Raw genomic sequence first — 72,089 nt, forward strand, 5'->3', positions numbered from 1 at the left:
TTTCCCTTTCTTGTCCTTACCCTTGAGACCTCTTTTATCTTTCTGTTTAGCTTGCCTCATTTTTCTGCAGAAAGAAGTGAGGACTTATTTCACTTGTGACTTTTATAAAGGCTTGTGAATGCTATTACTTGCCTCTGTAATTAAAGTTTGATTATCGTTTCAGTTGTGCCCTTGTTAACAGTTATGTAAACACAGATGGATGTGAAGACAAGCAGACACAATGCTCCCATTGTTGTAGATAAATATGAATTACAGGAATCCAGAGAAGTTTTGCTCTCTGGATCAGGGGCCATGTAGGTTAGGCTCCTTAGAAGTTGGAGTTACACAAACAGACACAAAGGAAGCACTGAGGCCAACGAAACACCAGTTTCTTCATATTTGGGCTAGTTAAACCTGTCCCTCAGCACACCATCCATCCCCATGGTGTTTTTCCATCTTTCCAGGCTTTAGGTATTACAAATGTGAGCTGCAGATGGGTAACAAGGTAACTGTGCTCTTCATGAGATGGAAGCAGAGCCTTTCAATGGCAGAGAAATTTAGTGGTGTGTTCATCACTCAAAAGTTGAACTATTTTTTACTGATATTGCCTCTCCTGCTGCATGCCATCAACAATAGTGTCCCTCCTCTGAGCTAGGTCACAGTGTAGCATGGCTGAGAATTCAAATGGTGACAGGGGCAATGGCTTTAAACTAAAAGAGGGCAGATTTAGATTAGATGTAAGGAAGGCATTCTTCCCTGTGAGGGTGGTGAGGCCCTGGCACAGGCTGCCCAGAGAAGCTGTGGCTGCGCCCTCCCTGGCAGTGGCCAAGACCAGGTTGGGGCTTTGGGCAACCTGGCCTAGTGGAGGGTGTCCCTGCCCATGGTAGGGCTAGATGGTTTTTGAGGTCCCTTCCAACCCAAAGCATTCTATGGCTCTATATTTCTATGAATCTATGATTCTCCGATATTGTGTTTCATATTTGCTAAAGCTAAGAGTATGCCTGCCCTTCAGCCAAGGGTGTGTTTGTAGCTGGTGAACATTCCCTAGTGAACTTTCAGCTAGCTAGATTAGGTATGGATAGCAGGTCAGCCACCACAGCCTGGAGCACAGTAGAGGCACAGCACCCAGTTGAGTTGGCCTGCTTCTTGGGCAGGTTTTTCAGCCTGTGCTGAGCTCCAGGTTTGCTGCAGCGAGTAGACAATTAGGCTATCTAATTCAAGGGTAACATGTGTAACCTTATGAGAAGTGGCAGTGGTTTGCTGGCATGAGGGCTGCCCCTGGAGGTGGATGGTTAAGTTGGTATTGTCCCCATGGCTCTGCTATCATAGCTTTGGCAGAGCCTTGTTGCTCTCTGAATCGGAGAGTCTGCAGATTGCATTTTGCATATTCTGTATCAAGCCAGCTGAGCAGTTAATGGGGTGTTTCAAACGTTCCGCTATTTGACAGAACTCTCTGATGCCAGTAGCCATTATAATAAATATTGCTTTATTTAAAAAAAAAAGTTTTAATGTAATAATTGACAATGAATGTAATAATGTTACTTATAATTGCTGCACCATGATTGTCTTATTAAAACTAAGATTCTTGTTTGCAATATTTGAGACAATTGACCCAATTCTCCTTTTTCTATGTAATTTTCAAGAAAACAAAAGTTCCTCTGTATGAGGATTACTTAGAGGGAATGTACAGGTCTGCTCATAGAATCATTCTACAAATAATTAATGACCTCCATTGCAAATTGCTGTTTCCCTGAACATTGTGCCATGCTCAAACTTGGCAAGAAGTTCTGGTACATAAGCTGCAATTGGTCTGCACACTGTAACACAAAAGTTAGTGGAAAGTACCAAGACAGTATGATGAATCTGTTCTTAGGAATATCTACCAAGTTCTGGGTCTTTTTTATGTTCTTTTACATCACAAAAGCAGAGTGTGGGAATCAGTGAATCAGGGTTTCTGTGCGCTGGCTGCGAGACTGTTACTTTAGGCTACGGACTCGTTCTGAAAGTATTGTTTGAGAAATTATACATAATGTTTGGAGATGAATGTATTTAAACTTCTTTCCATCCATATTCACCCACTGCAGACGTGTTTAGCAATATTTGAAACAGGCTTAACACAGCAAAAAATTTTAAGCTCTTCTTGCAAAGGGCTGACTCACTGCCACAGTATCAATCTATCAGCTGCTCACCCAAAGGTGACAGGAATGTTTCTATTCTCAGTTCATTACACAGTATTTAGCCTTGTTGATGTCAGTGAAGCTTCTTATTCAGCTACAAAAGCCGAGTCATGTAAACAGTCACGTAGATTTTAAGTACTTTTTTTAAACAGTGCTAGATTTTAAAGGAAATACAAATCTGAGCCATGCACAGAACTGAGTGGGTGGTTCTACAATAGCAAATTGAGATAAAACATGAAACTGTAATGTGAGTATTGTTAACTTGTGCTCATATGTTCAATGAAAACATAAGGCATAGTCCTAGGAGGTGTCTGATCAGACAGCAAGTCCGCTCATCGCTTTTGGCAGGCAGCCTGCAAGATAATCTCAACATACTTCCGAGTTTTGGGTTCCAATGCAAAAGTATTTAAATTGTTCTCAGTGCGGCACTAGGCAGGAAAAATCCTAAAAAACCTGTGAGGAATAGGGCTGAGATGGTGCTGGAGGGAGCACTGATTTGTATCCTGAATTGGAGGAGAAAGACAAGAGCAATACAGAAAAGGTAGATGGGGAAAACACTTTTCCAGAAATCCCTCATGAGAATTGCTCTGCTGTCCTACCAACTGACTTCTCTTGCTTTGCCTTTGCTTACAACTTAGAGCTAGACTTAAAGTGCTCTGCAGTTCACAAAAGGGTTTTTGCCTTCCTTGCTAGTCTTTGTGCCTGAGTCCTGAGGGAGAGACAAGGTATTTTTTGCCTCCTGCCTGCCGCATCTGTCACTCCTGTAAACAAGTTTGATTTAGTGTCTGAGGGTTAGTTGGGACTTCCTGTCAAAAAGCCCACTGAAGCCAGAGGTAGGTGAACTTTTCTCATGAATGGTTTGCTTTGAGAAAGATGCAAGCTTGGTCTTTCCAAATGTATTTGTAATTCAGAGTTAGGTAACAGTGATGAACTGAAACACACACAAATTATTACTGAGGTGTTTCCCATCGACATTTCCAAAACAAACTGTCTTGATGTTCTGGTGCTACAGTGCCAAGAGCCCTGTAAGTATGGCCTGTTGGTCTCAAGAGAGCAGAAAGGCAGCCTGCCACCCTCACCATAAGGCTGAGGGTGTGAGACCCCTTGGGTCTGAATTGCTTTCCTTCCTGATTTCGAGCAGAGACCTGAGCTCTGCTTCTCAGAAACGTGCCTTCCTTGCTGATTTGCAGAACATACCACCACAAGTGCTTCTCTCACTCTCCTGTTTTGCTGTTTTGCTTCGTGTAAGTAGTTAAACACTTGCTGGGCTGATGGGAGAAATTCCACAGCTGGTATTTAGAAACCTCAGCGCTGCTCCCGGGCTTTCCCTTGCTCCTGCCAACTTATGAAGCGGAGTGGTGATGCCTGTGAGAAGGACTGAAGCAGTCTGGCTGAAGGCAGGAGGAAAGGCTTGCTCCCGGTGCCTGGAATGGCTGGTGAAATTTGGCACCAGCCCTGCCAGGGGAACAGGGTAGCTCATCCCTGAACTGTGCTGGAGACAGGCTGTGCAAGTACCCCACTCACCAGGCTGGAGGGCATTTGCTGCCTCTCGCCTGCTTTTTGAATCTGCGTTTGTCTTTCAAATAATGATCCCATAAATAAGAGATCCTGATGGATGGATCCATCTCTCCAATTAGCTCCAGGAAATCAAAAGATGTTGCTGCACAGTCCTGAGTCTCCAGTGGTTATTTTGTGCTTGTCCCTGCTGCTGAAGCAGTGGTCCCAAGGCTAAGGCATATGCATTTTCTTCAGCAGGCTTTTCGGTTCCTGCAAGGAAATGGATATTAGTATCAGGAAGGAAACAGAGACATTAAACGAGGTCAAGGTGACTGCACATAAGCATTAGGTAATATGTTAATTAAAAATGATGAATGAAATAATTGAAGGGTTTTATGGTAAACTGTGGTACAAGCACAGAATGTCCCCTTGGAGAGTGGTGGGGCCTGTGAAACTGTGTGACTATCGATGGCAGCCTGGGTGTGGGAAGGTGTTGGGGCAGAAGCAGGTATGGGGAGAGAGGGGCTTCTTTACACCCTATTCAGAGGTGAAATCCCTGCTGTCCGTGTACGAACCAGGATAGGCTGGGTGGGAGAGGAAGCCAAACAATGAGAAATAGATTGCCTTCACAAAGCCAGTGGCTAAGGAGAAAGCTAAAAAATAATGCGATTACACATATGGTTTTAAAGCCAGCTGACTCGGTTATCTGACAACAGCTGGAAAGGCTGGATTCTAATAAATAATCTTCTCTCCATTTGCGTCAAATACTTAAGAAGAAATTAAGCAAGCTAATGATAGCTGCAGAAGCACAACTTGTACTTAAGAGAGCTACTGCTTGGACAGCAGAGGTAGGAAGTCAGTGCTCTGAAATATTATATACATGGCCGTTTTATGTTAACAAGTGTAGAGTCTGATTCTGCAAACCCTGAGCCACGTGAGAGTGGAAATATTCTCCTGAACACACTCTTACATTCTGTGAGCACAGCAAAATGGATTTAACATGCATAATTATCAGAGCCTTTGCCTGTGATATAGTTTTAAATGTTAGATCTCCTTTTCAGTTTTAAACAGTGGAAATAAACACTGAAAATGCATGCATTTCTTGGGGCAGAAATTATTGTGTTTTGCTGTAAAAAATAGATTATTTTTTCTTTTATGTCTGTAGCTTCATGAACTTTCATTAAAAAAATAAAAATCCAGCTTGTCATTCAAGACAGTTTTTAACTTTCCTTTTTAAAATCTATTCAGAAATCCCTATGCCACATAAGATAGAGCACATTAAAGAAAGTCAGTCTTCCTCTTTTTCTCTCCCTCCCCTTCTCTCTCTCTCTCTCTCTGTTTTGTTTTTTTTTTTTTTTTCAAAGAAGTAACTTAAAATATGTGTGCTGTGTAGGAACGTGTGCTGAAGTTTCATGTTTCGGGTAATCTTCTTTAAAATAATGGGAGTCTAGATTGCATCAGTTAGTTTAAAAACTGCTATGCTATTGGTAGGGACAAAATGGGATTAGAGCCAAAATTTGACTGCGTTGCTGCCAAAGTCTGTATCAGATTTAAGACACATGCTTCTGCAAGCTTCCATGAAGGTTGTGAAAAAAGTTTTAATACAGAGTTGGATTACAGCTCTCGAGCTCAAAACATTGGCCATTACACTACCATCTCAACAGGCTGCTGTAACACGGAGCACAGAACAGAGCAGGTTTTTTACATTTTCTGGACCACAGATGGATTTTCAATGCCTCTTTTTGTCTTGATGGAAGATATAACTTCATTAACTGGAATCCACACCTGATCACTTGTGAGCGTGTATATACACAGATACATATCTATTTAAATCCTTATCATGATTGTCTTTCAAGTGTATCTAAAATCTGCTCTAAGAAATGACACTCTCTAGATGAACTTACAATTGTTTTGAGCAGCGAAGAGCCAGATATTTACTCTCATATGTTGGAACCCTTTGTGAGTTTATAAGAGAAAATCTGGAAGCTTTTCTTTTCTGTCTCGCTGATAGAGAAATGCATTTCGAAACAGACGCCTCTGGCTGTATGACAACGACTGCGTAGTAACCCCGTGGATTTTAAACATCAGAATGTACAAACCGTGGGCAACTGTGAATATTTTCATAGTCTCTTTTCTACATCTGCTGCAAGGATCCGACTATGAAAATGGATCTGTGAAGGTGGGTAATCTTTATTTACTGGTATTCTTAATAATTCAAATTGCCAGGATTATGCACATTTAATGTGCAAGGTGGTGGTCTTTTTGCTGTTTTAGTGTTTGGGTTTATTTTGTGATGGTTTAGTTTTAGCAGCCACAGAGGAAAGGAGAAGCTATAAAGAAGATAAATTCATATTTGCTGGTTAATATTTTACACCCCCTTACTACTTAAGTACTTCTTGTATACTTTGTTCCTAAGTTCTCTTAGTGTCAGCCATGCAAAATAAAAGCAAAATCTAAACAAAACTGCAAGCCAGAGGATTTAGAATACTTGTTGAATACACTTTTTAATTTCAGATAGTTAGAATCGGAGGAATTAGTATCATGGAATTGAAAATTTTCCTGTAAAAACACGTGTTCATCTGTTGTTCACTTGTTTGCCAGAAATGAGAGAAATGTTTTTCTTTTGTTTTATCAGCAGATGTTACCCAGGACTTTAAAATAAGCAGCAAGTAGTAATAATAGAGCACATTGCCTGGGAAATAACCTTTCCTCTGAATATAGTACATCCAACAAAATGTAAGCTGAAGCCTCACCTTGAGAGTAAGATTTTTCAGATCAATGTGAGAACATCCAGGACAATCATGTCGAAAAATCAGAACAAAAACTGGAACAAGTTCCCACATGTGCAGTGTGTCCAAAAATGATTAATTCGGTGTGTGGTCCAGAACAAATTATTTGTTTTTCACTAACAGAGCAAAACAAGCTAACACGTTTGTTTTCAGTTCGGAAAACCTCCCGCTTGCAAGAGATGACCACACACCAGCCTGCGAACCGCACTGCGTGCTGACCTGTGTTTTAGGGAAGAAATGCTAGGTTCAGTGCCTAATTGCGGGCTGCTGTTGCCAGCACAAGAAGTGAGCAGGAGTGAGTGATGTGTGCCTCGGCATGACTAACGACTCACCCCTCTGCCCGCTCACCATTCACAAGCTTTTAATTTACAACCTCAGCAATCAGTGCTGCGAAGGCATTCGGACCACTCTAATCACTCTTGTATACGTTACCTTTATGAACTGCACGGCAAATCACTGGTTTCTTACATACAGGAATCACACTTTATTTAAACCAGAAAGTGCTTTCTGACATAGGTTACTAAACCATTGTGTAATTGGCAGTGGTGATAATTCTGTCCTCGCACGGGACCCAAGTTTATTGAGCATGATAGTAAACCACTAGTTAGTCTTTTAATTAAATTTTGAAGCCATCTGCACTTTGCCTAGAATGAATGCAAGAGCTCTTCTTGCTAATTTAAACTGGTTTGCAGATCCCTTGCTGTGATAGCATTGTCCGTCCAACATGTGTGCATCTGTAATGGTTTCCATTGTAATTTAGCTAGCTCTTTCAAGAAGCCAGCCTAGCCACAGAATATTGTATGTAATAACAAATCACTGTTAGTTTCCAAGGGTATCCTGAAGGTATCATGCAGATCATACTACAAAGGGCTGTGTTTCACATGCGTTGGCCGCTGATTGCCGCAGGAAAAGACCGGTTTTACACTTTTTCTGGCTCTTTCTGTGTAGACAGATTTTTGGCTAAGATGTTAATTATTTCTCTTTTAATGTTTTACACAGCATGTAAGATTTCTGGTTGTTGTTTTTTTTTTTTTAGCATGCTGTGACCTGTGGGCTTTTGTGTATGTATGTTTGTGGATATACCCCACAAAAAGTCCTTCATGTTACAGTGTTTAATGGTACACAGGGTTTTGCCTGTGCTTACCTATTGTACCTCAAATTGAATTTGCAAAAGATGGAAATTCTGTATTGTGTTCACCTGCCATGCCTTATTTTCTTCAAGTTCATTAAGATCAATGTCAGTATTGCCTGGATAAAAACTACACAGTCAGGATGCAGGTAGTATGCAATTAATGTGACCCAAGAAGGGTTAACCACCAGCAGTCCGCTCTCCCACCGTTATATGAATTCAATTAGCTGAGCTTTGCCTGGGGCACCTGAAGTTTTAAACCTGACGATGTTTTGAACTATCAGGTGGTGTCAGTGTGGTATCACGCACGGTGGATTTTCAGGGGGCTAAGGATTTAAATACTCTCTTATTCCCCTTCCACAAATATCCTAATTAGTGGCGTGAAAGTTAGAAATCTTATGTACAGGCTGCAGTGGTTCAGCAAGTGTCTCCATTGTGCTTGGCTTTTCCCAACCCTTCAGAAACACCATCTTTTTCTGGGCACAGGTTTCCATTTTCCCGCCATGTGCATGCTGAGGCCAGTTGTCCTCTGCCTGTCAGTTCCAGCTCTCCTTCCTCTCTCCAAGCATTTGACCAGTGATTTCTAACCTCCAAGATTCAGGGTCTCAGCTTCCCTCCTGGGATCTGGTTCATGTCCTCTGTGTGCTGCCCTCCTTCCCACTTGCTTCCTCCTGGGTGGTGATGTCTTGCTTCTCTCTCAGACCCAGTTCCTCAGATACAGCCCTAGGGGGCCCTTTTCCTTTCCAGTCATGTCTGACCATGGGTCACCACTTTCCACCTGAATCCCTGGTTTCTCAATTTGTCTCTGTGGTCAGGTCTTCCTTTTCCTCACCCCAGTTGCTAGTTCTGGTCTCCCCAGATGCTCTCAGCCTCCTCAGTCACTTGCCCATAAGTGTTCATCTCCTTTCCCTTCTGCAGCCGAATCTGGCAGCTTCCTTTCCTTGGTTTCCTGACCTCTGAGGCTGAGGAAGGGCAAGCCCACAGCTCTCAGACCCATGGGATGGACCTGTGGTGGCCTGCACCCATGTCCTGCTTCACTCACGGGTGGAGTGGAATCAACACAGGGTCCGTCTGCTGAGCATCTGGCTGCTAAGTCCTGGCACGTCTTTCCTGTTGCTCTCAGAGGATTTTATGTTTGGGTGGATTTTTGCAGAGATAGCAGTAGACACATCTGGACCAACAAAGGTTCTTCAGGTGTCAAAACTCCACATCTGTGAGCCATAGCGGGGAAAAGCCAGGCGTTTGCAGAGATGAGGCTGACAGAAAATGCTTTCTGCGTGGATGAAGAAGGAGCTTCATCCTCAACTGTGGTCAAGCCATTTTGACAGAGAAAGCAAAAAATTATTAAAATTGTTTCGGGGAAGACATCTGGCGTGGAAAGTTTCAGCCTGAACATCTAACGTCTGGCAGGGTTATAAACAACTGGAAAACAGCCTCATGATGGGAAGTGGCAGGCAGCCTCAGACTGGGAGAGCGCAGCTGCGCAGGTATCAGGCAGGGCTCCTTTGCTGAGCTCACGTCAGGGCTGGCAGGGAGCCCTCTGCCTCACACGCCAGCCACTCCGTTCGGGATGCCAGCCTGACTTATGAAGTCCTTGGTGAACAATTAGATTTCCACATGGGTTTTCTGAACACTGAGGTTTTTGGTTTTTTTTTCTCCTCATCAGGAAACGCTTAAAAATTCCTTGTTGAAGTTTTGTCCTCACAGTCTCTTACATTTTGGAACCCCTCAGCTTGGGAACCGCAGACTTCACCGTCTCTCTTTCTGTCTCTTCCCTCCCCACCCCCCAACCACATTTTTCATCTCCTAGAGTAACAGCAGACATAGGCTACTTTTTCCAGAATTTTAAAATTAGATGCAAAGAGCTATGTCCTATATCCACCAGAGCCGAGGCGACAGTTTTGCCAAGAAAAGCCAGTGATCTGTCAGAGCTGCTTTTGCCTTCCAACACCAAAACTGGTGTTGGAAGGATTTGATCTCTGAGAATCTGTCCCTATTCTGACCATTCTGTTATTTACATGGGGTTAGTGGGAAGGCAGGATAAAGAGACTACTGGTAATGCCCAACTTAGAACAGGCTCACAGCCTTTTGTTTGTGCAGAAGTCTTCTGTTTGTATCAAAAACAGTGTGGCCAGTAGGACTAGGGAGGTGATTGTGCCCCGGTACACAGCATTGGTGAGGCCACACCTCAAGTGCTGTGTCCAGTTCTGGGCCCCTCACTACAAGAATGACATCAAGGTCCTTGAATGAGTCCAGAGAAGGGCAACAAGTCTGGTGAAAGGGCTGGAGGGCAAACCTTATGAGAAGCAGCTGAGGGAACTGGGGATGTTTAGTCTGGAGAAAAGGAGGCTGAGGGGAGACCTTATCACCACCTACAGTTACCCAAAAGGAGATTGTAAAGAGGTGGGTGTTGGTCTCTTCAGCCAGGTGACAGGTGATAGGACAAGGGGAAATGGCACAAAGCTGTGCCAGGGCAGGGTCAGATGAGATGTTAGGAAAAAAATTCTTCACTGAAAGCGTTGTCGGGATGTGGAGCAGGCTGCCAGGGGAGGTGGTTGAGTCACCTTCCCTGGATATGTTTAAAAGACATGTAGGTGAGGTACTTAGAGATATGGTTTAGTAGAGTACAGTTGGGCTTGATGATCTTAAAGGTCTTTTAAAACCTTGGGATTCTGTGATTCTCCCCATGGTGAGCCCTCCTTTGTTTCATTAGAAAGAAAGTGACAACTGATAAGCCTGTGGAGTATCATCAAACCAGAAGCCTGCTTTCTGATCAGAGGAGTGAGGGCTTAGTTATGCTTAAACACAAACATGGCTGTTACACACATTCCTTTTTCACAGCTAAGCATTTCATTTTTTTTTCTTCTGCACCGCACCAAATATTAATACAGCCTTGATTAGTCATTTTTCTGTAACAGATTTTCCTAGATGCAGCAGTCTCTTATTGTGAGCTGGACAGAGGTGGAAGCCACTTTCCAAGCACAGCTGGTACATAGTCCTTGTCCACTGGTGAGAACAAAACAGCACTTCACCATGACCCTCAGGCCTAGAGAGCCATCGTGCCTTTTGTGGAAGGAGTTGAGAAGCTCTTTGTGCCTCTCCCAGCAAACAAAAAACAAAAACAAAAACAAAAACCAAAAAAACAAGCAAAAAAAAAGCTGCAGCCTGTCTGTCTGTCTGTACAACCAAGACAGTGCTCTGCAAAGGAGCTCTGGGCAGCAGAGTCGGACTTAAGCTTCTGTCTCTGTAATTGCCACTGACGTTGTTTTTCATATAGATCTAGATAGTACTTTAATAACTGATTGCAAATGTTGCTCAGTTTCCAGAAAAGAGAGATTCTCACAAATCTGCTGTCTCGTGGGTTATCTTCCTGAAAGGTCAAAGCACAGCAAACTGCTCAATAGCTGGAAAAAGCACATCTAAGCGTTGTTGGAAGCGATTTCTCTGTTTAAAATAGGCTCTTCAAGCTCACGTCCAGCTTCCTTTCAAATCTTTTAAATAAAGATTACGAAACTGTGGTTTTCAGAAGGGTTTTATTATCTCAGCTTGGTCACTGCTGCTTTTGATTCTCTGTGATTACCATCTCTGATAGGCACGATAAGCTAGAAAGGTGTGAAAATGAACTGCAGAAATGATTGGTCTGTCCTTTTCCTTCAGGAGTGGGAAGCTATCCGGGAGGTTGAGAGGAAAGCCAATTTGTTCTCGTTTATCTGCTACTGCCTTGGCAAGGTAGAGTCAAGGATAAGAGAACAATTCTGTATTGTTGCCATACCACAAGGCATCTGTCCTTGGCTCTTATCAATTTGAAAAGGAAACTACTAACACAACACTACTTTATTAAGAGTAGTTCTCACTTGTGACAATTAGCAAAAAAAACCCTTTCCAGCTTCTGTTCCAGTCCATCTCTGCTAGGATTGTAATGTCTGAGGATACAGCAGAGCCCTAAGAGTACATCAGGCTGCTCAGGTTAATCAGATGCAGCACTTGAGAAATACATTCTGTTAGTCAGCTGTTGGTAATTAAGACAGCGGTAATTAAACTTTGACATCAGTCCTGGCTTACATTTGAAATGGTGAAACCAAAGGAAGACAGGAAGACAGATTCAGAGGGCAGTGGAGCAACTTTCTGTTAATTTGTGGTCACAAGTCAACCAAAGCAAGCAATCAGCTTGAGCTCAGCAAGTGTTCCTTGTTTTCTGCCTTTGGTAGCCTACTGCTGCTTTCTCCCTCGCAGGCATTTGCGTGGTTCCTAACCACTGATGTGGTGGCACTGATGCAGGCTCCCATGGGAGGCAGAGAAACAGCACGCTTGGAAGTGGAGGAAAAAATAAATATGGTGCAGAGTCTGGCTTCTGAGGCCTCTGCTCTCGTGTCTGCAAATTTTGTTCTGATTGCTGCTGTCCCTACTCCAGACTAGAGCTGAGAAAGTTTTACTTGTGTCTTATCTCCTGTGGGCACTGTATCAGTACATGGGAAAAACAAGTAAGGCTCAGTTGTTGTAGCTGGTAATACATTTATTCTTATTCCCATTAAAAACCTAGTGCATTATTTTTTACAGTTAGCTCTGTGTTTCTTTAAGACCTCTCTCAGGGCGGTTACAAAATTGGCCATTCACATTTCTAGGGCTCGGCTTTGAGATGTCACCCCAGGCTTTGCTGTGGGAAAAAAAAAGACCCAAGATATTTTCCTGCAGGGAAGCAAACTCAGCATGATATCTTTCCTAAAGAAACCCTTATTCCTTAGGAATTCCTTATTCTTCCCACCGTGCGCAAGTCCTTTATCTCCTCTGCCTGCTCCCTAACTCCCAAGCATGTTTTGGAAATCTCCCTTACCCTTCTTAGGATTTGGAGAATGGGGGACAAAATGCTCTATGCCCCCACTTGCCCATGGGAACACCAAGCAGAATTTGTTCTTTTTTGATGTCCTTGTGAAACACCTAAGGACTTCTTTTTCAATGAACAGCAGAACAACTGAGCAGCATATTTTTATTTGCTCGTGTTAAGAAAAAAATGAGCTTCCTGAAGAGCTTCTGCATGGGTTTGTTTTGTCTCTGTTTCCCCCCAGATGTGATTCAAAGTATGCTCCCACTCATGTAGGGGTGGAACGCCGCGCAGGGTCATTGCTGCTTCAGCAGTATCATACTGAGTGCAACAGACGAGCAGGTGAACACAAGGGATTCAGCAATCCAGTGTGGGTGACACGGGAGTTTGGAAAGGGTTGACCACTCTCCTTATTGTCAGCATGTCAGTCAGGATGGCTTTGGCTGAGCTGTGCTTGCCGATGGGAAGTGTGTAGGTTTAGTTTGGAGAATTCATTGTCACCCGCTGCAGCGCGGTCGCGAGTTGCATGTAGTTTGGAATGAACTATATTTGAGTTGGGTTGAATTGCAAAGAGGGTGCATCATGTTACCATATCATATGTCACGTTGCACACAGAGAATGAGCCATACACACAGGCAAAAGTTTTCACTTTAATTAGCAATGTGACTCAGAAACCACGTTAAGATACTTTCCTGAACTGCTAGGGAAATATTACTTAAGAAAAATTACAATTCCAGGAAAGTGTGTGCATGTGACTGGGGTAACATAAGTTCATTCAGTATTGGCAACAGCTTTTGCTTTGTGAAGTGACATTTTGAAACCTGGCTGTCCAATTGGCTAGTCACACTTCCAAAACATTTATTAAAGTGTCTTGGGGCAAAACCAGAAACCAATGAAAGCATTAACTGGAGGAACCTTCATCACATTAAAAAATATTTTCAAGTACTAAAGGAACATATAGTCATTTGATTTCATTCAGGCCTCTGCTACTGAGCCACTCCAAAATCACTGCACGAACCCCAGTGAATTTTGAAGAATGGACAAATATCAAAAGAAAGTGACTACAGACTGGATATGCTCTTTGTAAACACATACAACATCCTATTTTTGACATGTGTACCCTGTTATAGCATTACACTAGCTGCTAACATTGCCTGTGATGAGCTGAGTGCTACACAACATCTCTAGCTGCATTCTGTACAGGACCATCAGGACTGCCTGGACAGACTGCAGCAATATAAGGCAATGTGAACAATCACAGAAAGTATTGCAAGGCTCCCAGAGCTGTCAGTAGCCTTTGGCACATACCAGCGAGTTACCACCCTGTGCCTTTATGACAATCCATCTGTGTCCTTTCACTGACCAAGCAAATATACTCCACACCATCACTGTAGGAGGGACGTAATGGTAAACTCTCAATGTAGGTGAGCAGGCTTGAACAGGAAGAAACTCCATGTGACATTCACACACCTGGCTTTTCCATCGCTGCAAACAGAATTATGCCCAGTGAATGTTGTTACCTTCAAAATCACCCTTCAGCTGCTGTGAGGATGTTTCCCATGACAGCCAAATACCTGGCTGTGGGAAGGAAGATTTCTTTAATGAGAGTTTTAGTTGGTTCCCAAAATATGTGCTGGCTTGAAAAAAACGAAACCCTCCCTCATTTTGGTGTAAAGATCTAGCTAGCCAAAAGTATATAGTTGTGAGAAGTATTTTGATACAATATTATCAGTCTCTGATTGCTCTGAACATAAAGAAAAAAATTAAATCATCTGAGATCTATGTTGCCACTTTAAAACCATGTAAAATTCTGTTTGTTTCAGTCTTTCTTTTGAGTATTTCAGTTCATTCAGTTCAAGTGTTCAGAACAGAGCAACTAAAATGTCTCATTTCTGAGGATTTCAATTATATGAGCATGCTACTAAAGTTCAAGAAATCTCATGTTTTTGTTGTTGCACCACAAATGATCTAATTGCAAAGCCCATTTGAATTATAAATAGCTGCTCTCCTGGAATTGTAGAGTAGCTAGTAGGACTTATGAAAACATACGATCTTCAGCTAAACTAGAAGCAGTTTTATCACTACCTTCGCCACTAATCTTAGGAAATGGGTAATTAAGTCTCCTGTCTTCATTTGGAGTAAGGCTGGAGCCCGAGGAGTCTGACTCCAAAAGAGGGGAGGGAACTTTATACCACACAACATCTGAGGTGGAGCAGTCTAGAAGTTGCTTGGCCTCCAGTTTTGTGTCTTGCTCAGATGACAAGTTTTTAGCAAAAGAGGCCCTTAAACATCACATGTGCATCTGTGAGAACTGTGACAGTCTCAGATGAATGTATCCCTGTCAGCTTCTTGCTCCCTCATGCAATCCTGGGTCAAACTGTTAGTTCTACTGTTCCATGTTCCTCCCAAACCCACAAGTAAATGTGTCTGATGGTCCTTCTTTCTGTGTTCTGGCCATTCTCCATTGCTTTTCTTACAGGACTGGCATCTATGCAGTTCCTCTTCCATCTGCAATGACACACGGGACTTCAGGATGAAGTGGTGTGACCACAGTCACCCTTTCCTGAGAGGGCACATGGCCAAAGCCAACACTCTTTAACTCAAGGGATAGCAGAGAGGTCTCACCTAGGCTGTGGCCGAGGGAAGCACAAGCCTTTTTCCCATGCCCACTCTTCAATCCTTGACAGTTATTTGGGCCAGCAAGCACTGGTGAAGGTAGAAAGGTGACCTTCAGGGTTCTCACGCAGAGTACCATTTCCTCTTCTGCAGGCACAGCAGGAGGGGCTGGCTGAGCATTATAGCCAGGCAATGCGTGTCTGATGTGCCTTTGCTGGTCGGAGCTCTATGGACTCCTCCTTCAAAGCAGTTGCAGAAAATACCGAAGTAGTTGGCCCAGCTGTAAAGCTGATATTGTTAGCAGGTATATCAAGGCTCAGTTTTCTGAGGGGGTCTTGGAAAACTAAATGTGCTGCCCTGCTACTTCGTCTTCAAGACCCAAAACCTCAACAACTTTGACTATGCAACACTAGGGTTTCTCAACTGTAACACAGTCATCACTAATTTTATATTTGGGAAAGACTGTTGAGGCTATTTTCAGTCCTTTAAAGAAGTCAGCCAGTTGCATATTTTCTGCAGTCTACTTGGACAATATAGCTGTATGCTTTCAATACAATCCTCACTGGAGAAAGCATCAAAGATCCTTTTCAAAAAGTGACAGCCGGAACGAAACTTGACCCCACCATGAGCAGCATGTCCCTTCACGTTATTGATGCTGTGACCGTGATGATCAAGGGAATGTCCAGTCTGCATAAGAGACTGCACAGACAGAACCTGAACTTTTGTTTAAGTATTAGAAGACATTTAGTTATTTGTTTACACAATCAATATTTGAAGGTGGGATGAAGTTCTGCAAGCTCCTGAGGCTTCATCCACACTTCTGAGTAAACCCTGTAATATGCACTGAAAAATATCATGAGAAGCCCATATGTTCCAGAGAACAGTATTAGTGGGAAGTCAAAATATCTCAGTTTTGTCTCTCTCTGGTCACATTCATTACAATTAAAAACAGATTATTTCAGCAATAATAAATTAAGTACAGTTTAGAAAAGCATATTTGTACAGTAATAATGCAAAGACAATTGTGCTCCCAGAGGGCATTGTCAGGGATGGGACTTCATGTATCAGAAGTACATAGTTGACAGAGAATTAAAAGGTGTTGAAAAGAAGATGCTCTTTTCTCCTCAGAAATGAAATACAATACTAGAAAAACTAGTGCAAACTGATATGAGTCAGACATGGTATGATGCAGTTGCTCATTGATAAGGCTGTAAGTCATTCCTTCAAGCCTGATGTTTTCAAACTGCAGAAGGTTTCCTCATGATTTTATTATCCCTTATGCAACACCCCAAGGATTCAAGATGCTGTACTACACACAATCTTTTTAATGATAAAACTTGGCAATAGTTGGGCCCCTGCTATCTCAAAATTGTGGCTCGTCACTCTGAGCAATATTTTCAGCGTTCCTTTGGTACTGCCTTGGGATGAATGCCTTCCTCTGTTTCCTCTCATCTGTTACTTTGGTTGTTGATGCAGGTTAGGGATCGTCTTTCTATTTTGTGTTTGTACCTGACCCCATACTCCTTGGAGCCACAGTAATGTTAAAAATAGTAATAATAATGATGAAAATCTCAAAAGGAGTTCCTTTTACTGCAGAGACTCCACACAAGCTTGTCATCATCACTGGGAAAATGATCTAACAAGAGACTTTCAGACATCATGTAGATCTCTGTGTTGGCCTCACAATGGCAGGAGCTGCCTTATTTTCCTGCCAAGAGAGAACAAGAGTGTTCCACAGGAACTCCCTTGCAGTTCCCTGTTCACATCAGCTCACTGTCGGTGTGCTGTGAGTCACAGCACAGCTGGCTAGCCACCCTACTGCTTTGAAGTGGGGAATGAAGTTCTTTCCTCTGTCAAGGGAGCTGTCAGTGCTGGCCTTCAGCCAGTCCTGGGCCCTTCAGGCCTTGGTGTAGTTATACTTCTGGTTGTTTATATTTGTGTACCTGAGATCACTGTCCCTCACAAACTGCTTCTGCTTTGGCTAAGGAGAAGGGATTTTATCTCATCTGATGGCTCTCAGTTGGGCAGGATTCAGGTCACCAAACTACAGATGAGCTAGTGATCTGCTGACTCCTCCATTACTGTCAACGGAGAGAGTCAGTTTGGAGGCAGTTTATCTGACAGACTTCAGATGAGATGAACGTGCATCCAATTAACCTATTTTTCTCTGTTAATTAGAATGAGACTCTCAGATAACTAGTTCATGTTCAGTCAGGTGAATCACCTATATAGATTAGAGTTTCTTTAATTTCTTTTTAATGATTGTGGGGTGGCAGCGAGCTGTAGGCACTCTATCTTTGCAAGATGAGGCAGTAACAATGATCAGCTCATACACTGTGTCCTGGTTCTGGCCAGCCCCAAGCAGCCAGCCTCGGTGAGCTGAGTTAGCCTGGGCTGTTCCTAGACCAGCAGACATTGCTCCCTCATAAAAGGGGTTGGTTAGGGAGGGGCACTTCTAGTGCCTCCAGGGCAGTCTGAGTGTGGCTGGGGTGTTCGGTTGGTCCTTGTGTTCTGCAGGTCCTTGTGTGGTGCAGTACTCTGTTATCATCGGGTCAATAAGGTACTCAGTTATTACTAGGTCTAAGTGATATTTACCATGGGCTGTTATTGTTCTCCTTTCAAGGTAATTTTGTCAGAAACTGTCCTTATTCCAACCCACTGAGCCTCTGTCTTTTTCTCCTTTGTGACTGAGTGAGCAGCGTGTGGTGCTCAGCCAGTGTTTGGGGCTGATCCACCACACACTGTCATAAACACACCTTGTGGGATGCCTCACAGAAGAAAAGGAGGCTGTTTTCAGGTGTAGCATACATACACAGCAGAAAATGTCCGTGTGGCAATGAATCAACTACCTAGCATTTAAACTGGTTGAGTCTAGTTCTTTGGGCAGCACTGGAACTGGGGGGAGTTCAACTTCTGGTTGCATCGAGTCTGTCTTCTACGTGACTTCTCTTGAACTGAATGTGGCCACTACTGCTGCATCAAGCACACAGCACTCACATAAAGGTTCAACAGCTGCCAGCACTGGTCGCTGATGCCCAAGTACCATCACTTTGTGATGAAGCTTCCCTCCCTTTCCCCTCCAGATTGGTTAATTTTGAAAGATTTAGTCTGAATTTATCTTAAACCTGTTTGACTGTGTTTGTGATACAATGGCATTAAGGGAATCTTCACTCTGTGTTATGCAGCTACGATCTGCTTTCCCTGGCAAGATAAAGCTGTTGTCATCTTTTTATTGCTCAACCACTGAGAAGATGGATCATAAACCAGTGCAAGGTTATTGAGAGGTTCCTTTATCATTTGTCCTGGCCCCAGACACAGTGATAATGTTGAAGATTTTCATTGGTATTTATGCAGCACTTGCCACAATAGTATCCATGACCCTAATTCAGAAAAACATTATCTTTTGGAAGAGCTCTTAACTTGTTGAGCTTTAAGCAGAGGTTTATGTCCCACCACGGGTAAGGACTGTGAGGCTGGGGCTTAAGAAAAGAAGTCATCTGTGTAAGGTTTCAGGATGTTTCCTGGGTCTGTGCGTGTGCTTGAGTACAGGGTGGAATGTAAGTAGGACTATTCTCAGATTGAGAAAAATATGGATTTCTATCAACCCTTATTTTTGCCTTCTCATGTACACAAAATGTTATTCACTTTGCGCCTGTTTTCTTAAACAAAACATACGGATAGTTATTGATGGCCTTGAAAAGAATTAATTCTGGGTCCTAGGCATGTGCTTGTGCTACAGGTCCTCAAAGAAATTTAGGACTTTAGCTGACCTTTCTCTGTTGTTCAAAATGCCTCCAGGAGATCCTGAAACACAACTTCTGTGTCAGGCTGGAAAGAGTGGCACGTGCAAAAGAAGGGGTTCTTCAAACATGGGTTGTGCTGACTCACTTGGATATGAGTTTGAAAAGGGTAGGCTGTTTTTTCTTAGGCAAGAAACGTAGGAGCTTGCGGAGAAAAAGTGCAAAGTGCTGAGCTCCAGCACCTGACAGGAGATTGACAATACTAGTTCTCAAGAAGGGGCCTAGTCTGAACAGTGCAGAGTATGTGTGGGATTCTGTGTCTGTATGACATGATGCACAAGCCAAATATTTGACTAGCATAAATCAAGGGGGTAATGAACTCAATGTCTGATTTAAACCAGCGTCCAAGGTTGGAAAGGCCACTGAATGTACCACTGCTTTTTCTCTTGTTCCTTTCCAATGCTAACTACTTTTAGGGTTTTCCTGGCATCTGAGATTGCTAGGAAGAAGATAGATAGCCCATTATGGTTTCTTTTGGAAGATCAAAAGTTGTAATTATCCAAAAATCACAATGCTAACCTATGCTATCATTTCCTGAAGTCAGTGATATTGCTCATAGTCCAAATAGAAGAAAACAGATATTCCTCTCTGAATTGAAGAATGGTTTTGGAACATATGAGAGGTCAGTGTTACAAAAAACATACAAGTTCATTTAAATATGAAACTGATTTTTATCTCCGGCTATGGGATCCATTCGGATAAGATACTCAGAGAAACTTATATTAAGAGCAGCAGTTAGCTGAAAAGATACGAATGAACTACTTAAACCTACTACTTTGATATTTGTTGTTGATGACTTCAGAGCAAACTTTTCTTGTGGCAACAACATTATGTATTTGGTTGACTACAGGGTGTACATTTATGGGTACTGAAAGTTAAGGGCATTTGGAGCTTTCCAGCCATATGGGTCCATAGGTAAATTAGTTCATTTTAGGAGCATGTAAAGGACATTGCCCTGGCCCTTTGCAATGCCTCCTTCTCTACCTTCCTTCTCTCTTAAGACTTAATGTATATTTTAAGCTTTCTGGGGACAGAGATCACAATTTTGCCACCTATGTGAACCAAAAGCTCAGCCTGACATAGGTCTTACTGCACTCCTGCCTGGCAGAATAGGGGGAAAGAGGTGAAAATATACAACATAAAAGCACAGTGGGATCAAAGCAGTACAAGATTATGAAAACAGAGTGGAGAATGGGAGAGGAACCTGAATGAAAGGACTACAGTTATCAGAAAAAGCCTAAAAAAGGGATGTAGGGGTATCTGAAAGGTGGGAAATAGCATGTGCATGTGCGGGTTACAATCAGGAGAAACAGACAGACAGCAGCTCTGTTTCCCTTGCTTTTTGTGAGGGGCTGGATCTCCGAAAAATGTCAGTGGAAGTTTGACCTCTATATATGCTTCCCCAAGATTTTAACGTCCTTGATCACTACATGAGGGATACGTTTGGGACACTGTTGAACCTAGCACCTTCCTCCAATTTCACATGTTGAAACATTTATTCATCTTCCTGTGCAAAGCTGCACTGTTCTGTGTGGGGGCTATTCAGTCAGCCATGGTATGTTTGTCTATTATCTAAACAGGGCTCAAATTTAAATTGCAGCACGCGAAAAAGGTCTCCACATCTGCATGGTGCTAGCAGCCCTATGCCATGTCATCCATGGCATTATCAGAGCGCATAAGAGGTTCCATGTTTTCATTTGATGCTGTTCTTTTCAAAACAGGATGATCAGAAATGAATGCTTCAGAAAGATTTCGTGACCATGTGTTATTAATGCTGCTGTGCTGCAGTGGGAGAGTGCATGAAACAGGCTCTAAAAGTGTCTTTGTCTTGGCTACAGAGAGAGCTGAGAGTGACTAACCTACAGACAAAATACATGTCTACACTGTAAAAACCTACGGCTATCTGGGATTCATCCCTCCCTTAAAATCTAGCAGTGCCTCCTACTCCCTGTCTTGCCTAGTGTCAGCAGTGCTCAGAAGGAGAGTTGGCACTTTATCTCAATGCTGCTCTTGCTACAGGAAAGGGCATCAGGAAATTCTTTACTGGATAGGGATTCCTGGGAAGAAATTATATAATCAGCTGTAAAAATCTGTTCCCTCCAGGAAGAAGTAAAATATCAGAAGGAAGGCAATTATTCTGGCATTGTGCTGGCAGGCAACTGGCATTCCCATCAAGTTGCAGAACTTGGATAAGTGTTAGGAAATGTGGAGAGAGTAGAGGCAACAGATTCACTTCAGGGTTGAACAGCCCAGGCAACACCGAGTAGGGCTGAATTTGACAAAGAAGCGATAACTCAGTTCCAAGGGCTCTGTGTGAGTTTTGGATAATCATATTTTAGTTATTTAGGATACATTCCTGATGACTGCAGAGGGAATTCTGTAATGAGCACTGCTCCTTCCATTTCATATGACTGCCCTCCTCAAGTTTTTAATATATGAAAAACAGTAAAGGAAGAAACAACCTGCATACACAGGCAGGCTTTGTAGACAACTATGATGCTTCAATTCAGAGGTACATTTTTTTTAATGACCACATTTTAAATCCTACTGGTGATGTATTTTGGGGTATAGAATTTACTTCCACTACTTATTCTTATTTCTATGCAATACTAATGGTGATGGCATCAAGTCAGTTCATTTCAGTGTATACAGTCCACATTAAGGAACTTCTATAGATTTAAAAATAGATGAATCCTTAAAGCAGTCCAAATTTTTGCTTTAGATAAGCCCAGAGATCTTTTCATACCATAAGGATGCATGTATACATTTTCTGTTCTTTTTAATCTTAGATTTAAAGATTATTTCACTCATATGATAATAATTAATAAAACCTCCTGATATTTAAGTAAAAGAAATGGAAAATCTAGTCCAAATCTACTGATCCCTACAAGAAGTGCAGGTATTCTAATTTACAGAATACCATCATCACATTTTACAGGTTTGCTGTATTTCCAATCTGATTTAGAAGTCTTGGATGCTGATTCATCTAGAACATTTTTTTACTGTAAAGAGAGAGAAAAAAATCACAATGGAGTTCAATTTTAGCATCTTTGGTCCCATTAACATACCTGCACTGGACTTGTACTCATGTATTTTGTAGGGGCAAGGAGTCAGTTTCTGAATGGGAGTGAAAAGAAGCTGTGGTTTTTAGAACAAATAGGCCTTAATGCATTGACCTCACACTGAATTTCAGCTCTCCTAAATAAGCAAAATTCTGAGCAGATCGTTTGCGAATATATCTTGAAATTCAGTTACTGGTGCTAAGTATTCACATGCCTTCTGACTTATTTGTCCATAAGTATTGAGACAGGCTTTCCAGTTTTCACCACATATGAAATGTATGAGAAAGCGTTCACCTATGAAAACCAGCCATCTCTATAATGAAACATGGCAGCTTCCTAGAACACAATACAATGTTCTGTACAGGCATAAAAGAAGAGCAAATAACTTATTCTGAGTTAACTACACAGGGGATTTTATGTCAGTGGAAGGTAATTACCCAAAAACGAACTTGGCCTGGAAGTACAGGCTAACATCTGTATCATTGCAAAATAAATGCCACAGATGTTTTAATGACAAATAACAGATGCAGTCGGTTCCTGGGTTTCAGATCTCATCTAAAAATGCTCCTCTTATAGGTGACCCTTTTCCCCACCCCTTCCCTGGTCCCATACAGAGCCCTCGCTTGCTACTGGCTCAGGCTGCGGCCTGCTACACACCTCATCCCCGACTTCCTATGTTTTGACTTTGCCGTTAAGGACCCTGCTGTTTTATTTATGAAAGCTGGCAGCGTAGCCCTTTATTGCAAGTCAGAAAGTACAATCAGCTGCATGACCAGAGAGTATAGCTGAGAGCACCAGCCCAGCGCAACGCAGCTGCTCGCAAAGATAACCTTTTACTTGTGCTGGAGGCAACAGTTTTCAGCAGATCTGGTGAGTCAGTGGAAACAAACACTACATGCCTTGACAAAGGCACAAACACAGATGTTGGAAAGCAGCTGCCAAGGAAACCAGTGTTGTTACGGGGTACCGTGCAGTATTTGGTTTCTGTTGAACAGGTACTTTTAAAATGAATAACGGCTTTAAAGTGATGGGGTAGGTCTTTGCAGGGAGCATTCTTCTGTGGAAGTGAAGAATGGTCACGTACATCACACAGGTGGAAAATACAATGGCTGCGTGTCATGGATTAGCCCCAGCCAGCTGCTATGTCCTTGCCAAACCCAGGGCACTGCACTGTCACTGCTGCACAGCCACGGCACTGAGGCTGGATTGAGGCCACTTAGGCTGACTTGAGCGTGACCCAAATGGTAGTCAGGATGGGTAATGGCAGATACAGCCCACACTTTGCAGCACATTGAACGTGGGTGGTGTTTGCCTGTCATGTGGATTGGCCCACGCACTTAGGGCACCTACGAGCTGTATCACCTGCCACTGCAGCGATGTCTCATGGCTGCCACCACTGTTTGGGCACCCGAGGTGGCCTGCCACAAAGGCACATGGGTTGTGCTCACCAGATGAACTTGTTCAGGTTGTTTATAGAGGTGACCTGGCATTCATGTTGGTGTAGCTGGCCAGTTCAAGAACAATGGTGATGTGATCAGTGTCTGCCAGGTTCCCTGAGGACCTGGGATATGGGGACCACAGCCTGCACTGGTCAAATAGCGCTAATGACTGTGATGGAAAGGGTAAGGAAGTTAGTATTTCCCCTTCCCAATTTATACAGGAACAAATCCTGCAGATCGGTCTGGTGCCGAGCTCTGTCAAAACCCAAGACATCCCTGTGTACTCCTGTTTTCCCAGGTAATCTATCTAAGCTGTCCTCAGTCATGTGCTGCCTTTTTGTACAAGTGCTCCATGTGCTGCACTGGGGACACGCTGTAAAGGTCTCAGCTTTCTGACTCCTCCATCTCCTTCCAGAGGACATCTCTGTCAGCATTGGAGCGGTCAGAACAGCAGATCAGGAGAGCATCCAGCCTGGAAGAGCTGCTTCGCATCACTCATTCTGAGGACTGGAAGCTGTGGAAATGCAGGTTAAAACTCAAAAGTCTGGCCAATTTAGACTCCCGCTCTGCATCACATCGCTCCACCAGATTCGCTGCTGCTTTCTATGACATCGATACACTAAAAGGTATGTACAGGCTTGCAGATTAGTCTGATCTCAGCTTCAGGACCACTGATTCTTGTGCCATAAAGGGTTAAATACCAGGGGTTTCCTAGAATACACTCATACTGGAAACAACGGGGCATCCATGGAAAATTACTTTGTATGAAAAAATGTCAGGCAACAGCCTGCATACGCCTCCCTGCTTGATAGCCAAGCTTTACTGTTCCCTGTATGCTCTCCAAAGGCAAGATGTATTATGGTCGGATTTGTCAGTGCACAGAAAGGAAGGGAAGTCAACATGCAAAGAACACATCAGAATGACTGGCTGAGGGGCTGGCCAAGCAGCATCGTGCTAAATCTCAGAATTGGCTGGCAGAAACAAACAGGTTTTACTACAGCAATAGAAATTCCTCTTCTTTTTTTTATTAGGTGTGCTCTGCTATAAGACACTGCATCAGCAGCAGTGTCTGGGTGGGAATGGCAGAGGAAGGAGGTATTGCCCTCATCTCAATTTACTGCAGGAAGAAGTAGGTCTTGAAAGAAGCAACACCTGAATGCGGTGTTGGTTCCCTCACCTGGAGCAATGATGAATATTGTTCCTTGTAGGTGAGAGGCTGAAGAGGCATTATATGTTCACTGATGTATAATAATCAGTTACTCTGCTTTGGTCTGCAAATGGATATCCTACAGCCAAGCTTCACTGTAGCCTAATGAAGGACAGACCAAGCTATTCTTTTTCGTTCGGTCTTTACTCAGAGGAGGTACGATCATACCAGTTTTCCTTCGGGGAGATCAGATACTGCTGATCCTGCTCCAATACCACTTTTACAATAGCCATGGCCACATTTGCACACCATTACTCAGCTGAATTACAGCTGTACAGAGGCTTTAATTTGGCACTCAGGTCTGCATTTCTGTGCTGTGGCTCAGAGAAGCAGTCTGAAAGGGGTTTTAATGTCACAGGCAGGATTTTGATCTTCTCATGGAAATTTTGTACACAAAAAAGCTAAACCAGATGCCCACTGGATGAACAATTAAGAAGGCTTTAATTAATGCTAAACATTTTGTTTGCATATCTTTAGAAATCTATACGGCACCGTATCTATATAATTATCAATGCCAAATGCTGTAATTCTCAGCTTACTATTGCTCATTTAGTAAGCACTAGGATTTAAAATATTAAAATATTCCTTTTGCCAAACAGTGAGACAGCAAAGGATCTTACCAAGTGTTACTGAGGCAGCACATATTGCAATGGGATTTTTCAATGGCAGAATAAGGTAACTGTTCGGGTACTGAAGTCAGACAACTATAGTCATAGAGATGTAATTTTCTGCTTGGAACAGCATTTAGGTTGCTTCCTAGTTTCCCTTTAAAAGTCTAACTCTAGACACAGAGATGTCAGTTTTCTGATTCAAAGTCAAGTCACTGAAATTTAAGTTAAAAAAGCCCAACTATTGGGTCATCGTCTCCATTTTTCCACCCAAAGTGAAACTATCCCAGGACAGAAACTCCTTTTCTTCTAATATCTTACAATGTTCAAGGTACCTAAGTTCTTTTTTAAAAAAAAAACCAAGCCTCTAAACATGTATTTCTTTCCCACACCCTTTCCAGTCATTAAGCATTGACCTTTTTGCCAAGGGCATCTGTTTTGTTTTAATAAAGTGCTTTGACAAGAGGGCTGGCTCAAGGCTCCTCATTGTTTTACTACTAGACCATCTTCCGTGGCACCTCAAACTGCAGCAGGGTGAATTCAGGACTTTGTTCGTCCTTTCTAGAGCTTAAACAGTGAATTCACTGAAAGCTCATGCCACCTCATCTAACCACTGCCTCCCCCGAGCAGCTCAGCTCACCTAGGGCTGCAGAGCTTTCAAGCTGGAGTCTATATCGGGGACAAATATCATCAGGGTGACCATGGTGCTTCTCAACAAAATGTGACACCCACTTCTCTGACCAACCCTTTGTATGGCAGACCTTCTGCTAAAGAAGTGGTTAATAACATGAGGATGCGTGCAGTTGGAAAGGTCATCGCCACTTACACTCACTGAAGTGACATCTGAAGTGATTACATGCACATACCTTAATGAGTTTGGCAAACGCTTTATTTTCTATTTTAAGGCCTAGGATTAGATTGCTGTTTTGATAGACTAACATTACTGTAGAAAATGCTATGGGTTTTAGTGATGTTTCTCTCAATGTGGGTTGTAGAATCAGAATTCAGACCCCAAGCTCATATTCCTTGTACTTTGTGCAGTACTAGACTTTGCAGGAATAAACAAACTGATTTAAACATACACACTTCATTGAAGAATATGTTAAAATAATAAAAGGAGAGTAGGGTAGGAAAGAAAAAAATGAATACTCATCTGAAGACAAAGTATAGCATGCAAATTAAAAATATTTCAGATTTTTTTTTTATTTTGATTTTTTTTTCTGAATTTCCCTGTAAACGCATGCTCTGCCTGCACAATAGTAGGGAGGTGGATTGCATTGGAACACAGAACAACGTTCTTAATAGTATAGAAGTTGCTTTTGATCTTTCAGAAGCCTGCTGGAGGGGTGCAGACAGGAAAAATGTTTTTCATAATTTTAAGTAGAACTTAAAGCACAAGCTTTGATGACTCTTGAGTAATTCCAAAACTTGAATCAGATAAGAGAAAGCCAAAAAAAGCAGGGCCACCTCTTAACAAGACTCACAGAATCATAGAATATCCTGAGTTGGAAGGGACCCATAAGGATCATCAAGTCCAACTCCTGGCTCCACACAGGGCCAGACAAGTCAGAGTCTGGGGCTGAGTGCATCGTCCAGATGCTTCCTGAACTCAGTCAAGTTCAGTGCTGTGACCACTTCCCTGGGGAACCTGTTCCAGTGCCCGACCACCCTCTCAGTAAAGAACCTCTTCCTAACATCCAGCCTAAACCTCCCCTGTCGCAGCTTCATGCTGTTCCCTTGGGTTCTGTCACTGGTCACTTGAGATAGTATAATGGAAGTGTCACTGTTTTCTCCCTCTGGTTCAGTCAGTTAATACATTATTCCTTCTCCCAGTCAGAATTTGAAATATCAGTCTAAAATCAATTGCTAGTCTACAACAATTCAGTATTTGAAAGATGCCACAGTGTTTTAAATAGATAAATCATGCTTGAATTCATATTCCGGTTATTCAAACTTGAACCCCCCAATGGTACTGAGGTGTGAGAGTGTTTGTCTTGGATTTCATGAGACATTTTGGAAACAGTGCTTGCTGGCTGACATCCAGTAGGAGTATTAATACCCTCTGACCAGAATCTGTTAATCATTAGTGTGCTTTTGCAGTCAGGCTTGGGCTCTACTGAGTCCGCAGTGGGGTACGGGCAAAGAGAGGATAAAATGACAATAAGGAGGTCTGCCCTGGAGAAAAGGACAACAGGGTGTGGGCCAGCTTTGTTGGAGTGAAACCATGGAGCTGACTCTTGGTTAGGGAAAATAGATGCAGCTCTGCTTAACCCACTGGAATTAACAGAGATTTTGGTCATCCGCGTGGAAAGCTAACAGTGGATAAATGCAACGACCTCTCTGCCAGTGCAGCTGGTGTAAGTTACTGGGATAATTTTGCACTCAGACTCTCCCTGGTCCTTGGATCGATCCAAGTAAGTGCAAATCGATCCAAGTAAGTGCAAATGGCCTGCCAGCACTTCAATTTTGTTTATATAATGCTTCTGCCTCACTAATCAGAGGTTTAACTTTGCTGTGATTGCTCATAAAAACGGTGTTCTCTCCAGTCATAGATGAGGAATGGCAAAAAACTCAATGCGTGCCAAGGGAAACCTGCGTGGAAGTTGCCAAAGAGCTGGGTACAACAACCAACAAATTTTTCAAGCCTCCCTGTGTGAACGTGTTCAGATGTGGAGGCTGCTGCAACGAGGAGAGTCTGAGCTGCATGAATACAAGCACAACTTACGTGTCGAAAACGGTAAACGAGGCTATTCATCTGCTGTCTTTTTACCTTGGCTCTCTGAGAAGGGAGGGAAGGAGAATGTTTGGTTTCTGAGATCCTGTTATGAAAGATCTGTCTGCACTATCATAACAAACAGAAGAATTCATTTTTTATCCATGTGGAGTGAATGCAGGCATGAGCATTTCACATTCATGTTGCAGTGTTAGCAATGGATATATGTGTGCAGAGATGGAAAATCAGGCCCTGAGAAAGTGATTCACTTGATGTTGTGGAGTTTAACCATTCCAGGCCCTGAGAAAGTGACTCACGTGATGTTGAGGAGTTTAACCATTCTTTAATGTATTGGTACTTGGGCCTGGGACCTCCTGAGAGCATTGGCTCATGGGAATCCTCTGCATGAAAGGATTAAGAGAGAGTTTGGGACATTTTTCTTTGAGAGGCCAGGATTCCAAGCGCTGCATCTTGAAAATTGAGGTCAGTGCCAAACAGCCTGGCTAATAATTTTGGATGTGCAAATTGGTGAGCCGAAAAAGGAGACATTTTTAGCAGGAGAGATAAGATGCTGTCAGTTTGAATGCCTTGGGATCTGAATGCCCCAAATCACAAGTCACTTTGGAAAGGAAAGACTTAAACCAGTAGTCAATTACTGCTAAGGAGCAACAGGTGACAAATACATGAGTTTTAATGACCAGTGCCAAGAAAACAAGAATAAAGAGTAGCAAGAAACCTTCTTTCTGTAGACGCCCTCTATCTTGCTCCAGTGGGTGACTGAACTGAGCTCCAAGTTTAGGACTTTTAGTCACCTCTACAGATGAAACCATTTGTGTTCATACCTACAGAAGGAGCACGGGAGACTGGTCCTCTGTGACTAAGCTTCACCTTCTGTATCCCTACTTACAGACGACAAAACCTTTTGACTTGGAGTAATATATTTAATTCTAGTTATCAAAAAGATTTTTCTTTAACATAGAACAAAGACCAAAGGTAGTTATTTTAAAAAGGAAATTGAAGACCTCATGGGGAACAGGTCCAATTCACTTCTGTATTTCTTTCAGGTTTGTTGGAATGTAATTCTACTGTGTCTGGCTGTATTGGGATACAGCTGGAGTAAAATAAATCGGGGGTCTGTCCTGACGTCAATGTTCATTAATTGCTTTCATTCCACACCAGAAGGAGAAAGCTATAATGCGCTGTTGGCCCCACAAAAAAGACATCCAAACAGCTCAGGGAGCTAGGTCAGGCTAAAAAGAATTTATTTATCTATGTGCTTTTGGAGCAGCAGTTCATAAGCCTGTTGTAAAACTGCAGTTTTGCAGAGCGTAACATTCCTTTAGTATCCTTCAAAATAACCATTCCCTCAAAAGCCCCCAACTAAGTTTCACTCCTGGACACACCACCATCACTCCTTTAACATGAATGGAATTACTCCCATATTAGGGACAGCTTTAAGGTTTTTTTCCCCTCAGTATAAAATATCCACCAAAGGAGATTGATGCCACTTAAAGTATATTCATGCCACATAAAGATAGACACTGTAACACCTGCATTTAAATGCACAAGCAGTCTGGCTTAGAAACACTTCTCAGACCCTGCTTGTGGATGCAGCATGATGCCAAGACATGCTTGGCACATGAGGACATACCCTATGCTGCGGTTTCCATGGGAAGGAAGCTGTCTTGGGGGTTAGAGTGGGTGTGGGTGACTTCAACAGCTCCCACATGTCACTGCTCAAGGTACTCAGTGATTACACAAAATGACTGGGATGCACTGAAGGTTGGTTGCCTGGTTCCTTAGGCTCTTGCTGTAGTCAACAGTGAGATGTTTCCAGCATGATTTCCTGCAGGAACCTAGGAGAAGTAGAATAAATTGTCCTCTGTTTACTTCTGTTTCTTCCCTCTCTGAGGAGGCTGGGGTGGTGGGTGTTAAGTTAGACCCCTAAAGATGCATGCTGTGATTATATCCAAGGACAGTTAAACAGCTGTCTCCGTAAGTGGTGGAGATTTAACTGATGATATAACTGAGAGCAAAGTTCCCAACACCTATATCTCTTCCATTTGGCCCTACCATCCAGAAGCATGTTTGCAAATAATATTGAATGGTCTTAGGTGTTCAATAGCTGGTAATACAGCCCTGGGACCACTGTTTTGGAGAGTTGCTACCTTGATGCTCACTGCTGGTTGTTCAAAGTCCTCAGTGCCCACCTGCACATTTATACCAATGGTAACTATCTCTAGAAAAGAGCAAGGCTGGGGAAAACTGTGGCAAGGAATGAGAGGTTTTAGTTTAAAACTCCAGATATTAACTGTATAGTGGAAACTGAAAAAAATAAATGTTATTTCACCCATCTAGCTCTTTGAGATCTCGGTTCCCTTGACAAGCGTTCCTGAGCCTGTGCCAATCAAAATTGCCAATCACACAGGCTGTAAGTGTCTATCAAATACTCAGCGGCATCAGTATGCCATCATACGAAGATCTGTCCAGTACCCGGAGGAAGATGGGTAAGTTCCCTCATTTATCAACTTCTACACATGTTGTGTCGTCCTGAGTATGAAAATTATTTTGATTTGATTTGGCTAGTTTGATGGTCCATTCACTTTCTCTTTTCCCAGGAGTGCTTCCAAATAGCTTGACTATCACTCAGGCTTAGAAAGCTTCAGCTAAACCTGAGGAACTGCAAGTGAGTGGACATCAGAATCCAAGAAACAGCAGAGTAGTTCAGCAGCATCTGAAGTCACTAAGATATTTAGGTGCTTGAGCTGGGACTCAAAGGACACATATTAGCACAATGATCCACTGCAGCTACTTGAGCACATGTGCATAGACTTTTCAGCCTGACACAAGCAACTCTGCTCATGCACTATTTAGCCAGATGTACAGAGCGCTCAAGCTAAAGTTCCATGCCATATATTGGGTCAGAATCAGTGTGAATCGTGGCTTTTCACTTTCTGGTTCACTCCTGGTTTGCATCTACCAGGCTCATTGGCTGGAGAAATATGATCTCACATCTAACTCCTAAATATGGTACAAAATACCCATAGTCCTGGTGAGAACAGGCTACATTAATTTAAGAAAGACTGTAGGAGCACAGACAGCTTGAGTGATTAATTGGAAGTCAGCTCAGATGCTTCTGTCTAGCACTGCATGTAGTCTTGCCCCAGACTGCCCTTCAGATAGATGTGTGGGCTGGGGGAGAGGTGGCATTTCAGCAGAGCCACTCCAGCCCTCTTTCAGCCTGCTGGCCACTCCAAGTCCTCTTTCTACACAAATCCAGAAGAACCTCAGCCTTCATCCAGTTTGTGAATTCCCCTTCCAGAGCAAAGTGCCTAAAAGTCAAACTGGCCCCTCTGACCCTGTATAGTCCACTCTACATCCTTAAGCATGGGTAAATTTAAACTGGAGATGCACTGTCCGGCAGCGTGGCAAAAGTGAATAGTTATTTGGCATGAATACTGTAAGACAATGTCTACCCTGGGTGGGGTAGAGCTGTTGTATGGAAAAGTGGATCTGTGAAACTGTAGCTGTTTCCCAATGGCATAATCCAAAATACAGGCTGTACCTGCTCCTTCTAGTTGCTGGGAGCCAGACAGTTCGGCCCTATCAGCAAAAACATCCAGTCCCAAGGACTTCTGTTTGCAGCAGTAAAGACTCAGATGCTGTACCTTCATGTAACACAAGTGGCAGAGCCAGCATGCCAAATGACTACACTGATGCTTCTAATTTATTTGTATTTTTAATTCAATATTCTTCTTTTCTTCCAGATGCCCCTTTACCAACAAACTTTGCCATAATGGATGGATCTGGGATAGTGACAGATGTGAATGTGTTGCAAATGTACAGCACACCAACAGACGAGAAGGTAAAGACAAAATTACACATGAATCTTTTTGATTAATATCTCTGGGCTGCCCATGTTACATTTTGGTTTTGTCCTATTTTTTTTCATTGAGAGGCATATAGTTTTGATTCCATGTCCCTAGATAGACTTGGCTTATGGTGTAGAAACTCACCTGATAATAAACACTCCTCTGTGCTTATCCCCAACTCGTGTTTTGCTTGGATGTTTTACTCTCTCTATTAGCAACGTGGATCGGAAATAAGAAAGTATTACAATAAATTAATGAAGTAGGAACCCTGGATGCATTTTTATTTTACATGAGCCTTAAATAGTATGATGGGCATCAGGTAAAACCTTTTAACTGTAGAAAAAAACACAACCCTGAAATTATATATTGCATAGGGAAGGTGCTGAATCTTTACTGAGGGAAATTCTTAAGAATAGACTTAATCAAGAATAAGGCAAAATCAGTCCTGCCTATTAGCTGTAGTCAGTGATACAGATTATATGCCTTTCAAAGTATATGACTGCTTTTATGATAATGTTAAAGGTATTTAAGTAGCTTTCATACTGATATGCCATACATTCTCTGGAGTATGCAAGTAGACATACACATATACATGTATTCCACACGCCCTAAGGAAATGGAAGAGGGTAAAATTCATAGAAGTGGACATTACTTCCCTTCTCTCTCTGATTTTCCCAGAAAACTTTAATCTGGCAAAGAAATTGCAGGACATATTCAGTTAGATGCATAAGTCTACAGCTACTTACTAGTGGTGACCATTAAGAGAAGCCTTCTATAAGGTGTTGGGTTTTTTAATGTGTTTTTCTCAGGAAATTGTGCTAGTCAAAATAAATTTATCACAGCACTAGAGCAGACCGACACAGAAGGAAGCCTTGCCTTTGCAGTTTCACCTACGTGCAGCAAGCAAAAGAATAAACCATCCAAGGCAACAAAAGCAATCTGGCAAACAATTCCTAGACTAGCAAGCTAAAATAAATCTGAAGAACCTCATAAACTGGTTTGTTGATTGCAATCTCCTAATGTCAATAAGCAAGAGATCAGTTGCCTAGTGGTTTCTGTAGGATGTTCTCACTCTGGATCAGATCATCTGATCATCAGCGTAGGTGGTGAAGCTCATTAGACTTTTCACTCAAGAGAGGATTAGTGCTCTACATTTCAAAGTCCAAAGGACCGCCAATAGCCAGAGTCCTCCCAACTCTTAGCCTTTTGTAAGGTCAGCTTGGAGCACTTGAATTTGTGGCTTGTTGAATTATAGCTTTTGTTGACATAGACTCAATATTTCCTCAGATAAAATATCATTCTCTGAAACACATTGTGTTTGGCAGTGGCTGGGACAAAATAACGTAAATCTATCTTTGATGTTGAAACAAAGCAAGACTGAAACACTCCACACCACTTCACACACACGCCAAGATTTATCACACCAAGGAATGAGTTTGTCTTCCAAGAATTTGGGGCAGATTCCTTCCTCCTTTCAAATAGGACTTGGGTTTTTATTCTGCCTGGATATTGGTTTTCCAGCATTAAGTAAGTAATAATGAAAGTTTCTTTCAAGTCATGTGCAAGCATTTTCTGGCCACTGAGATCACAGCTCAGGCTGCAGAGGTCGCGGACGCAGGTTACATTCCACATTCCATAGGTTAAATTCAAAAGCTAATTGTAAAACTGCAGGAAATTACCTTCCCAGTGACACACTATATGCCATGACCTTTAACTGGGGATGTGCTGCTAGCATTTTAATAAAGCTTTCCCAAAATGTGTTCCTTTCTTGTTAGGATTAGCTTCATATTGTACTCCAGATGTGTATTTTGAGGGAAGATGAGGTATTAGAGCATTCACTTGGCTGGGTTTTTGTTTCTCAAACAAAGCATTTTTTTCTGTCTTTAACTGACAAGTGCGCACATGTTACTGATTGAGGCACTAGACCAGCTTGCACCTTACTAGACATAGCACTACTTTTGCAAAATTTCTGCAGTACAAGGATAGTGAGGTACTCACACAGAGTGGTGAGTGTGACAGTCTGCATGGGTGTGCAGCTTTTTGTCACAAGTACAGACTAAAGCCTTTTTGAGATTTTCTTTCCAAAACCCACTGTCCGGTAAAGATTTGTTCATTCCAAAACCTGACACTAGGCTCTTTTAAATATACAGCCTCAAAATAAGGTATTTTTATGCAGCATTCAACCTACAAGAAGCAGAGGTATTAGAGTAAGTGAAATAATCAGACCAATGTCCTCTTCTGCACTGGAAATTACAACAGAAATTCTGCAGACCAGAATCTGTCAGAGAGTATGTGTGTGAGTCCTCGTGATTGCAAAGAGAGATCTAGACTCCCCAAAAGCAGGATTTAGACATGTAAAACTTACTGCTGAAAGTTGTCTGTGCTATTGCAGGACTCCCTCCTCTAGCTGAGCTGGCTATGTGTGGACAACACATGGAATTTGACGAAGAGAACTGTGAATGCATCTGTAGAGAGAAGTGCCCCATAGATTTCTTTCAAAGTAAAGAGAACTGCAGCTGCTATTTGTGTAGGGAGAACCAGGAAAGCTGTGCTCTAAAACACAAGATATTTCATGCTGAAACCTGCAGGTAAGTGCTCCTTGTCATTCAGTGTCTATGCTGCAAGGTCTCAGTTAGCTTGCGTAGATGCTGGAGGTTCAAGTGCCGAATTGGCTAGGTGACCCAGGATAAAGTACCTTGCTGCAGTTAGGGAGATAATAGTAATAGAGGTGTTATTTACAATACTTACTTCAAATTAGGAGTCTAAGGTTTATTTAATTAACATGTTTTAAAGAAATCTGTACAAGAGTGATATTCAACTACCAATCTTTAATACTTCTCCCCCCACCCCACACCCCCATGCCTAATCTTAAGGGAATGATGATTACAGTGAGATACCGAGTATTGTCTATGTAGGTAGGTAAAACCCATCCCGTGTTCTCTGTGACAGCTGAACACAGTCTCATGGACGCCTAGAGGCAGAGGCTCCCTAAGCTGGCATCCCACACCATACAGCACATTCCTCATTCATCTTGGCCTCCTCAGAGCAAGGGATTTTCCTGGAGACACAGCAATTTTGTATGCCTACAAACCCACTCATTCAGCTCTGATTCCATTGAGAGCCAGGAAAATTGTTCTGGGGCTGTTACTCTCTATGCATTTCCCTACTCTTTTTGTGGAATTAGTGTTGAGGTTTCTTTGCCAAAACTCAGACTGAAAATGCCTTCTTAAAACAGACAATTTTTTGTGCATTGCTTTATTTTCTGAATTTCTCCGAAAGCCTTTTTCCTGTGTAGAGACCCAGGAACACACACTAGCTTGATCTGAAAGTTTATATAAGGACAGCCAGCATCCTGCTTCCCTGGGTACCTCAGCAGAGGTGCCATTCACTGAACGGTCACCCACAGGGTTCATTCTCATAGACTTCATAGGTTTATTCATGGAGAAGCAGCTGTGGAAGAAGTAGCTTTTGCAGGTTCAGCTTTGAAAACACAGGCAACCATGAAACTGTTGACAACAGGTATAAAACCAGCTAAAAGAATCAGCAGAGCTGAAAGTGAGCATGAGAGACTTGGTCATTGCAGATAGGGTGGGAGAGGATCGATGCAATCATTTGTTTACATGAGTTTGGCTTCTAGAAATTACTATAATCTGGACACAGGACTTTTATGCCAGACTTTTATACCAAATATTCCTGGAGGACCAAAGCTGAAGCATCAGGTGATATATGGTACTTTGCAGGATTCAGGGGCAGGGCAGTGCTATCCAGTGCTGAGGCTCTGGATTTAACCACTCTCAAGAAATGACACTATGACTTATGTTGTGACTGTGACTGTGACCAAGTGGACAGCAGCAAGACATGTTGCTGTAGATAAGAACTGTCAGGCAGCAGCATCTTGTCTGCCTGTGCTGTAGGGTGTTCACATTTTCCCAAACGTGGTTTAGGCAGCACTGCAGTGCTCAATGATGAAAAAGCTGAGGAATGTGTCAGCGAAGAATTGTCATATTACAGTGCTTCTTTCTTTTTGCTTTTTTCTCCTTTATCAAACAGCTGTGAGGACAAATGTCCGTCACAACCCAGAACTTGCCCAACTGCAAAACCAATATGCCCCAGGCACTGTCGCTGTCCGAAGGAGAAGAGAGGTTCTCATGGATCCCAAAGCAAAGAAACTCCTTGACTGAGCTTCCCCTACTCTCCGAAAATCCACTGCTTTGCAAAATAGCTGTCACTGACTTTCAGACAATAGCAAACACGAACATCTTCCACATTAATAGCAGAAGCATGAATCCAGTCTGCATTTATTTATTAGAGTAATCACTAACTGCTGGTGAATCCTCTGGGACGTTGATAATTGTTCTCTCAAGAGGTAAGAACAACCAACGAACTGCTGGCTGCATGGAAGAAAGAGTGGAGCGAGCCAGCTCAGTCTTACGGAAGATGAAGCCGGTGCATTGGTAACAGAGTTACAGCCAGCAGCTGGTCTTTCAGAAACTGAGACTAGACAATCTTAGCCTCTGAATCCTTAGCTAATGCAGCTCCTGGGTGAAACTTTCTTCAGAAATTCAGTGTACAGGATGTGGCTTCTAATAGGTTCAGCACTGAGTTATTTGATCTACTGTCCAGCTTTGATTATCATTTTGAGTTTATTGTACAACTACTGTCAGATGTGCCATATTTAAGTGTATATAAGAAAATAAATACATCAGTTATTCAAGTGGTTTTGATTTTTCTCTGTTATTTTAAAACCCAGCCCAATTTTTTTGTTTTTAAAAAAAAAGCACCATCTAAAGCACAGACTTCTGATGTTTGTTCCACGGGACTGGCATCTGCCCAAACTCAGGTCAAAACAAGGTCGCTTGATCCAATAGTTTCAGTAAAGAAGAATCCTTCTCCCACATCGCCCCGACATCCATGTGTGATTTATTTATTTGTTCCTGGTGTAGTGTGTTAATCTCCCTAAGGGAGTAAGAGCCACACCAGTCCTAACTCCTTGGTGATTTTCTGGAAGGCATGGTTTGCTAAAAGATGGTTTTCCCTTTAGTTTTTGCCATGAAAATACCTCCTTTGCACTGAAACTCCTTTTACCAGTGCAAGGCCTGAGTAATAGTTTAACTAAATCACGCACAAGGACAGCATTATTTTCTGAGCCACTGAAGTCTGGACTGAGCCAGTACAGAGGAAACCTTGTGAGCAATAACCCTGAACTGGATGTGATAGTCTTGACGACTGAATAATTTTTTCCCCCTTGTTGAATTTTCTAATTCCAATGCTGCACTGTGAATGAAGGGAACAGAACAAATTAAACAACTGCTACAGAGATGGAAAGGCTGGCACAAGATAGGGAATAGGAAAGGCCTTTTGATCTGCATCTCAGATATTTTTATATTTATATATGGGAAAAAAAAAGTTTGCTTTAAAATAAAATTAGAGCCAAACCCTGTAAGACAGATTGAAAGCTGGACAAAGCACCAAACAACATAATGTGTCTTTTGCCTGAGTAAGGCATTTAGGATTTGATCCTGGATGACTGTTCTTAGTACTCCCTAATCATAGAATCACAGAATGGTCTGGGTTAGAAAGGACCCCAAGGATCATCGAGTTCCAACCCCCCTGCCACAGGCAGGGACACAAACCTCCAGGCCTGGATCTACAAAAGGTTGCCCAGGGCCCCATCCAACCTGGCCTTGAACACCTCCAAGGACAACGCATCCACCACCTCTCTGGGCAGCCTGTTCCAGCACCTTACTACTCTCTCTGTAAAGAACTTCCCCCTAATATCTAATCTAAACCTTCCCTCCTTTAGCTTTAGTCCATTCCTCCTTGCCCTGCCATTATCTACCCTTTTAAAAAGCTGATTCCCCTCCTGTTTATAAGCTCCCTTTAGGTACTGGAAGGCTGCAATGAGGTGCCCCCACAGCCTTCTCTTCTCTAGGCTGAACAAGCCCAGCTCCCTCAGCCTCTCTTTGCAGGGGAGGTGCTCCAGCCCTCTGACCATCTTTGTGGCTGTCCTCTGATCCCCCCTGCAATAATTCCACATCTAAAGATCCCTAAGCCATCTGTGATCTAGGTCTGCACAAACATACTGGCAGGCTGCTTACGTTGACTGCGCTTGGAACTGGCCGGGGATCCTCGGACCAAGCAATGCGGTCTGACCTATGAGTGTACTGGGTGAGGCCCCTGCGGCAGGCTTACGTACTGGTTTGAACTGGGCTCCTCTGCTGAGGGCTTTCCTCCAGACCACAGGCAATGTGCAACTAGCATGCACTCTGCATGGACCAGAAGGGGAACGTCACCCCCGTGCAAAACCAGGTGAAGCAGCTCAGCAGAAGAAGAATACCCTTACATCTCCCTCGCTCTGCCAAGAGGCTCTAAATTCAGATGTGTGTTTGTGGTGGGTGAAGACCCTGAGCTACAGAAGGGATGAACTGCCTCATCATTTATCACTTATCTGAGCTGGGGGCACCCTGACCTCATGGCTGGATTGCCTGGACAGGCTACACCACTCGCACATTCCTCAGAAAGCCAGGGAGATGCAGAGGCATCGTGCTTTGCTGCTGATGCTTAACCAGACACTTACCTAGTGGCACTAGAGGAGTGTGGAGCAAAAATACACCTTTGTGCAAATTTATACAATGGTATTTGTACAGAAAAACTCTGTGAAAAGAGTTTAAGATTCTGCATTTCCTTGCTTTTCTTAAATTGAAGTTTATCAACTGGAACCATGTATTAATTATGCCCGAGTCTTATCAGTGTTGATCTGTAGAGGGTCACTCAGTTTTCTGCCCTGACCAGTGAATACATTAACTATTTTACAAAAGAGAACAGCTCCAACCTCAGAGACAAATCAGCCTCAACTGCAGAAGGCTCTTAGATAAAAGAGTCACTGAGGGGCTGAACACCATGTCCAACAGCAGAGGATATGTGAGTGAGGCAGAGAGGGATTTGAACACAAGCCACCTAATCCTCAGGAGAGCACAGCAGCCATTAGGATACCCAGGCTAGAAAGGTACATTGTGAGCACCACTGTGAACCTTACTCTGACATTTTCACACCTTCCTAGATCTGTCCTGGAGGTCCATTCCAGTAATGAAGATCTCACTGGGAAGGAGTGAGATGTTGCTATGCCCACAGACTTCTTTCAGCCTAAGCCTCTGTGTGAATTTAACCTTTAACCTCAAACTTTTGCACTTAACTCTTGTGGATCACTTTGTTAAATGTTTACGTAAATATTTTTGATAGAAGCTTGCTCAAAATACAGAGAATGTGTCATCATCTAAAACACACCTGAAGGCCAACATAAAATTCAGCACTGGTTTCACATTTAATCCCCTACAGGCTCTTATACATGTGAGGGATTTCCCTTTTCCAGCAGCAGCACCAGGCAAGGGTAACCTAAGCAGAGATGCCCAAGAGCTCTGAACTGACCAGATTCACACTTACCGGCGCAGGAACTTGAAAATACCTTTCCGTAACCCTACAAACCAGTTGCCTGAGTATGAGCATTGGCTACCTTTCCCCTCCTCTTGGCTCCTGTAGATGAAAGGCACTTCCACATTCTGAAGCCTTGACCCAGCTACATTTTGGCCTGCACTCACGCACTACCGTGTTTGCGGCACAGGGATCTTATAGCTCCTTTCCTTCACAATAAACTCACCTCCTAGTAGATCATCTTCTCCTAAGGCCCTATACTGGTCTCTGTGTTGCAAAGGGCTGCTCTTTTCCATCCCTTTCTCCTGTATGATTAAGAAAACAACCAAAGCTTATTTGTAGCATTCACTGAAATGGAAAAGCTCAAGAGTTTAATGCTGCCTGATGGTCTGCTTTGCCACAGCCCCAAGAAGTGTCACTAACATGATAGCACAGCTGTAAATCCTTTATCTGGAAAACCAGGACCAAATAGAGGGTCTGGGTGGAGATGGAAACACCAGCAGACAATGAGAATTTGAAGAGGCTTTATAATAAAGTTGTTTTACTTGAGAAATTCTGTATTGTTTGATCCATTAAAAATACTCAACAAACTGTAAAAATAGAAATGCTTTCTGTTACCTTTCATAGCAATATATCAGAATTTAATAACAGACAATTCAGAAGACTTAAACAAGGTATGTAAAATTCATAGCAGATCTGTTTTTTGACAGATGTCATTAGCTCTTAACCTATGACTAAATGACCTACTCAGAGAGAAGGTTATTGAGCAGAGGAACATTCTCTTTGAAGTTTGAAATGCCTTTTATTACTGTGTTCAGCATGACTTACTTTTTAAGCATATGGATATGATTTACTGATTTCATAGCCAGAATAATAATGCTAAAACTTCCTGTTACGGTGTGCCTTCAGTGAGGGAGGTCTTTAAGGGGATATTTGGATTATGGCCTCTAGATATTCATGTGCAGAAGAGGAATGAGAATACTTTAATAATTGTTAATTATAAATAAACACACATAAAATTCCTAAAAATATGCTTTTATGCAAGCTTTCATTTGCACATCCTTTTTGAAGGGAGAAGGTGATGGGGGGAGAGGAAAGAATAATAACAGCAAAACAAGCCCGCTGCATTTGAAGGAATCAGGGAATTATCTACTTTCAAAAAATGTACTTGACTTCCAGAAGGACAAAGGTATGTCTGGTCTTATAAAATGCTGGTGACACTGGAGAAAGTCATGCAAATCTTGAAAGTACTGCTGTCATTTGCTTTGAAAGCCATGATATGTCATGTACTGCGACACTGCTCATAGGAAGCATTGCTTTCAGGAAGGCTGATAGACCATGGATAGATCCTGTCATACTCATATACATTGCATACACATAAATCTATATCCTTTGGGCATCAACTCTAGCTGAGTCTTAAGCTCCCTTCTTGTTTTTCAGCAGGAAAACAGAGAAGTGAATCTCCTTGGGGTTTGGGGTTTTATTGTTGTTGTTGTTGTTTCTTTGTTTTCTTGTACCACTGTAAGCCAGGAGTTATGCCATTTAAATCAAGAGTTATTTTGCTCTACAGCAGTGTAAATAAAAGGAAATGGAAACCTTGAAAACCCAAAACAAAACTTGTGGAAGCTCCTTCGGTTGCCAGTTTCCTTTGTATATTTTCTAAATAACTGATAAATGCTTTTCAACTTTAAAATATCAAAGAGGTTGTCACCTTCTAATTTTGGACTCATGGAGTGAATTGGTCTCTTTGAAACTACAATGTGGTTAGCAGGACGAGTGAAACTATGTTCCCATATATTATGGTCTACATTAAAACCCAAACAAGTCAGGGGTTACAAATGATGCACTGCCATTCATTTTATTTCTGTCAGACTCCTATATCACCAGCTACTCAAAAACTTCAATAAAAACTTTTCACTCGAGGAGGGAGAAGGTCTGTTTTAAATTAAGTTAAAAGGAAACTGTTCCTTTAGCCAATAAACCAAAATGAAGACATAAAAGGACGCTGTCAGGGCTTGGTCTGTATTTTGACTTCTATGCCATTAACACCCTTCTTTGTTTTCACTTTTATCATACTTTACACTACTACTTAATGTGAAAGGTCCTCCCAGGCTGAAGAGATTGAGGATCCCTGACTTTGTGTGAACTGTGTAATTTCCTAAACAGCTAAATGTACCTTTAAAAAGTTTATGGCTGAATCATCACTGATTTCACTCTAGCCTCCATTAGGATATGCTATATATTTAAAAATATGACAATATTAAAAATATAAAAAACATCAAGTTATTGTGATTACAAATTAAGTGTTAAAAAAAGAAGGTAGCAAAATAGGAAGCATCCCACCTATTCTTCTGGCCCACTTGTTTCGCTAAGTGGTAGTTTTAATTGGTGAAGACTGTACCTTTAAGTGTGGCTTACTATCACTGTTCCAGCTGAAATGGTGATGCACAGATACCCAGACTAACCCATCAACTTCTGTTAGGTGACTCTCTGGTCATAGCATTTCTCCAGAACTTTCTCCTGAGCACTGATCCTGCTGTCCAAGCACATTCATGTGCCTCCTTTGCTCTTCTTTTATTCTTGGGAAAGTGTTTCTTGCTCCCTATAAATGAGTTAACACTCAAATACGGTTGCATAGTTGCATTAACTTTACTCCTCAGAATAAAATAGCCAATACCACTGATGAAACACAAAGAAAAGCTCAACATATTAATAAGAACTATGCAACACTTCTTATCAATATTGTCCCCATAATAATCTGCAATATTGTTCTGTAGCTCAGTTACAAATACCAAGAAAATCCCTTTAAAGTCATCTGGTCTCTCTGATCTGCCATTTTCCTATACATCCCATTTTAAAACCACTCAGAGCTGACTCCTGAAGTTTTCACAGCTACTAATGCCTATGCCTCTCTACCTGAGCCCTGGAGGCCAATCACCTTATCACCTTGCTCTGCTGCACGTTAATTAAATTAAAACACACCACACTTTTCTTCAACCTGCACAAAGCTTAAAATCTGTGGCTTCCTTTACAAACCTTAAGAAAGGGTTTGGTGTGCCTAGAAGCTTCTCTGAGTCTTGCCAATTCTAACAGTCAAATAAAAATCAGTGCTTCCTCCATGGACCTTACCTTGTATTTATCTTTAGATGTTCAAGATGTTCAATAACACTATCAACTTAAAGAAACTCTTGTTCCATTTCACAGGCTTTAGCATATAGTTGCAATAAATTATTCCTGCTTTAGTTTAAATTCTGACATAAACTATCAAAACAGTGGAGAGTTCATGTTCCGTTTTTATAAGAAACTCAGTTTTCTTTTAACTCAAACTGTAGAAAGCAGGCAGGTACTAATCTAATAGGTATCATGAGCACAGAGAACAGTGCTGATAATATTCTGGAGCATACATGTGGTAGGTGCATTAGTCAGTGGGAAATAACAAATACCAGGTGCAGACTCTTCAGCTCTGCCCTGAGAATATTTTGCATCCCCACCAGGACAAACACATTTTAGGTTTCCAATAGCTCCATCTGCTGTTGTCACTGCATTATTTTTTATTATATTTTTTTTTTCCATGCAGCAAGAAGTCCTTACACTTGTTTAAATCCATTTTAAAACTGAAACCCATTTGAGAGTTCTGGTACTTCAGTTTGTATTGATTCTACAAGATAAATTCCCAGGATGTTTTAGGAGAGTTCATCAAGTGCAGTTTTAAAGGTAGAAACACAAGACCTCTAAGACATGTCTTGTCTCCTAAAGCAGCTGATGCATTGCAACAAGGCTACAGAAACAGAAAGTTAGATCTGTAACTAGACAGTAAAATGTAGTAAAGCTGAGGGGAAAAAAAAATAAAACCAAGTCTAGTCTGGTCGACAGGACATGTCTTTGTAACAACTGATACTGGATTTCTGTGTTACTGTATCCAGATCAGATACAGGCAGAATTGAATTTCTGTCAAATTATTCATGTAACTTATTAGAGTTTTGATGATAATTGTACACTGGCTGCAGGACAGATATCCCTTGGCCAGTGCAAAAGTAACCAGTCCTGATGTATTTCAAGTGTCAGAGAGAGCACAGACATTGCTTTGCTTTGGATACCCTGGAAATTTTTCTGCCCTGTTCGGGGAGCCCTTAAGCTGGATGACTGACTCTGCTGACAAGGCAGAAAGCACCCAGCACCCAGGCTTTCTTTGTGACCACTGCTCATGCTAGGGACGGGGAAGGCCCCTGAGGCCAGGCACTCAGGTGCCAAAATAGTTCCTTCATGGACGTGATGAACAATTTATGCCTAGGTGGTGTAAAAGAGAGTTACTTGTGGCAACTGTCAATGCACTGCAAGCAGCTGTCCTGTACTGGTAAGGACAGACATGACCTGTGTGTAAGCCCAGGACCTCAGGGTATGTGTGTGGGGCACAGATTACACACAGATCTGAGACATAACACACAGACTTTCTGATCAACTTCTCACTTCCGTTGGAAAATTCATCTCCCACAGATGAATTCCAACCTGCTTGGAAGGGAGACGTGCCTGTAAAAGGGAAAACCAATTTATTTTCTGGCCTCTAGGAGAAAAATCTGGCTACAAGAAAATAAGCCCTTTTTAATGATGATTTCCTTCACAGACTACACTGCAGTTCATTAACCTTTCAACTTGAACCTGAATTTTAAAAGTACATTAACCTGTCATTTCATCCAATTTCTGTGGGATTTTATGAATTTTCATGAAACATGGTTAAGAAAAACCAGGTGCTTCAATGAGAAACCCATGATTTTTCTTGGCTGTTTTGTGGGTGGTATTGCAGCCAGATACAGGATTGGCTGTAGGCAGTAGAAACCACACACAACCAACATTTGTAAGGTACTATGGAAACCTCTTAGATCCTGTTGTTAACTCCTAGCATGAAAACCAACTGCTGAGGTAGACAGTTGGGCCCTCATGCCCTCTTTGCTTGAGTCTTAGAAGAAGTGACAGGATTTTCTGCCTTACTATGTAAAATTAAACCAAATTGACAGACAGTTCATCCTTTCCTTCAGGCCAAAGATTCCAAATACAGCTTCGTTCTCATTTTGAAGCATATATTAGCATGACGTTGCAGTTTTGCATGGCGGGATTCTGGTGGAGAAAGGAGGCTGCAGGGGTGGCTTCTGGAAACACCAGTTGTCTCAAGGCCGGAGTCATTGCTGACCAAGGCCGAGCCCATCAGCGACGGTCACAGCACCTCTGGGAATCACATTTAGGAGAAAAACACTGCAAGCAGCTGCTTTTTGCCTCCAGAGAAGGGAGTGAGAAGATGTGAGAAACTGTGCAGGCACCAAGGCAAGGGAAGGGGGATGGGAGGAGGCGCCCCAGGTGCCAGAGAGAAAAATGCCTCTGCAGCCTCTGGAGAAACCCATGGTGGGACAGGCGTCCCCCTGCAGCCCATGGAAAAGGCCGAGACCCCACCTACAGCCCATGGAGAAGCCCCATGCTGGAGCAGGTGGAGACATACAGGAGATGTTGTGACCCACATTGGAGCAAGCTTCTGCCAGCCCTTGCACCCCATGGAGAGAGACAGAGACACAGAGATGAGTGAGGGAAAGATCCATGCTGGAGCAGGTTTGCTGGAGGGAGCTTGTGACCCTGTGGAGGACCAGGCTGGAGCAGTCTGGGCCTCAGACTGAGACACATTCTACGATTTATGACTGCACCCCCTATCAGTGACCCACGCTGGGGCAGCCGGTGAAGAGCTGAAGCCCCGTGGGAAAGGACTCACATTGGAGAAGTTAGTGGAGGACTGTCTCCTGTGGGTGGGACCCCACAGTGCAGCAAGGGAAGGGTATGAGGAATGCTCACCCCTCTCCCCCTCCCACCAGCTAGCAGGGGAACAACTCGTGAGGAACTGACCAAAACCCTATTTCCCCATTCCCTGCTCCTCCCTGTGCTACAATGGAGGGGGGGAGAAGGGAGAAAAATCATGACTAAAGTGAAGTCTGCTAAGAAGGGAGGGGTGGGGGAGGTGCTTTAAGATCTGGTTGCGGTTCTTGTTACCCGGCTCTGGTGTCACTGAGTGTGCAGGGCAGTGTCATAAATCAGAGAATTTTCTTTCCTTTATTCTGCGTTGAGTCTGTTCTGCCTGCGATGCTGATTGTGGAATGGTCTCTCCCTGTCCTTCTCTCTACTCCTGAGCCTCTCAATATAGATTTTCTCCCCTGTTCAGCTGAAAAGGGGAGTGATAGAGCAGCTTTGGTGGGTGTCTGGCCTCCAGCCAGGGCTAAACCACCACACATGATCAGAAAATGAAAACACTATGTTTTTTCAAACAGGATGTTGGGCAGTCTCTGGCTCCCTCCGCTACAGGCCATGGTTCTCCATCCGGCAGTACTATTTTTCACTAATGTTCTCCATCTGGGGCTTCCAACAGCTTCTGCTTTACTGAATCTATGGACAGAAAACATCCTTTGCTGTGAGCCAGTTTGCACCCCCACAACACTTTCCCATGTCATGAGATCTCTCTTCCAGGAGCACTATGGCTCCCTCGCCAGGGTCACAGGCTCTGGAGCAGCACTGCTTTGCAACTCTGTTGTGACCTACTTTGTGAACAACTGATCGCTTGTTTTTGGCAATTACTAATGTTTTGAAATAATAAGTGTGCATGCTTTAGGCATAGTAAGTGTAAATTATGCGTTATCTTAATTTACCAGTTTATTGTCCACAGCAAAGCCACTTTGGCAAACCAATAGTTTTTCCTCAAGACAGACATGCGATAGAAGCAACATCGTCCAGGAGGCTGGGGACAGGGTAGCAAATTCAGCCTGAGAGGAGGCGCTGAGGGAGATGATAGAGCAAAGTACCCAGCAGAAAGTTTTCTGTAATTTTTAAGAACACCGAGGTGGTCTCCTTGACAGCATCTGCTACCAGAACAAAAACACTAGTCTCTAAGTCTCCTGCATCTTCCCTGTCCATTAAATCAATTTATGGGGGTGCTTTAGGGACTATTTGAGGACCAGGTTTGGAAGCAGTAATTACTCTGCTGTCACTGGTTTAACGTCCTTACTCTACTTTACAAGTTCCACAGTCTTGCTCTGACCTTGTGTGTGCTTTAAGTGAGGGAGTAAGTGCACTGAGTTCTGGCTCTTAGAAAGGAAGAAATTTGCATTTTATCTTCAGCTGCTGGTTCCTTCCAAAAAACTTCGCCTCAGATCAGGGCAGGACAGACTCTGGATCTGCCCAGAAGCAATAATTTTATGAATAAACAACACAACACAACCAGCAAAAAGTGTGGAGTACCCCATCCTTGGGAACCGGCCATGGACAGAAAACTTTGCAGCACCTTTGCCAACTTCACACCAGCAAAGGGTCCTTTCCTTTCCATTAAGGTGTTTCCCAGGCTACTTGGTAGCCAAATTTTTCAGTTGTTGGAACATGACAATGGAGGAAGCTGCTGATATAGGGGAATTGAGCTGGACTACTGACAGGTATGATGTTAACCACAGCTGGACATGTTTAGTGAAGAACAGGGATGCCAGATCACCAAAGCTAACATGCTGGGTTAAAGGCAGTCAGGCTTGACTGCAACACTTTTCCTGACCCACTTCAGAAAGACGTTCTGAACCTCTGGCCAGCCAGGGAAATGTGCCAGGTCCTCTCCAAAGCCCCAGTAAACGTAGAGAGACAAAAAAAAAAAATCACAACTTCTGTGACATTCAGTTTTCTGAGATGAAGTGGATCTGTCCTGTGGAAGGTTTTGTAGGTCAGTGCCTGTACTCTGCGTTTGCATGGTGGTTGGTCAGCATCTGCTTATGGAACACATCAAATCCCAGTTCTTTCAGTGAAGAGATGTTATGTTATGCTGTGTTGTGTCTCAGTTACAATTTCTCTTTGGATTTCTTAAGCTTGCCTACCAAGAATTGCAACTTCTCTAGGCAGCACACAAGAACTAGTCTTAAAAAAATAAATAAAAAATATTCTGAGAGTTAAAGCCATAAGCATTGGTTTTCTGACAACTAAAACTGGAATGACTAGTACAGCTTGATTCTTCAGGGCAGCCTGACACTGAAGGAGGTCACCATGGTCATTTACCAGGGATCACATCATTGGATGCTGCAACTGAGGACCTTTAAGCGCTTTGCTTTTCCTCCTGGCATTGGAATTTATGGCAACTGCTTTACACTCAGGCTGTAGTTGCTTCTGAGAACACAGATGCCTATGGCCTCTTGGTCCCCTGTCTCTTTTACTCTCACAGCAGGATCCCTATGCGAGTGAAAAGCCTCCTGCCTTCTGGCCTCATCTTCTCATCCTGAAATTCAGGTTCTTACCACCTGGGAGGAGCACCTAATGATGAAATCAGATTTGCCAATACTAGTCTCACCTTTTTGAACAAATGAGGAAAATTCAAACGATGAGCAGTGGGTATTTTTATTCAGCACACTAACATCTTTCATGCCCTTCAAACCCTTGATTTCCTTCTTGGGATCAGCGCCTCCAAACCATGCCTGTCCAAGCTTTGCCCTAACCAGGCACCCAGCTAGCACCGCAGCACAGGTCAGTTTGTACCCTCACTCACAAGACATGTGTTTGCGTAGGAGCGGTGGCAGAACAGAAACTGACAGAATTAGTCTCAGAAACCTTGGCGAGCAGTAGCTGCCCAGTTTTAAGACAGGGGACAGGCATGCACAGCCCTAGCCTGGTGAGGCAGCATCCTCCTTGGCACTGGGCAGCAGTCGGGCCGGAGCTGCTGCCAGCTCACTGCAAAGCTCCTTGAGAAGACCCGGCACAGGCCGCAGAGCCCGAGCGCCAGGGCCGCCTATAAACCCGCGGCGGTGCCATTTCCATTCGGGCGGCGCGAGCGGCGCTGCTGGGCAGCGCCCCGGCAGTTGGGCTGCGGCTGAGCCAGGCCGAGGGCCAGAGATGCTGCTTCTCCACGGGGGCGCGGCAGCGCCTGGGGGCCGTTAAGGCCGTTAAAGCTGCCCAGCGCGCAGCTCGCGCCGCCTTTCTGCGCGCGTACAAGCGCTTTGTTATGACAGCAACGGGCCGCGGCGGGCTCGTCACCAGGGCGAGACCAGCGCTGCTGCGGGAGAGCAGACGCAGCGCTGTCAGGGGCCCGGGCGCACGGCTGCGGCACCGGCAGGAGGCCCGCCCTCCCCTCCGCTCCCCTCCCTTTCCCGCAACAGCCCGGCGCCCGTATGACCCGGCCCGACCCGCTGCTGTCACGCGTCACTCCTCACGCGCCATTTCCCCCGGCCGCCTCGATTGGCTGATTCCTTTCCCGCGTGAGGCAGCGTCTGGCGGCGACTGGCCGCCACAGGCTGGAGGCGGGAGCGCTGAGCTTCCCGGGGAGTGGGGAGGGGGGGGGGGAGGGAAATAGTCGTGCGGTTGCCGTAGTGACGGGGCGGCCGTGCCCGGAAATGGGAGAGGGCCGGGAAGCGCCCGGGGAGCGCTGGCGGCCGGCAGGTACGTGCACGCGCGCGCGCGCGGACGCACGCCCCCTTCCCCCCCCCTCCATTCCCTCCCTCCCTCCCGCCATTACCTCCCCGCTCCCTCAAGGCGGCCGCCCGTTGCCGGGGTGATCGCCCTCTTAAAGGGCCCGCGGCGGCCGCCCCTCGGTGCGCGTTGCTGGCGCTGGCGGGGGCCGCGGTGCGGCCTGCACGGGAGGGATGGAAGGGCCCGGCGGCAGCGAAGGGCCCGCGGGTCCTCGCGGGCGGCCGCCGGCGAGTGATGGCGCCTTGTGGTTCCCCCGGCAGGAGCGGGGCCGGGATGGCGGCCAGGGGCTCGGCGAGGGGGCCGCACAGTGTCTGCATGGTGTCGGACTTCTTCTACCCCAACATGGGGGGCGTGGAGAGCCACGTGTACCAGCTGTCACAGTGCCTCATCGAGCGGGGCCACAAGGTCCTGGTGGTCACCCACGCCTATGGCCATCGGAAAGGCGTCCGCTACCTCACCAACGGACTCAAAGTCTACTACTTGCCCCTGAAGGTCATGTACAACCAGTCCACGGCGACGACGCTCTTCCACAGCCTGCCCTTGCTCAGGTACATATTCGTACGGGAGAGGGTCACCGTCGTTCATGCCCACAGCTCCTTCTCCGCCATGGCCCACGACGCCCTCTTCCACGCCAAGACCATGGGGCTGCGGACGGTGTTCACAGACCACTCCCTCTTTGGGTTTGCGGATGTCAGCTCCGTGCTTACCAACAAACTTCTGACCGTGTCCCTGTGTGACACGAACCACATCATCTGTGTCTCCTACACAAGTAAGGAGAACACGGTGCTGAGAGCAGCTTTGGACCCTCGCATAGTCTCTGTCATCCCCAACGCTGTTGATCCCACCGACTTCACTCCAGACCCATCAAGGAGGGATGACAGTACAATAACAATTGTTGTTGTCAGCAGGCTTGTTTACAGAAAAGGTAATGGGGGTTGAAACGTAAGTTTATTTTGGTTATATTTTTCTTTAAGGCATGGTAAAACAGGTTGTGGTTAGGTACAAGTTACACTGTACCTGTGGTATGGATCAGGTTTTAAACAGGAGTTGTAAGGTGATGGTTCTGAGCTTTTGTGTCCCTGCATTCAAGAAGAAACAAACGTTTCATTCTCTATGCTGGGTTCAGAGGTGCATTGCTTTTGTAATATTGAAGATATTGAAATTTGTAAAATGGAAGGTTTTGCTTATATTTGGGATATGGTTTAGGTCCTAATTATGCATTCTGTTAGAAATGTTTTAACTTTTTTATTTAACCAAGCAACAGCAACCTAAGTGATTTTATTCCATATTTGATTTCTAATAGATCACGATTTGTCTTCTTTCAGAATTTTGTGTTCAGCAGCCTAACTGGCTCCAGAGACTTTTTTTTTTCTTCCCTTGATGTAGCCTGCTGGTGTAACTCCATGTGTGATAAGGTCTAAAGTCAAATACCATAGGTTTGCTCTAAATTTTCCACTTCCAGGTATAGATTTGCTTAGTGGTATCATTCCGGAGCTCTGTCAGAAATACCCAGAGTTACATTTCTTGGTTGGAGGAGAAGGACCAAAACGCATCGTACTGGAAGAAGTCCGGGAAAGATACCAGCTACATGACAGGTTTGTTCTATGAGTATCTATGTCCCTTCAACGTACTTTGGGGGTGGGGAAGATAACAGCAGCATCCTTTCTGCCTGCCTTTCTCCCCCTCAAAACAACCCACCGCAAGAACATGAGGCTGGAGTAGATGGCAGCTGTCGAAGGCAAGGCAGATAGACCAAACGCTAACTGAATACTCACGGAGTTGGACGATGAACCCACCAGTTAATTCATAGAGATAGGCCCTGAGTGAACCTTCACTCGAGTCAGAGAAATCTGACTTTGACATAGATCATATTCCTCTCTGACACTGTGATGCTTGGATCACCTGTTAACATATGGCAGAAGGTGTTAGGCAGCTGGTTCGTGTCACTGCTGCTTGCGAGAACAACTGCTAGAGTAATTAATTTCATTATTTCAGTATGAAACTCTTCAGGGTAGTGCTTATCTAGTATGTGTTCTTGTGGTGCTACAAACATGTTCCCTGGGGCTACAGTGTTGAGAAAATGTTCCTGTGATACACATGTATTTCTTTGCAGTTTTCTTGTTCCAAGTTAGTTTTATGTAGCAAGGACAAGGTTCTTAATTTCCCATTTCCTGTTTTTGGTTGCCCATTCTGTACTTCAGTCAGCAATTCCTCTGATAAAATTGTTTGCTAGTATCATTCTTATTTTTCCCTCTTCTGTTTCCCAGCATCTCTTCAAAACAAGAGTTTAATAGGTCTAGATCACTGTATCCTAAATCTGACCCCTCCACTCACACACTTGGAGGTAAATGAGACCTCACATTGAAAATTCAGATAATATACCTAAACAAAGAAAGGATGACAAATCTAATTAACTGCATGAAACCATGTTCTCTTACAGAACTGGAAAAGTCAGTAGCAATGTTTTGAAGGCAGTTGTTATTAAAGCAAAAAGAGCAACCTTCTTTCTCAGCAGTTTCTTTTAATGGGAAAATAAGAAGCAGAGTCTTCTGTTTCTTCACTGGTGGAAAAAAGTAGAGAAAAGGTGTTTGTGGTCTTTCTCTTGCTGTGTAAATGGGAAGCATTGATACATTTTTCAGAATATGTCTAACACTATACAGCATTATTACAGTCCAAATCTAGTGTTTATATATATATTGTAATTATTTTTAATTTTTCCTTATGTGCAGGGTACGTCTCCTAGGAGCCTTGGAACACCAGGATGTTAGAAATGTTCTAGTCCAGGGGCACATTTTTCTCAACACTTCCCTCACTGAGGCCTTCTGTATGGCAATTGTGGAAGCAGCAAGCTGTGGTTTACAGGTATGTAAAAAAAAAGACAACCAAAAAACAAACCAAAGAAAAGCAACTGCTATCTATAATGCATATATCCATTTTAAAATATGCTCATGTAACATTTTATTTCACTTAAGGCTCTGTCTTTACAAAGGTGAGCAAATATTATCCCCATTTACAGATCACCTGGAAGCTGAGACAGAAGGGTTAGCCGAAGCTGCTTAAGCTCCCAGAAGAAACTTGAGCAGAACTGGGAATAACATATAGATCTGCTAACTCAGTTCCTTGAACTGCCCAGGCTGCCTCTCCACAATGCTGTTTTGTATGTACTCCTTTACAGAGTTTTGGGGTAGTTGATATTCCTGAAGGTTTACTTGAATACTATTTTAAGAGGAGCTGCAGAAAAATGGCTCATGAGCATGGGCAGCTGGTCGGTTGGGCATGTTGAATTGCCGGACTAAACCGTTGTACTAGAAATCTTTTCTTTCTACACCAAGAACTGAAATTGATTTTCTTATATTCACCTTACCATGCAGGGATTCAGGATAGGAGCTGAAGAGAGAGAAAATGGTAAAAGCTCCTTCTAGGTTGTTTAGAGATTGACAAATGGAAAAAAAAAACGTTAAACAGCTGTAAAAAGCTTAGTTTCTCTCATTAAAATCCAAAGCTTTTTTTAAATGACAGACTGGTAAGAGTATCTAATATACAAGAAGTATAGAAAATAAAAGGAACCTTCATAAAGATGATAGCATAATGTGAGTTTCTGATTTCCCTTTAAAAATACTAATTCAGGTTAAGCTTACTGAACTTCTAAAGAAATTCTTGTAAATGTTCAGTAGACTGGAAAGCATAAACTGAAGGTGGGTGTGTTAAAACGGTCCTCTCCAAGTAAAAAGTAAGTAGTTTTGATGAAGGACTCAGGAGAGGAAGCTCAAAATCTGGTTGCACAGATTTAGTTACGTACAGTGGCAAACACCTTTAGGGAAGATGGTCTAATGAGTGGTTTATGAGACAAGTCTTGTGTTTTATCGTGCTCCCAGAGAATCACTCTGAACACTCTTAAAGGCAATCAGCTATGCTAGATATTTTCTAGGGCCTAGACCTTTAGTTTGCATACAGGTAAAATTCCTAAAGCATGGTATCAATCTTTGCCTTCGTGGTAACTGCTCATTGCGTTTATTTTTCCCACTCTTCTTAAGTGCTGCGCCTCAACAGTGTAATAGCCCTGACACCACTCAATTCCACTGTTACGCGAGATATGTGCTATTTCTTCTGTTTCTTTCAAGGTGGTGAGTACAAGAGTTGGTGGGATTCCTGAGGTGCTTCCAGAAAATCTCATTATTTTATGTGAACCTTCGGTGAAGTCTTTGTGTGATGGATTAGAAAAAGCCATTGCCCAGCTCAGATCAGGAATACTACCGTCTCCAGAAGCTGTTCATAATAAAGTAAAGACTTTTTATACATGGAGGAATGTAGCAGAGAGAACTGAAAAAGTATGTATAACCTCTTTTAAATTCTCTTAAAATATGTTTCTGAAACAGCTGCCTTTGGGAAGCATTACTATGTACATGTCTATGTAATCTTTCAGTGTGTTTCCTGTCAGAATATAACATGGTTTAAAAAGGTTTAGAAAGTACTTCTTCCCCCAAATACACCCCTAGTTAGGTGTTGGTTTCTTTTCTGGTTGCATTTTTTCATGCCATAACTGTGGATAAATACTCTGAAGAACAGCCTAGGTCTTTAGTTTCATTTCTACTGGAGTTTTCCAATCTTCACATTAAGTGACTTTTCTGGAAAACATGCAGTATAAGATGTATGAAGAGGAAAAAGACTCCATGATGAAGTTTGGTCAGCCACATGCTAACAAGGGGTTTTAAAATTGTACGAGGTAGTTTAATGCCAGCAGGCTGATCATAGCTGAATTTATGTAAGTTATGGATGTAATGAAGTATCACGCTTTTGAAATTGTATTTGAGGAATTAGAGTCATGCTTCAGTGTACAAACTCTGCCGTCAGTGAAGAAGGTTAACTGGATGTCGCAGGATTTTCTGTCCAATATGTGATTCACAGAGGCGCTGTGACCATCACTGACTGGCTCGGCCCTGGTCAGCAGCAACTCCGGCCTTGGATTGACTGATGTTTACAGTCTGGGGCCTGCAGAGACCTCCTAGCTGCTTCTCACAGCAGCCATCTCTGCAGCACCCCCTTCTCTCCCAGCACCCAGCTACATAAAACTGCAACACTGGAATAATGTTATAAACGCCTGTGGAGATCTGTCATTTTGACTGCAGACCCAATGTAAGCAAGAGAGTAGCTGAATCACATGCCTCTTAATTACACTGGAGTGTACTTGGAGACAGATAGATATAGATACCTATATCTCACAAGTCTCCTCGAAGTATTACGTGCAACTGGTTTAGTGTTTTCCAGTATGCTTTGTTTGATGGTTTTGTCACTGTAACATTTCAATTAACATTTCAATTCAAAAGCATTTAAAGAAGTTGGTTTACATTTCAGTATGCTTTATAGCACTTCCTTAAAAAAACCCGAAACAAAACAGAAAAAAACCCACACAAACAAAACTCTGTGCAGGAAATTGTTAGTATAGTGGGAAGAAGTATGCATGGAATGTGCATGTTGTATAAAAGGCAGTTGTTTGCTAACTCATTGTTAAGTTGCCCGTAGGAGGAATTCTGTTTTGCTCTCAAGGAAAAAAAAACCCTATTCTTTAAGCCGCCTTCTGAGTTGTGTGTAGTGGGTATTTATGTTTCTGTTCTATGAAACTATGTATAATTTTGTAGGTTATGTTTAATATGTATGTTAAGTCACTAGTAGCAAGTATTTGCTTTTCACTTTAATTGTATTTTAAGAATTTCACTAAGAATTGCTGGTGTTTCTTAAAATCAGTAATCTCTTATTACCTGCTTGATTGTTCAAATACAGAGATTTGGAAACCTGCCAGCTCATCTATGCTGGCACCTATGCACCCGTTGTTCCATTGAAAATCTTGTAGTTGCATGTCCAGACTCTTTTCCTATGACTGGTGTGAATAGGAGAGTAGATCCCATTCAATTCATTCAAAACCCCCTAACGCTCTCTATATACAGGAGAGATGAATTGTGCACCCTTCCTATTTAATGCCATATGCTCGAGGTCTGTCAAAAAAAAAAGAACATTACTTTTTCTCCTTCAGTAAATCAATGGAATTTCTAGAAGAGTGATCATAAATCGGCATTTTAAATCTGCAAAACTTTTTTTTTGAGTAATATTTGTCCTGTCTAGTGGTTAGGACTAGACCACTTATGTTGCCCCTTAACAACAAAGTACTACCTGAGTTTTAAGGTAGAAGATCTTATTTTCTGTCTCTTCTCCTTTTAGGTGTACGACAGGGTTGCAGATGAAGTGGTTTTACCGATGGATGGGCGACTCAACAGACTAATGTCTCACTGTGGCCCAGTCACTGGGTATATTTTTGCTCTTTTTGCTGTACTAAACTTCCTTTTCTTGGCATTTCTGAGGTGGATGACTCCAGATTCCATTATTGATGTTGCAGTAGATGCCACAGGACCACATGCCACAGGTGCTTGGACTAAACGGAATTTTTTGGGGAAAAAAAGAAAAGTTAAAGAACTTCAGAGCTCCTCAGATGTTCAGATGGAGAGGAGAGGAAAGAACCCATCAGTCACTAAAGGTTTTAATGTTTGCTGACAGAGACATTGCTCTTAATGTTCTCAGTTTCTTTCTGAGGTTCTTGGAAAGAAACTCAGTTAAACGTGCTACCTCAATTTAGGATTGTGTTTTAAATTTAGTTTTGGATTCATGCAAACTTATGGGCATCACTTTTGCACTTAAAGCTGGGAGGAGAACGTGGGGTTTTGTATGTGTCAAAAGCCTTTTGAGACAAAAATACAAGATTTTTTTTCAACAACTTGAATATTACTAGTGGTATTTGGGAAAGCAAAACATAAAAGCTATTAGCTTTTTAGAACCTGCTAATTCCTGGTACTTACTGTGATTTTTACTTTGAGAGCTATTTAAAAGTGTTTTATTAACATCCAATAAGACACACCTTTTCTCTCCTCGGATGAAAATGACACTTGAAATTAGTCAGGAAGTCTATTACCATGGAAATTTCAAACTTAGTTCTAGCAGTTGTGTCCCAGTGACAGTGTTTTTGCCTGCCTAGCCTTGTTACTTTGTTTGTCATTGGTAAAACTGGATCATCCTGTTGCTAAATCAAAACTCCATAATGAATTTTTTATATTCTCAGAGGTGCTAAATTTGTCCACTTAACGTGTGTGAAAGCAATGTAAAGCTTATGTTGGGTTTTTTTCTTTTTAAAGCACATAGGTGAAGAAATCACGTTCTTTAGAGATAACACAGCCTTCAGAAACAGCTCAGGCCTGATAACTTCTCCAGCAGACTATGCCAAAGCGTGAAGTAACACGTGTGTGCTGTGGAGTAACACACGAGTGTGTGCGCGAGAGAGAGAGAGAAATCTCTGAAGGGCTTAACAAGCACCATGGTGCTTGCTTGCTCACTCTCTCTCCCCTCCCACCCTCCACCCCCACCCTTTTTTTTTTTTAGTTTATTTTTCCTTCCCCTTACATATGACCAAAATGGCATTTCAGTCCATCTCTGGGAGGGATGGTGTTTACTGTGCGTGATTTCACCTAGATTATGTCAGAGACACTGTCAGGCAGGTACTGCAAGTGAAGCCTTGGGAAGGTAGCCTTTAAATGGAAGTAATCAATAGGTATGTTTTTCAAGGAGAAGGGGAAAAAAAAAACAAAAGAGAAAAAACAGCAACCGAACAAAAAGGTTCCTCCTCGCATCTGTTAGCAGCCCCAAGTAATGTATACCTGGGACAGTAGGTGGCACGCGTGCCAGCCTGTGAGGGGAGGCATTTGTTCCTGTCAAACACCTCTAAAACTTATCCTCACCTGATGCACTAGTTAGTTTTTTTTCAACAACACTGACAACGAAAGATCTTATGTTTTTATCACTCCGAGTATTATGTAGTGTTGGACATTGTATTAATATTGAAACTGTGCAATATGAAAATACTGTTTCCAAACCCTTGAAGGGCAGTATTTAAAACACAACTTCTGTCAAGATCATCTTGGTTGTCTAGAGACCTGGTTACCCTCATGCCTGACATTTTATAATTTCACTGAGCGTGTTTTCATGAAACACAGAAAGGCAACGTGAAATAAACGCCATACACAGAGTCTATTTTCTTTTACTAGTATTTTTAGCCTTTGATATGTAATGTACAGTATGCCTTGCATTACAATTTGAATTTTTCAAGCTCTGCATTAAAAGTGGAGGTCAGCTAAAGCGGTGCCACACAGACTATGGATAAATGGGTGGAATTAAAGTAGTAGTTTACTTCTCAAAGTTACTTTTTCACCACCCTCAAGCATTCCAGTTTATAACAACATTTTAAAATACTGATTATCATTCCAGGGAAATGTTATATATACATATTTAAAAATAATTTGCTGATTCTGGTTTATTTCTTTTTGGTTTCCTGCAACATCTACACACACACACATAGATTTTCAGCAGTTTTGCGAAAGTCCATTCAAAACAGTTCTGTCTTTTCTTTTGTGGAACATTGTGTACTGACAAATAATGTAATAAAACCTTGTTATACTCTTGTTTACAAGATAAGTTTACAGTTTATCTACAAGTTAGCTTACCCTACCATAAAGAATGGATACTTTTAATTAATATGTGGGGACATGCAACAAGAAAGTATGGAAATACACTCCATATTGCTGCTTCCTATCACTGGTGGTTGGACTCCTTATGAGAAAGGTGATAATTAAAAAGCATTCTGCACAAGCTTCCACAAAAATCTAATCCCTAACTGGTTTAACTGGAATTACACTGTTTCTCAATGCAACTTGTATTGTGTATAACTCTTTGCAGGACTGATTAACTTACTGGCCTTGTGCAGTGAAGTAAGGGATTATGTCAGTGAGTCATTTACAGTTTTAAAAAGCAACAGTGGGTGAAATGAAAAAGTTGTAACAAAGTAATCACAATAATAAAAAAATAAATATAACAATTGTATTTAGAGAGGAATAAAATACCTATTTGAAATGTTTCAGTTGTAGGTAACATTTGATCCTTGTGAAGTACTCAGAAACATTACCAAAGAGAGAGTGACACTGAGTAATGGCTTGTATAGAGTCAGCATCCAAAAACCTTTTACGTAGGACATTTCCCCCCACCCTTCCTCTTTCATAGAAGGGACCATTTATTTGAAATGAAATTCCATCCCACAGGCACAAGGAGAAATTGTGTTTCCAATACATTATATACAGACACTGTGATTTAAGGTACAGACAGCGTGCTGGTAACTGAAAGTTGTGTGTTAAACCCGAACAAGTATCAAGTCAAGTATGAATGTAAGGTTCGTCCTTCGGATTGTGTTTTAGTGGATGTGGTTAGACTTGTAAGAAGGTAAATACACTGTAATGTACTTATTTTTGTGGTCAAGTTTTCTGCATCTTTTTAAAATAAACTTATTTTTCCCCTTTTGATATTTATTTATCTGTGTTAGTCCTTTTTTCATATGTGCTTAGGCCTATAATCAAATAATTGTAAAAGTGCATCTTTTTGATGCTCTGGTGAAATACAGACAATGTAAGTAGATAAAGGAACAATCAATCTCACAAGAAAAGGCTTTTACAAACTTTTTAAAATTAAAAAATATATTTAAATATTTTAATATTACATATTTAAATATTTCTAGTCTTTGATTTGTTATCATGAAACTACTCTCATCGTGTTTGCTGTACATTTTTCATGACACTCTAGTCCATTAACTTCCACAGTTTTTTCCTAATTGATCATTGACATAAAAGGTGGACAACACTAAAGGCAAGATGTGGTTGTACTTCTGAGTTTGCTACTGTACTGAAATTAAGCATTTTTCCTTTAAATGTACCAGGTAGACTGGATTTTTTTCAGATTCTGACTTGCTTCAACACTGGTGTGAAGCTGGAGATGGTATTTGTGCGGGTTTCATTGAAGTTCAGCCATGCATAAACTGGTTGCCTAGTGCATGCTCGTTCTATAAGCTGGTGGTTGAAGCAGGAGGGACCGATGCCATCTAGAGAAGGTGTAACCCCCTGCTAGGATGGGCGTTGGAGGCAGAGGAGGGGAAATTAATTGCCTGCTGGAATTTACTGCCTTCCTGCTCAGGCAGCAGCAGCAGGTTAGATAACCAGACCTTACGTGGTGCAATGGGTGGCGGGTGAGATGGATCCCAGAGAGCAACTGGTGAGTCACTATATTCACTATGTGCATCCCTTTTTAAAAGCAGGAGTGTTGTAAGTGTGATGACCTAAGAGTGCAAAATTGAGGCAAGGCTTGTATGGGAAGTACTGTCATTTATTAGATCAAACGGATAGAAAAGAAATAGCTAGGTGCTCTTTGTTCTGATCTCTTCCAGAAAAAGGCTTACTGTCTACTGGGGTTTTTTTTCTGAATTGTCTTTGAGTTTATTTGACATTCAAACTCTCAACTATAGACATTAGAAATCACTGCTGTAATTCAAAAGTGTCTAGAGTAAGAATAGACCGATACCTCTCTTACTTTCTTTGAAGAAGATCCCTTCAGTCTTTATTTCCTTGCCAAATTCTTCATGTCAGATCTGACATTTCTCAGTGTTGGCTAAAGTTAAGTTGAACTTTAGTGAAGAAGAGCTGTCTTCTAAGGTGGATTGCATTTTGTGCTTATTCCTTGCAGGTTTGTAGTTTAAGGATATATAAACATTATCTTGCTGGTTGAAGGATTAGTATTTTTTTATATACATATTTTGATTTAACAGTTAAGGGATTATGCTAGTTGAAAGCTAGAGTGATTCATGAAGCAGTTTGGGCATCCTGCAGGAATTCTCAATAAGAGATGTTTTTTTCTGGGAGGGGGGTGCTGACTTGTTCACTCCAGCCTATCGATGGAATTGCATCATCCATCTCATTCAACCCACAGCGATGCTGCCCGAAACAGCAGGGGGGAAAGATGACACTCTTATTTCTTCATTGTTCTGATGTGTTGTATCTGTTCTTATGCCTACATTATGTTGCTCATTTTTCTTTAATTTCAAGAATACCTGAGGGCATGACACCAGATCATGCTACAGCTTGCCTGACTGCCACCTTTACAAATACTGATACTTCCCACCATGTGTTGATACTTCCTACCATGCTGTTCAGCTGTCTTCCCAATGATGACATTTTTTTTCCAATCCACTGTGATCCTTCACCAGGTATTCTTGTGTGCTAAAAGCAGATAAAGAGATTGCATGAGTTTTCACAATTGACTCCAACTAAAAGTCTTTGTCATGTTCGGAAGCCTGGAGGGTGATTTTGCTGCTACACAAATGGAGCTTGTCCTTCTGGAAGAGTCAAGTTCTTGTGACCACTTCCAAGTAGTCAAACTTCCTCATGGTTTTTTTTAGACCATCTGGAGACCTCTTCAGCAATACTGGAAGTTTATCTTCCCCTAGGGATAAGAGAATTTCAGTGGACATCTCCAGTTTCTTGTATTTTTCTGAAGAGAATTTCAATGGACATCTGTTCTCCAGTTTCTTAGATTTTTCTGAAGGGTTGTGGTTTTGTACAGTTCTAACTACTCTCTGGCAGACTGATTGTGAGAGAAGATCAGTGGATCTCCTCTGCAACCCGAAGTCTGTTTTCTAGTCTTTCTCTTAAAAGTGCTGTTCCTTCTTGGACATGTCTCTGTGTGACCTAGGTGATCCTGCTTTGGCAGGGAAGTTGGGCTAGGTGATCTTTTGAGGTCCCTTCCAACCCCTAACATCCTGTGATTCTCTGATTCTTGCTTATATCCTACTGAGTGCCAGGGTTGTAGATCCTACATGAGAAAGATTTCTTCATCAGCCTTTTCTTTGCAATTATCTTTTTTCCCTGTTGTGCTTTTTTTCCTTTTTTTTCTTTTTCTCTGCACCCCATGTTCTGTTCTTTACACCTTTTGCTATTCCTCTGGCTTCAGGAGAAGTGTTTTCATTCTCTTATGTTCTCATTTATTTCTAGGGTTAACTGGTCATCTGGGTTTTGGACAACCTTCATTTGGTAATTTCTCCTTTTCTTCCCAGTTGACCAAACTTAACTGTTTTTCTCTGGTTCCTTAACTGAACTTCTCTTGTATAACCCATGTCTTCAGCTGTTTTGTCCTGTGTCAAACAGCATTAAAGTGACTAAAAAGTGGCAGATTTCCTCTTTTGGATTCACAGGTGTTTCTACAGACATATTACTGCGAAGGAGAGGTATATGTAATATTTATGTAAGACAATATTAGTAAAAAGTGTAATAACTTGGTTTAATTAAGAATTGTAGAAAGATTGGCTCACTTGAAAAATGAAAAAATAGCTTGGAGTGGTTTCTTTCAGCCTGTCTGCATGTATTTTAGATAGCATTCTAGTGTTCTTGGGAGGGCAGAGTGCTTAAGACAGCAAGGTACTAAGCCAGCTGTCTTGCTGCAAAACATCACAAATGGTATATAAATGTCCAGGGAAGTGGGTTGCTTCAAAATTCCTTCTGCATATCCACCATCTCCTTGGGATCTCTGAGAGAGGAGAGCCACCCTGTTCTTTCCCTTGACAACAGGTATGTAAAATGAAGGGTATGAGAACTTAGGCAAGGAAGGGATTCAAAGAAAGAAATCTCCTTCCTGCTGTGCATTTAGGAAAACAGTAATAAAGAAACGTTTGAATTAGAAGGAAATGGGGAATTCTAAATAGAACAAATTAATTACATGCAGAAAAATATACCCTGGAAGCCACGTGCCTACAGAAAGAAGAAAAAGGCAGTTAAATATTCAGTTTAAAATATTGCACTTTGCAATTATGGATTATGTAAAAATACTTCAGTTCTTTCAAAGCAGTAAGATGGTGTTTGCAAAAGGTATTAATGGACACCACTCTTTATCCCTGAGTGATGGAAAACACCAGTGTGTTACCATGTCTTTCTGGTTACACATTCTCAATGTCATTTTCCAGTCCCAGAGTAACTTTGACTTCTTAGCCTGGCTTTGAAAATATGCGGGTTTCTTTTAGATTCTTTCATGATGATGCTTTTCTTTGATATGCTTGATTTTGTTCTGTGTCTGAGTATCAACAAAGCCTCTTACTGAGACAGAAAAGACAGAAGAGTAGCGCTCTTCTTTCACTGTCCCTGAACGTCTGCAACTTCACCTATGCAGTAAATGGAACAGCTACATCAAAGAATGAACACAATGTGGATGTATAGGCTTCCAGGTGGCTTTCAGGTGTAGGTTTTCAGGTAGAGAGCTTCTGTCTGAAAATTTCTTCTAATTGATGTGGGCTTGGAAAAGATTTTCTGCTTGCTTCCTGTATGTCATGGGATGTTCAAACTGTCCTATCCTTGGTATTGTTCTTTAGTATCAAATAGCCTGTACCAAATAAAACCAGAATGTATTTTTGGTAACCAGGGAACAGCAGGTTCTGGAGAGTTTAAAATAGATGACACATGATACCAAGAATAGCCCGGTACAACTTACCCGACCTGAAAAACTATTCAAAGAGCAAACCAAAATGGAGAGCAGTTCTATACTCCATGCCTTCACTAACATTTATTTTGCCATTTTTGCTTTGTTTTGCTTCAAGCTTCTAATTAAGATTTCCTTGGCTCTGCTGACCCACTTCTATATTGTTAAAGGCAACAGAAAAGAGGCTGCCAGGATAGCAGAAGAGATCTATGGAATAGTCCCAGGTAAAGTAAAAATAAGGACACTGTAACATGCAATGTGTATATGCTACATTTTTGTAACGTGAGGATTTAAACCATTGAGTTGCCTGAGATGAGGAATCTGTTGCTGAACGCATGGGTGAATGCTTTGATCTGAAGTGCCTTCCATTGCGGTGTCTTTGCAGTGTCAGTATGTGTTGGCATGATTTAGGTGTGCAAAATATGAGCCTCCAACAATTACCCAGCTAGAACAAGAGTAACATTCGCTCAAGGCGCTACGGTAAATAACAGGATTGCTCTCAGAGGAAAGGGATCCTTCAGCAGGGGTTACAGATGGTTTTGCTAACTAGCTAGTTTTACTGCCAGGGAATATTTAGGTGAAAAGTTTTAGCATGTTGATTTTCTGAAAGGAGATACTAGGAGGATATAGCTAATGACTTTATGAATCCAAGCCAAGATTCCCAGTTTTGTTAAATGAGACAATATAAATGAATACAGCTAAAACTATCCTGAAAAATATACAGCTTGGGAATATATTGTATTTGGTAGGCCATCTAGTAGGTAATTTTTTTGGGAAGTTGTTTTTTTTCCCAAGTGATTTTTCACCTTCATATTGCTGCCATAATGATGAATAGACAGGTGTTCGCATGCCCAGTAATTCCACTAATTAAAACGACATGGTATTTTAAATTTACTACTAATGAGAACATATTTTCCTACTTGAAGTTTCATATCAACATTGTGACATCAGAGATTTTTATGTGGGTCATCTGCTGGGCAGCTGCTTCGTGATGAGTATTGCTGGCATGAAGAGGCACGTGAACCTTGGCAGAATGCAGGTGGTGTGAGATGGCCACCCAAGGCAGAGATATTAAGATCTGGCTAGGAGAAATACTGCAGCAAAGTTTCTTGCAAAGAATTTATATACAGGCACATAAGTCTCTGGATTATTAATTTATTTGCTATTCTCCAGAATATAATTCCAATAATTTATTACTGTTATTTTTTTCAAAGTGCCTTCTCACAATTGTAGTCAGACCTGTGGCAAGCAGGTTTTTTCCCTTCATCCAGGTTCTCATCAAAGTACGTTGAAGTTTAGCAGACTGCAACATATTTTTATCTGCAAGTTGCCGTTTGCAAAAAGCCATTAGGGATAATCTTTCAAAACATACGATCATGTTGCTGGGGCACTGTCTTGGATTACAGGTGGAGCTTCACAGCCTTTTCTCTTTGCGGTGAAGTAGTGCAGCAGCAGCAGCAGCACTAATTTGTCTGTAGAAATTTTAAAAGATACAGTATTTTCAGACATGTCACTCACAGACGTGAAGGGAAGATGTGCCCCATATGGAAACTATATTTGCCACACGTTTCAGGGAGGTAGGTCACCGTGACTAGCGTGGAAATATGCAGCAGCATGGATTTTCATGGTGGGGTATGTGTGTGCATACACATGCGTTGTAAATGCACGTGATGTGAGCTTGCATGTGATATACTGTATATACAAGAGGTTAGCTAAGGTACTGGAGCTCTATTGTCTGAGTTACTTCTGAATCTTCCTGCTGTGTAAGGGCTGTTCCTTGTCTCTTGCTATGTCTTCCAGGAGCTTGCCTATTGCAGTCATCAGCATGATGATGAGGAATGCGGGGGTTTTGAATGTTTTCAGGAAAATGTTTTTTTAGTCCCTACCTGGGTCCTGTTTCCATCATTTTGCTTGGTGTGTCCTCCTTTGAGCCTTAGAATCCTGGTCACATATTGTGCCAGCTTATCTTTCCATGTAAGCTTTTTGCCTTAGGAGCCTAGGAACAGTTCCTTAAAGAAGTGGAAACAAACATGGTAACTATAGTTAAAACCATAACCCCATGAACAGAAATGCATCTGGTTCTTTGGTAACAGCAGGAAACCCCCTTGGCCAAGGCTGAAACCTGCTGTGTCCTTGGCCTGCAGTCCCCAGGGATGTGTCGGCGCCTCTCATTGATTTCTCTCTGCCTCAGGTAATACCTGAAATGGAGATAAATCACCTTTTCCATTCTCTCTGGTGTGTGGCATACATAGCTGAAAAAATTAAACAGGACAAGGGTTTCAAGTACAGTGCTCATGGGGTTGCTGTACAACAGAGCATGAATGAAAACACTGGTAATGCTGCTGTCCTGTGGCACTGTAAATGCAGCTGGCCTTTGGAGAAATACTACACACTGTGTCGTGGTATGGTTATAAATTTTAATATAGGACAAGTAAATTTGCTCTGCACTTGAGTTGCAGGGATTTAACCCAGGCTGACTCGCTATGCCTGTAAGCAGTAGCTAGGCTAAGGATTTTTTTTTTCTTGGCTCATGAATAGATTAAGATAATAAAAAGGGCAAGTTAGCATACAGGAAGGTGTCTGAACAGTTCAACAGCTCAAAATGATTAAGGAAGAAAAGTAAAGCCTCAGGCAGAATTTATTTTTCCATGTCTTCTCTGAAACCTTCCAGTGAGGAGGAAGATGAAACTTGTTACCTGGTAGTCTGAGCTGGAGGATATTACTTATGAAATTGTCAGTTCAGGAAATAAAACTGCCAGGGACATGCCAGAATTCATTTGATGGACAACTCATCCTCGCATCTCCCTGCTATGAGTCTCTTAACAAAGTGCAAGAGGAGCCAGAATACGATTTGTGACAAAAGCTCCCTAGGAAACGCAGAGGCTGGTAAGGTCTTGAGCAGGAGAAATGCAGGCTTCTGAAGTCCCTGGCTGAGTCACAGCAGCACTAAACTCGTGGTCTTTGCTGAAGCATGTTTTTAGCTGGTTTTAAAAGTTCTGCCAAGAAGCTTTTGTTCAGGTCTCTCAGCAAGCAGCCGGTTTTCCCAGGAGTGCTGAGCCCTCAGCTGCTCTCCTGAGATTGATTTATCAGTTTCACTGCTGACCCTGCACTGATTCCAGTCCTGATCTGCGTTTACACACAGATCCTGGGGATTTTTCCCCCTGTCCCTCCGGGCTCTGCTTTTGTGGCTTGCCTGAATTAACTGCTGTGCATTTGCTGTTCCAGGCAGCTGGGCAGACCGATCCCCTCTTCATGATGCTGCCTTCCAAGGACGCCTACTGTCTTTGAAAACCTTGATTGCACAGGTAAAAGCCCACAGGTAAAGGAAAGGTTGGGAAGCAGTGTAGCTTCTGTTGAATTGCATCTGTGAGTTGGTGAGCTGATAACAGACTGCAGCAAGGCATAAGAAATGCAGTTGTATAAATAATATATCCACTTGCACGCCTCTGGGCGTGTGTCAGCTTGCTTAGTCAGGAAGCTGGGGACAAGCCCAGGACAAAGGCTGCTGCAGCTTGTAGTTTGCTGAATGATAAATGATGATGCTTGGGCTTTTTCTCAGGGATAAACCATGCAAACAGAGCTTGAAAATAGGGACATTAACTTTAGCAGCTATTAAAAAAACATCAGTAGAAAGCTGTAAAAGCACATCTTGCTTTATAAAATGGCAAACTGTGTCTTCCTAAAGAGCAAGCTATCAGCCTGAAACCCGCTGCTCCAAATGAAACCAAGACTTAAGGTGAAAGAAAGAGAGGAGGAAATAATATACTAAAAAGGACAAGAAGCTGGATAGGAAAGTGGGCAGCTGCAGAGGAACAAGTTATCGTTCTTTGTGCTTTGCCAACCATCTTCCTTATCACCTTTGCTTAAACTCGGTGCCCTCATCTGGCACAAATCAGCAACTGACTCTCCCAAGCCAAACCGGCTGCAGGGAAATTCAGTCCCGGAGTTTAAGCTCTGCGACTTGGCCTGAGGCCACAGCTCAGAGAGAAAATGTCCCCAAGGCATGGAGCTGCAGTGTAAAAGCCCCAGCTCCAGTCGCCTACCAAGCTAAAAGAGCTGTTAACAGCTAGCAGGTTTTCTCCCTGCCATTTTCTGATCCCTCTTTCCTTCACCTGCTGTTACCGAATGATTTTATGGTAAAGGAGGTGATGGAGGTCAGCAAAAATAGGGAAGAGGGCTCATATCCATTTACACTGACCTTACAACCACCTTTTTAGTGAGGGCCACCCAGTGCTGTGTTTATACAGTAGATGCCCTGGTGATATGCTGATCGTGGTATGCCCTGGAGAAGCATCCAGCCTTGTGGTTACACGTAATTTAATTAATCCACCTTTTCTCCTTCTCCCAAAGACATTTAATTTCCCGAGTGAAGGATGAGGGCCCTTTCTGGTGAAGACACGTCAAGGCAGCAATGTCTGCAGGGAGTGAATTGGAGCTGATTCACCACAGCTTGATAAATATAGGGACAAAGCAGTTCATGAAGCAGCATAATCATTGCCCATTGCTTCTACTATAGTTACACCAGTGGCCTAAATTTAAATGTGAGGCTATGCTGGAACACTCAAAAGTCTCTGCTGTAGGGCCATAGCTTTCAATAAAGTCAGTGAGGCTTCTGCTCCCCAGGAGATGCCTGGACATAAGGAGACAATGGAGCATGGGGCTTTTAAAAGTGGTCAGAAACTCACCAGTGCCTGTTCCAGTACCAGAAGAAGAGGTTGATTTTTCAGATGCATTGGGAAGAATTTATAATCACCTGAAAACAAGGTTTAACACCAGCAGGGGCTGGCAAACAGCTATAGTAAGATCTATAACTTTTTGTAATGGAAGGGATTGCTGTTTTGCCCAGATTATCAATGCTTATTCTTTGACTTGCAATGACTGTTTCATTTTTTAAGTAGGCATATCCAGATAATAATTGAGAATAGCTCTCCTTTTCTTATCTGGACTATGTAGAAGACATTCCTCCTGCAGGAATATGCTGATCATTAAGTATGAAACATCTATACAATTGGCAAATGGAATAATCTCTACATTTTTTTAGAACTATTCCCCTGGAACTGATGTAATGTATGGGAAATTTTTAGTGACAGCTTTTACATTAATAGTGCTTGCATGTAACCAAGAAACGATTGTTTTTCTAGCATAGATTTTCTATTTTAAAGTGGTTACAGTGGTTGCTCTTAATGCTTATTGCATGGGGACCGGTTTACAGTGTTACGACGAGACTTATTTTTGCCCACATTTGCTACTCCCTACCGAAAAGTGCGTTGCTGCCATCTTGTGACCTGCCTGGCTTATTGCACATGACATGCAGACCAACTGTGTCACAAAACATCAGGCAGACTCTGGAGATACTTCCGTGCCCTTCTCAGATGTGGGTGTAAAACGTTAATTGCCAGGAGCTGTAGCTGCATCCTGGGGGAAAAGCGTATGGCAATTGCTTTCTCCTTTGTGAATACGTCTGGGTTTCGTTTGTGCAGCAGTGCAAGATGTAAGAACGGTCATTTAGGCTAATACCTGTAATAAGGCATTTTTAAATCACAGCGCTCTCTTTCCAGCATAAAACGTTTCCTGGGTGGTCAAATAAGAGGTTCATGGGTGGGATTAGTCTTGTCTATTTTATGGGTCTACAAGATACTTACCACCTCTAGGTGAAACACCCTAGGTACCTCATATGGTCGGTGGAAGTATTTTTAGAACAGGACTTGTCTGAGCTGCTAGAGACAGATGTTTTAGCATGGGATGAATCGGACCCCAGGGGAGACTGTTCCTCCCCACTGAAGGATCCAAGGGACCACCCAAGCTGCTGATACCTGTGCAAGAGGCATCCCCATTTGGGGAGGTGAATCCCACCTGCTGGACTTAGGGAAATTAACATCACATCACCTTTATAAGCTAAAGTGCAATGTCACTCCTGCAATAGGCCGTGCACTGTAAAGGACTAGAAATAAGGGACGTGGGTTGTCCTTCCTTCCTCCCTAGCCCTGTCATCAGCTGCTGTCTCTGGCGACGAGCCCTGAAGCACTGACCAGCATGAATCCAACCCATGCACCTCCCCTGGACACGCACCCTGCCTTAACCACGGGTCTCCCCTGCCGTGGCCTGACTGCCGCTGGCACCCACGTCGGCTCCAGGAGAGCCGTGTGTTTTGGGCAGGGCTCCCCCTCACGCCCCCTGCCCTGCATTGCAGGGTTTTGACGTGAACCTGGTGACGACGGACCGTGTGTCGGCTCTCCACGAGGCCTGCCTGGGTGGCCACGTCGCCTGCGCAAAGGTGCTGCTGGAGAACGGTGCTCAGGTGAGTCCCGGGGATGCTGGAGAGGGTGCCTGAAGCAAGGATGCTCCCTGCAGCAGTGGGGATGTCAGACGGGCTGCCTGAGGGGCAGGGCCAGGATGCAGATACGAGCATCTCTGGCATTAAGGGGGAAAAATAAAACAGTGCTTTGTTTCTGTGAGTGATGGATTTGCCTTCCTCTGATGGCTGCTTGGGTCACCCTGTTACTCTGTTTCACTTTCCTTCTGTATATAAATTGTAGTCACGATTGATGGAAAAGGAATGAGAGGTGCTGGGTGAAAATAACCTTGAATAAACTGACTTATACCTTTTTTTTTTCCCCCATAACAATTACTGAGATTGCCCCTGTTTTTGTGGGATGGTTTGGGAGTCTCACAGAAGCTAAAATAGATGAGCTTCGAGCAATGAAACAATTTATCTGCTGATAAAATAACATTTTGCTCAGTTGGACCCAAAGTAGAATACCTGTTAAAAATGGGGATACAGGAATGGATGAAATATATAAAAATATATTAATTCAGCTGGGTTTTCAAGTACAGTTTTTATGGCAAGAAACTGAGAAACACCAAAACAGGCTATCAAGCTGTCCTCTGTAGAAGAAAATGCATTTGTTAACGTCCTAAACTGTATTTAGGAAATTTAAGTCCCTTAGAGAGATGAAGGGAAAAACCATTTCTGCTCAGTTTTACTTGATTTTTGTATATTAATAGTATTGTCTTTTTATAACTCAGAACATAATCTCTGAAGTATCTGTTCCTTTCATAAGAAATCAGCCTATTTCTGGTACAATATATAGCTCTGATTTTGGGGGGTTTTGCTCTTGCCCCTCACCATGTTTACACATAAAATCAGTAGTCTGGTACCTAACTTCTGGGAGGAAATGTGTCATTCTGCTGCTCTCCTTTGTTACTCTGTTTTTTATTTCCGTCTTTCACCAAACCATTTACTCCACAGCAGCTGCCTTACTGCTGCCTTTTCCTGGTTAAACATCCCTAGATGTGTTTAAAAAAAGGGTAGATGAGGTACTTAGGGATATGGTTTAGCTTAGGACAGGAATGGTTGAACTTGATGATCTTAAAGGTCTTTTCCAACCTTGTGATTCTGTAAACCAATGCCCAGGGGAGAGGGAAACCAAAGAAGTAATGTTCCTTCTTCGCTTATCTTCTTGCTTACCCATGTTTATCAGCTTGCCTGAATTGCTGGTCGTCTTGTGAAATGATGCTGATAGATCCCCAGTACCTCCGGCAGCTCCATCCACACCTGCCCAATGAGACTGGGGAGGAGTTAGTGGGGTCAGCGCTGAGCTGCAGGGCTGCAGCATGTAATCTGTCTGAAATACAGATACCCCTGGAGAATATTTTTTATTCCTGCTGTTTTGGAAACTGTGAAGGATGGTGGATAGTTTAGCTGAGCAATTAGCAAAAGGGGTGGAAGTTTGAGGAAGAGGACAGGATCTGTAGTGATGTTGAAACACAGTCTTGATTGGACCCCGGAAATTTCAGGCAGAGCAAACCATGTTTTGGGCTCCAAAATCAGAGCAGACAGATGTTCCCCATGCCGTGATACCTGGTATCTCCCCTTATAACACCCTCGTGCTCTGACCCCTTGCGATGCAGCTCCTGTGCTCACACTGATAGCAAAATCCTCCAACTTCTCTGGTGGTCCAGGAATTCTCCAGCCCTTCCTCTCCTGTCACTTCCTTCTACTCCCTGATTTGGAAATTCACACACACACATATACATTTGCTCCCTCCCTCCTTCTCTCCCTCCTGTTCAAGCTCCTTTTCTGTTTGGGGGAAAGACTACATGAAATTATTAAACATGAAACAAATGTTTTCACTTGAAAAGCAAAGCCATTTTCATCCGAGTGTTTTCTGGCTTTGGGTTGGGGCAACATATAAGGTCATGAAGATACTCAAGTTCTCCACATTAAAAAAAAAAATAAATAAAACCTCTTCATTTTCTGAGCAGCTCTGAGGGCCATTGATAGCAGGAAATGTTGCTGCCTTACGTCACCAGCTCTTTGGGAAAAAGGGCAGGTCTCAAAGGAGAATGTCACATATGTTGTGCCACAACACAGAACTCTGACAGTCCTTAACAAAAATCAATTCTGAAATTGAAGAAGGCAGGCGTCTCTTCCTGGTGCATTTCTGGTGCAACTGGAATGCTACAAGGGCGTTCCTCTTAATTGGATTATTCTGAGCATGTCTTGTTGTTCCAGGTCAATGCAGTCACCATCGATGGGATCACTCCTCTGTTTAACGCCTGCTGCAGTGGCAGCGTGGCCTGTGTCAACATGCTGCTCGAATTTGGAGCCAAGCCGCAGCTCAGGAACCACTTTCCTTCACCCATTCATGAAGCAGTCAAGAGAGGTAACGTTCAGGCTGTGAATAAAGCTGATGATAATGGAAAATGACACCTTTTAGTGATGTCAAAATATGTAAAAAAAACCCAAAAAACTTGTCCGTACTGACATGGATAAATAGATGTGGCTCATTCCCAGCTCTTATGCCTCTCTGGTTGTATCTGGGTGTATTCTGCTCTGCAGCATTTCAGTGACAGCTCTTGTCTCCACAGGTCACAGGGAATGCATGGAAATTCTTCTGGCCCACGACATTGACATTGACCAAGAAGACTTGCAGCACGGGACCCCACTTTATGTGGCATGCACGTACCAGAGGACAGACTGCGTCAAGAAGCTTTTGGAGCTAGGTACACATGGGAAAGGGACCAGGGGAGAGCTGTGGTGATGTAAGCCAATGCTGCTGGTTTTTCTGGGCTGTGCCTCCACTGTAAACATCATGGGTTACCTTCACAAGAGGTGTTTGGGCAGCCTGACTCTGTGAGACTTGTTTGAGGCTACTAAAAGTATCACTTCCATTCATGAAGAATTTATTATTTCCCCAGTAAAAAAAGCCCTAATTACAGAGACATCCCTGAGACTGTTGGAAAGTGAAAATAAAATACTTTTAGTTTTCTAGAATGGTAACAGGAAGCACAGGCAATGCTGGCTAATATTAGTGACCAAAATCAACTCCTGATTATGATAAACTGCCATGCTCAGCATTAACTCCACCTGCTTCTCAGTGGATGATGAAGACAGCAGTAAAGCTGCTTGAAAGGATAATCACTGCGGGCCCAGGCACAGCCTACAAGCTAGCGTAAAGTTTTGCTGTCGGTGTACATTAGCTGACTCACACCTGCTCCAGGTGTGGCTGTGCTGTGCCTCCAGAGCCCAGGGCGAGCATTTCTCTCGCTGGGCGCCACGAGTTACTACAATGAGAAACCTAAAGGGTCTTTTTTCTCTCCAGTAATTAAGATAATCTGTGTTCGTTTTTGTGGTATTAACACATTTGCAGAGCTTATGGTAGGCTTCCAACATCGGTTGGGGTGAAGGTCAAGCTGCTCGGTTCTGTTCATCACAGGCAGGGGCTGGTGTCTCAGAGGACTTCTGTACGGCAGGCGTTTGGCACGCTGAGGTTTGCACTGCTCCTGTGGAGAGACACTGAGGCCTGTGTGCCATCTATCCTCATTTATTGAGGCTGTGTAATGCAGGTTCTGACAGTTCCAGCTGCCTCTCAGATCTCAGATCTAACTGTGCCTTCTTGTTCACTCAAGGAGCCAACATTAATGTGGGGAAGCGATTAGACACCCCCCTCCATGCAGCAGCAAGGAAATCCAACGTGGAGATCGTCCTCTTGCTGACAGACTATGGTGCTAACCCAAAATGCAGAAATGCTGAATTCAAGTGTGCCCTGGATCTTGCCTCACCCAACAGCAGAGTGGAGCAGGTGCTTCTGCTTCGGGAAGGTAATGGTCTCCTT

The 72,089-nt window shown here is 42.8% G+C and overlaps 3 protein-coding genes across 3 annotated transcripts in view; all 3 read left to right on the forward strand.

Moving 5' to 3' along the window:
- Positions 1-5,742: 5,742 nt before the first annotated feature.
- On the forward strand, positions 5,743-36,413 carry VEGFD (vascular endothelial growth factor D; the record flags this gene model as incomplete). The annotated part of the gene is made up of 7 exons (XM_084279616.1): positions 5,743-5,832; positions 23,723-23,933; positions 27,669-27,859; positions 30,194-30,342; positions 31,603-31,700; positions 34,100-34,295; positions 35,758-36,413. 7 exons carry the CDS (start codon positions 5,743-5,745, stop codon positions 35,882-35,884), a joined length of 1,062 nt encoding a protein of 353 aa, XP_084135742.1. The 3' UTR covers positions 35,885-36,413.
- A 12,415-nt stretch (positions 36,414-48,828) lies between these two features.
- Positions 48,829-55,137, forward strand: PIGA (phosphatidylinositol glycan anchor biosynthesis class A; the record flags this gene model as incomplete). Its single annotated transcript, XM_084279666.1, has 5 exons — positions 48,829-49,519; positions 50,057-50,189; positions 51,324-51,456; positions 52,716-52,922; positions 54,808-55,137. The coding sequence occupies 5 exons, from the start codon at positions 48,829-48,831 to the stop codon at positions 55,135-55,137; spliced, it is 1,494 nt and encodes a 497-aa protein (XP_084135792.1).
- Positions 55,138-62,017: 6,880 nt separating this feature from the next.
- The window catches only part of ASB11 (ankyrin repeat and SOCS box containing 11), a gene marked incomplete at both ends in the record, with an annotated part of 12,897 nt that continues 2,825 nt past the window's right edge, over positions 62,018-72,089 (forward strand). The window contains 6 exons of the mRNA XM_084275242.1: positions 62,018-62,195; positions 65,197-65,276; positions 68,162-68,269; positions 70,487-70,637; positions 70,843-70,977; positions 71,884-72,075. Coding sequence (XP_084131368.1) covers positions 62,018-62,195; positions 65,197-65,276; positions 68,162-68,269; positions 70,487-70,637; positions 70,843-70,977; positions 71,884-72,075 — 844 coding nt within the window. The remainder of the gene's footprint in view (positions 62,196-65,196; positions 65,277-68,161; positions 68,270-70,486; positions 70,638-70,842; positions 70,978-71,883; positions 72,076-72,089) is intronic.

Source organism: Gallinula chloropus (assembly GCF_964237585.1).
Source record: "Gallinula chloropus genome assembly, chromosome: 1".
NCBI lineage: Eukaryota > Metazoa > Chordata > Aves > Gruiformes > Rallidae > Gallinula > Gallinula chloropus.